The sequence below is a fragment of the Zingiber officinale genome, chromosome 3B (assembly GCF_018446385.1).
Source record: "Zingiber officinale cultivar Zhangliang chromosome 3B, Zo_v1.1, whole genome shotgun sequence".
Classification (NCBI taxonomy): Eukaryota; Viridiplantae; Streptophyta; class Magnoliopsida; order Zingiberales; family Zingiberaceae; genus Zingiber; species Zingiber officinale.
The window spans coordinates 32,684,252-32,756,340 of NC_055991.1; the positions used below are offsets into that span (position 1 = coordinate 32,684,252).

General features: G+C 37.9%; 2 protein-coding genes and 1 long non-coding RNA gene across 6 annotated transcripts; 1 reads left to right on the forward strand and 2 right to left on the reverse strand.

Moving 5' to 3' along the window:
- The first annotated feature begins 18,243 nt into the window (after positions 1-18,243).
- LOC122056340 (endoglucanase 7-like) lies at positions 18,244-21,112 on the forward strand. Its single transcript, XM_042618258.1, has 6 exons — positions 18,244-18,702; positions 18,786-18,998; positions 19,092-19,292; positions 19,393-19,647; positions 20,023-20,472; positions 20,555-21,112. The coding sequence occupies exons 1-6, from the start codon at positions 18,505-18,507 to the stop codon at positions 20,828-20,830; spliced, it is 1,593 nt and encodes a 530-aa protein (XP_042474192.1). The 5' UTR covers positions 18,244-18,504; the 3' UTR covers positions 20,831-21,112.
- Positions 21,113-21,793: 681 nt separating this feature from the next.
- LOC122056341 lies at positions 21,794-46,351 on the reverse strand. Of its 4 annotated transcripts, none has more exons than XM_042618259.1 (11): positions 46,083-46,351; positions 45,735-45,797; positions 44,521-44,662; positions 44,144-44,440; positions 43,901-44,054; positions 42,862-43,827; positions 42,513-42,751; positions 42,367-42,440; positions 24,132-24,240; positions 22,523-22,551; positions 21,794-22,443 (listed from the first exon to the last, which is right to left on the reverse strand). In XM_042618259.1, exons 2-11 carry the CDS (start codon positions 45,785-45,787, stop codon positions 22,377-22,379), a joined length of 2,130 nt encoding a protein of 709 aa, XP_042474193.1. In that variant the 5' UTR covers positions 45,788-45,797; positions 46,083-46,351; the 3' UTR covers positions 21,794-22,376. The 4 variants fall into 4 exon arrangements, 3 of the variants coding, with proteins under 3 accessions (XP_042474193.1, XP_042474195.1, XP_042474194.1); XM_042618261.1 differs by having other exon boundaries at positions 45,735-45,809; XM_042618260.1 differs by having other exon boundaries at positions 45,735-45,812.
- A 7,497-nt stretch (positions 46,352-53,848) lies between these two features.
- On the reverse strand, positions 53,849-54,340 carry LOC121968187. The gene is made up of 3 exons (XR_006107985.1): positions 54,224-54,340; positions 54,030-54,151; positions 53,849-53,958 (listed from the first exon to the last, which is right to left on the reverse strand). It is a non-coding gene; the product is annotated as an uncharacterized LOC121968187 (long non-coding RNA).
- Positions 54,341-72,089: the final 17,749 nt, after the last annotated feature.

Sequence of the window (72,089 nt, forward strand, 5' to 3'; positions counted from 1 at the left end):
TTAAACCTTCGTGATGAATTAATACTCAGGGTGGAGTATTGGGGAGCAATAGAAGATTGGTTATCTTCATTGCTAGGATGATAAATGCTCTTGGATGAGCATTGAGAATAAGATTAATGCTCAAGGGGGAGCATTTAATACAATGAATGAGAGTTTCATTAAGAAGTTGATGCATGCTTTAGGATGAGTAGTGTGAAGTGAAATAGAGCTCAAGGGGGAGCTTTGGCGACAATGAAGAATATGAGATCTTCATTGTGGGGTTGTTAACAACGTATGAGGTTGTAAACAATGTAGAGATAATTCTTATGGAGAAGAGTTTGTTTTCAGTTTGTGATGTGTGACAAAGGGGGAGAATGGAAGGTTAAGTTAGACCTTCATCCCAAGTAGGGGGAATTTGCCCTCTAGGAAAGGGAGAGAATGAAGGAAACCTTCATTCATGCCTTGTCATGAAAAAGTTAAGGCTAAGAGATTTAGCCTTGTGATTATGAAGAGGTTAAGGCTATGAGATTTAGCCTTGTGATTATGAAGAGGTTAAGGCTATGAGATTTAACCTTGGGATATTAAAATGTTAAGGCTATGGGATTTAGTCTTGGTATAAAGAAGAAGTTAAGGCTATGGGATTTAGCCTAACATAGAGGTATTGTCAAACTTCAAAAAGGGGGAGATTGTTGGGGCAATTTCCCTAGGTCAAGTTTGATAAGTTTGACTAAACTTGAGTTGAGTCAAGCTTGAGTCACGATTTGAATTTTGATGTTTGACAATATAAGGAGATTGCTAGAGCAATCGTCCGGTTATAGAGATGGTCAAAGGGTTGACCAAGTTGATGAGAATACAAGTCAAGTAGGTCAAGGTTGACAGAAGACTTAACTAGGAAAGTCCTAACTGGAGGTTAGGCGTATGGAAATCCTAACCGGAGGTTAGGCGTATGGAAGTCCTAACTAGAGTTTAGGCAGTGGTGGAAGTCCTAACTGGAGGTTAGGCAAATTGGAAGTCCTAATTGGAGTTTAGGTAGTAGTGAAAGTCCTAACTGGAGGTTAGGCAAATTGGAAAGTCTAAGTGTGATCTTGGCAAAGGAGAAAGTCCTGGCGAGGAGCCAAGCATTTGGGAAGTCCTGGTGAGGAGCCAGGCAACTGAAAGTCCAAGTGTGATCTTGGCAAAGGAGGAAGTCCTAGTGAGGAGCCAAGCAATTGGGAAGTCCTGGTGAGGAGCCAGGCAACGGAAAGTCCAAGTGTGTTCTTGGCAAAGGTTGTAAGTCCAGGCATGTGGTCTTGACAAGGTAAGTCCTAGTGTGACTTGGCAAGGAGAACTCGATAACTAGGATGAGGCCGAAAGAAGCTCCTGAAGGCAAGGCGTGAAGGATGGGAGATATCCGAGAGACGCAAGGCTGATGGAGGAGGCTAGAAGGCTAGTTCGAGGTTGGTCGGGTATGACCAAATGCTAGGCACGGAGACCCAATAGGTCATGGTTGACCAGGAGTTGGGTTGGAGATTTTGGACTTGAGTTTGAGTCAAGTCCAGGCTGGTCAATCGATCGGGCGATCGATTGAACCAGGGTCTAATCGATCAGTCGATCGATTGGAGTGTGCTGCAATTATAGGAAGGTCCAATCGATTAGTCGATCAATTGGGATGTGAAATCATGAGCACAGAAGCATTCCCAATCGATCGAGCGATCGATTGGGAGCTGCCAATCAATCGGTCGATCGATTGGGCAGCAGAAGCTCGTGCGTAGACGCCAGAGCACAGAAAGGTGCCGAATTGATCAAGAGATCGATTCAGGAAGTCCCAATCGATCGGTCGATCGATTGGGAAGTGACCGTTGCATAGGATGTAGGTGATGGACGGCTGCGTAGAAGTGGTGATGACGTGGCAATCGATTGGGGATGAATTGGATCGATTGAGAGCACTGTTTAAATCCTGGGCGAAGCATTTTCTCCGTAGATTTTTGCGATCTATTTTCTGCGAGCTTTATGCGATCTTCACAACGATTTCTCCAGCACTCATGCCAGTTCTTGAAGGAACTTGGGGAGCATCTCCAAGGTTCAAGAGGCAACACCAAATAGCAAGAAGAAAAGTGTATTTACTTATATTCTTGTAGTTTCCTCTTGTATTTGTGTTTGTGTTGTGTGTGAATTTGTACGAGGCTTCTTCACCTCCAGCTGCGACCGAGAAGGAGTGTTTTATAGTGGAGATAGCGTGTCGTGTGTGGATCCTTGGATTAGTCACCTCTTCTTGAGGTGGATACCAAGTAAATCTACTTGTTAGCGTTGTGTGAGTCTTGTATTTCATTTCCGCTGCATATCATCATTAAGACGAAGCAAACCGACGCAAGCACGAACCTCTATTCACCCCCCCCCCCCTCTAGCGGACATAAAGGTCCCAACAAGTCCAAGTAATTAAAGGGTTGACCGAATACTTGGTGAAGAAGCCTTAGCAGGTCAAGGTTAACCAGATGCTAGAGAACAGGAAGTCCAACTGTTGGTATCCTAAGGTAGTTTTGATGTGATCAAACAAGTTAAGTTAAATACTGTTGTGATTAACCTTGTGTCTAAGTGTGTAGGAACTTAGGAACACAGGAAGTCAAAAAAACGATGCAGCTAGTGAGAAGGCACGGAGAGAGCCGACGGGCTCGGTGCGTTTGAGAGACGAGATGCTGCGGAAGAGTACACCTGCGGACGAGAAGGGAGTGTGCAGTGTTTTCGAGGGATGAGAAGCCAGAGTGGAAGATTGCTCGAGGAGCAAAAGACGCACCTGCCCAAGGGACGAAAAGCTATGCAAGAGTACGTTGGCAGGCGAGAAGGAAGCAAGCCGCGATTCCAAGGGAGGAGAAGTCGGAGCAAAAGTTTGCTCGAGAAGGCCGGAAGTTGGGTTTGGGTGAGCCCTATTTCAGATGGCCGAAATCACCCAAGCAAGCGAAGCCGGAGCGGAAGACCCAGACCGATGTGAGCAGAACCGGAGCAGGAGACCGGGACCAAAAATTAGCAAAAGCTGATTTTTGGCCCCGGGGAGCCCGGACAAGACCAGGGCGTTTGGACCTGGTCGGGGCACCCGGACTAGTCCGGGGCGCTCAAACTCTGGGCACCCAAAACCTTTCCGGGCGTCTGAAATCCAATTCTCAGTCAATTCAACGTGGCATTTGAATGTTGCATCAGGGATAAAGTTTTATCACATTCTAAGCACCTGGAACCCTTCCAGGCGCCCCAAGCAAGGCTATATATGTAGCCCTACTCCAAGCTAACAATAACAAGAAAAATAGAGTAACAACACTTGTGCTTGAGTTTATCTGAGTTTAGCTTTATGATTCTCTGCGTTCATTGTTGTAAGAGGCTTCTCCGCCCAGAGAAGATTTTTAGTACGCTTTTCATCTGTCTTGGATTAACAACCTCCCCGATTGTAACCAAGTAAATCCGCAGAGCCTCAACTTTTTGATTCATTATTTATTTCTATGTTTATGCAAGTGTTTTAATTAAGTTATAAGCTCGAGAAAGGTCTTTTTGTTTTGTTTTTATGTAGGGGCTATTCACCCCCTCTAGCCGACCACCAAGGGTACTAATAAGTGGTATCAGAGCGAGGACGCTTCAGGAGGACTAACCGTCAAACGAAGCACACGAGATGGCTAGACCAAGCATCTACCCACCAAAGTTCGAGGGGGAATTCGTGAGCTGGAAAAAGTGAATGGAGGTATTTTTTTAAAACTAATTTTGAATTACTTTTAATAATGAAGTTCGGTTGTGTAGCACCCGAAGGTAAGGAAGAATACCAGTGGACGAAGAAGGAGCAGGCCGACTTCATGCATGGCAAATGACAAAGCAGAGTTCCATCTACTGAGCATTATACCGCCACAAGAAGTTAACTGGATCGGCGCCTACAACTCAGCAAAGGGGCTTTGGGAGAAGTTCCTTGAGCTACATAAAGGAACGTCCGAAGTCAAGCTCGTGAGACGGGATCTGCTAAGGAACCAACTGAGTAACATAAAATTAGAAGCAGAAGAAACCGTTACACATCTTCACTTGAGAATGAAGGAACTAATCACCGGACTCATGAATCTCGGAGAAAAGGTAAGCAACCGAGATTCGCTAAGGTACGCGCTTAATGCATTTACTAGAACTACCGAGTGGGCACCATTAGTAGATGTTTACTATATATCTAAATATTTAGAATCTGTCACCTTAGAAGAAATATTTTCAACATTTGAAGTCCATGAAATGAGATGTGCAAATTCGAAGAAGGAGCCGAAGCACAATATTGTCCTTAAGGCGAAGATGGATGAACTAGATTCAAAATCCTCTCTCGACGATGATGACAAAACGACAATGATGGTAAGGTGATTTAAAAAATTATTTAAATTTAGAAAAACTAACCATCTGCAGGGTAGAAAGAAAAGAAAAATCAAATGCTATCACTGCAATGAAGACGGGCATGTTAAAGACAACTGCCCTAAGTTGAAGAACAATGATAAGGGCAAGAACAAGAAGTCTGTCCAATCTAACAAGTACAAAACGCTAAAAGCAACGTGGGACGAAACACCGTCCGAATCAGAAATTGAAGTCATCGCCAGACTTACATTAGTGGCAAGTCATCAAGAAGACGAAAAGGAAGCAAGCTCGTCCGAAATGAGCATTGAGAGCATCGATGACGGAGGAGCGACATTGGAAGAAAGCAGCAGTTCAGGGGGAGCTACGGACAACGGGATCGACAAGATAAGTCAGGTACGATCTTTGCCTCCCGATAAATTATTCAAGTTTGTTAAATTATTGTCAAAGGATTGATGTAAGCTAGAAAAAGAAAATCAAGAGTTAAAATTAATTCTAGCCAAATCTTATCCATTAGAAGAATTTGACAAAATAAAATTAGAAAATGATAATTTGTAAAAAGAAATAAAGAACTTGAAAAATCATACATGCTCATATAATACAACCATTAGAAAATTTAATGGTCTAAATTGGTACCTTAATTACCACAAGGGACAAATTAGGAAAATTTCTCAGAAATATATTCCTAAAAGATTTTTAATCAACCCAGTTGGAAGGAACCTATATTGGATTCCAAAATCATTCTTGGATTAAAACTTTAAAGTTAGGGCTTTCAGATAGTAGATTAAATGTTTGATTTCCTTAAGAGGCTTTGTCTAGAAAGTGGTAAGAAGGCCTAGGGTCTCACCACAGCCTATAAGTCAATTAATGAAATAAAATATTTAATTAACTAATTGATAAAATATTTAATTGTAATTAATGCTTTAAATAGTTACTCAATTTTTTTTTTACTTAGATTTTTTTTTTACAAAACTTAAAGTTTCTAAAATTACTGCAAATTTTTTTAAGTGATATCAAAGTTATTTTCAAAGGTTTCAAAAACTTGATAAGTTTTTCAAAATGTTGAAAAATCAGAGTTTTTTTAACTAAAAACTTTCTTATTTTTGAAAAGTTACCCTTAGACTTTTGAAGTACTCCACTTTTTTATGTGATCAAAGGGGGAGAAGGGAAGATTAAGTCTAGGGGAGGTAGTTTAAACTTTTTCAAATTTTTACACTTTAATTACAAATTTATTACTTTTACTTTATGTTGGTTTACCCTAACTTAACTTGGGTTGCTCATATCAAAAGAGGGTAGATTGTTGGTACCTCAAGGTAGTTTTGATCTGACCAAATAAGTTAGGTTAGGTCATATTGTGTTTAACCTTGTGTCTAAGTGTGCAGGAACTTAGGAGCACAGGAAGTCGAGCAAAATACCCAACTAGTGAGAAGGACGGCACGGGAGAGAGCTGATGGGCTCGGTGCGTCTGAGGGACGAGGTGCTGCGGAAGAGTACACCAGCGGACAAGAATGAGTGTGCGGTGTTTCCAAGGGACGAGAAGCTAGAGTGGAAGATTTCTCGAGGAGCAAAAGATGCAGCTGTCGGAGGGACGAAAAGCTATGGAAGAGTACGTTGGCAGACGAGAAGGAAGCAAACAATAATTCTAAGGGACGAGAAGCCAGAGTGGAAGTTTGCTCGAGAAGGTCAGAAGTTGGGTTCGGGTGAGCCCTATTCCGGATGACCAAAATCACCCAAGCGAGTGGAGTCAGGGTAGAAGACCAGGACTGATGCGAGTGGAACCGAAGTAGGAGACCGGGACCAAAAATCAACAAAAGCTAATTTTTGACCCCGGGGTGCCCAAACTAGACCGGGGCGCTCGGACCAGTCTAAGGCGCCCGGACTGGGGGCGCCCGGACCAGTCCGGGGCGCCTAGACTCCGGGTGTTCGGAACCCAATTCTTAGCCAATTCAACTTAGCGTTTGAACATTGCATTAGGGATAAAGTTTTATCTCATTCCAGGTGTCTAGAACCCTTCCAGGCGCTCCGAGCAAGGCTATATAAGCAGCCCTAGTCCCAGAAGCTAACAATAACAAGAAAAACTGAGTAACAATACTTGTGCTTGAGTTTATCTGAGTTTAGCTTTATGATTCTGTGCGTTTATTGCTGTAAGAGGCTTCTCTACCCAGAGGAAATTTTTAGTACACTTTTTCATTTGTCTTGGATTAACAACCTCCCCGGTTGTAACCAAGTAAATCCGCTGAGCCTCGACTTTCTGATTCATTATTTCTTTCTATGTTTATGTAAGTACTTTAATTAAGTTATAAGTTCGAGAAAGGCCTTTTTGTTTTGTTTTGTGTAGGAGTTATTCACCCCCCTCTAGCCGACCGCCATGGGTCCTAACACCAACAAGTCATGATTGACTGGATGTTGGGCAAAGGAACCCTAAACTGAGTTAGACAGTTAATTAGGGTAGCCAGTCGATTAGGGTAATCAATTGGGAGGTTGATTTGTGAAAATAAGAAAGTATTGAATCTATTAGATTGATTGCCTAATCGATTGGGTGCTATTTTCTTGAAGCAAAAAAAGGTACTGAATTGATTAGGATAATCGATTCAGCATGACTCAATCAATTAGGGTAATCAATTGAGAGCTTTGTTGTGACAATATAGAAGATGTTGGGATCGATTAACCAATCGATTAGATAATCTATTGAGGGTTTTTTCACGAAAGAATAGAAAATTTAGGAATCGATTGGGCAATCTATTAGGCAACTTTCTCTCATGAATAGAAAGCTTTTGAATCGATTGAGGCAATCGATTAGAAGTTACCAAATCGATTGGTATAACTCACTAATTGATTAGATGGATAAAAAGAGTCATTTTGTAGTTGTTTAAATGGTCGTTTGACATGACAATCGATCAGAGGTAAACATAATCAATATGAAGGTGTCAAACTAACCCTAGAAAAGGAGTTTCGCAAATATTTGAAGTCAATCTTGTTTATGCCGGTTCTTGGAGATTCTGAGGTGAAGTGCTATTGCATTTTCAAGTCAACAAGAGACATTTTCAAACAACAAGAGATCAAGCAAGCAAGGTTATCATTATATTGTATTTACTTTAATTTCTTGTTCTTGTTATATTCTTATTTCGAGCTTGTTCTTGGAAAGTTTTCGAGAATGAGGGATTTTATAGTGGATGAGATCGTGAGAGTCGAACCCTTGGATTAGTGACCTCAAGAAGGTGAAGACAAAGTAAAATCTAATGTGTTAGCATTATCAAGTTTTCGCTTCAAGTTTCCACTGTAAATCATCATTGAAGAAGCAAACGAAGTTATTCACCCCCACCCTAACTCTCTATATACCTTAATAATACGAGAGGCAAGTAGCTGTGGATTGAGGGTCTGCACGAGATGCTTGATGAGCACGATCTCGCACCAAGCTCGCGGACCGACTACGTCTACCTCATCATCGATGATACTCTCTCTAACACCATGTCAGTAGCTAGACTTATAACCTCGAAATTTCCAATGTCTATCAATTAGATATCATTATTAGTAAATTAATTTAATAATTTTATAAATAATAAAAAAATCATTCAATAAAAATTTAAAATTCTATGAAATATAAGAAAAAAGTGAGATGGTACCATGCTAAGATGAAGTGAACTCAAACCTCTTGACAAACTCAACCTAACTTAAAATAAACCTAGCCCACCTCTCATTCTTTGATCCGCCCATGGTCATATGAACATAAACATGCACACATCATTTTTTTAAAAATTATAATTATAAAATAAAAAAGGGTTAAAATCAGAAAGAATTTGATTGTTTTCTTGTGGTGGTTAGTGATGCACATCTCTTAATCACTTGATTAATTTCATTATTATTGTGTCATTAATTACCTTCGTAGCGTGAGGTAAAGTGGAATAAAGCAATCAAAATCATCTCAATTTTTTAAAGCATTTGACGCGTAGTAGGCAATTCCAAGTCAAATACTTTTATTATTATTATTATTTTTTTGTTTTAACGAAAGGTCCAAAAATATTTTTATATATATTCCCATTCCCTCCACGTCACAGAAAACCGCAATAAATATAATTCTCGTGATTATTAATTAGCACAATCGCTCACGCCTTTAGCACCTTTCTCTAATTAACTAAGCTTTAATCAAATATTTTGGACAAATCAACTATATAATTAATAATTATCAAAGTCTAGGCGCGATCTAGATTGCTATAGCTCACTATCACACCTCTTAATTAATCTTTTAATGTGCACATGTTTAACTGGCTGTCTCCAAAGATTAAGAAACACTAACTACTAATCTCCCCAATTATAATTAAATCACTCACATGTTATATTGTAATTAGCTAACGACATTAATCTAATTCAAAACGATCGATATGAAAAAGACATATTATTACAATTAAAATATAAATTCAACATTATTTTATTTTATTTTTAATGTGAAATTGAGTTGCACTGGATGGTTGCAGGATGTCTACTATCCTATTGTGAAGTCGCTACTACTATTCAACTAAACCTAGACAATTATAGATCATTAGATATTAAAGACTAGCAAATTTGTTAACTCTTATTAAAAACATTCTTGTGATTATTATTAATTATTAGTACAATCGCTCATGCCTCAAGCACCTTTCTCTAATTAACAAAGCTTTAATAAAATACTTTTAACAAATCAATCTACTGGAATATAATTAATCATTATCGAAGTCTAGCTGATAGGATCTGTGCGAGTTAGAGGGGTGGTAAATAGCTCCAGTTATTTCTCATCTTGATCTCGTGCTCATCGTTGGAATACACGCACATAACTCCGGGATTTATTTGATATCCACCTCTTAGGCGACTAACAAAGGCCTACAGTTAGTAATCTCCCTCCGCTATGAACTTTTTTTAGATACCTTCCAGAGGCGGAGAAACCTCTTAATTATAACATGTTCTTACTTCTTCTTTTCAGATACTTTCTAGAAATGGAGAAACCTCTTAATTACAGCATGTTCTTATTGTAGGATCATAGGCACGTGAGAGGGGGGGGGTGAATTACATGTATTTTAATTTTTTTTTTAAAAAAAAATAAAGTGCACGGCAGAATAAAACAAACTAAGTAAGAAAACAATATACATTCAGTTTTACTTGGTTCAAAATCTTCGATGACTCCTACACCAAGAGTTAAATCCTTCAGATCTTTTCAATGGATAGTTTACTAATCAATCATTTCTTTACAAAGTATGAATTGGTAACAAAACTACCAACTTTAGAATAAAAAGTGTAGTAAAGAAAACAAGAGTAATAGTAAAAAACAATTATATGTTACCAAAGTCTAGGCCCGTTTCATCACGTAGCGGCATTGTGTTATTCTTGCGTTGTTGAGACTTGAAATGTAGCAGCATGGCGAAGTTGGAGTAGCGGAATAGTCGTAGAGACACGTATCAGGGATGTGTTTCATTGCACTGTTCAACAACTTCTTTTATAGATGATCTGAGGTGCCTCCTTCTTTTGGAGGTGCCTCCTGTTGATCTGATCTTCACCGAAGACAGTGGTTCTTATCCGCATGGAGGTGCCTCCTTCCCATTAAAGGTGCCTCGGGTCTCTAAGGCTATATCGTTTGCTGTCGCAACCCTTATTGGCGTGGGGAGGCACCTTCTTTCTCCTGAGGCGCCTCTATGCCTCTAGCGTTGAGCGCGTATAGGATGGAATCCCGGTTCATTACTTCTTCTCCAAGATTGATTAGTTGAGTTATTAGCTCCTTAATCTTTGCTTGGAGTTGCACTACCTTCTCGCCATTGTTCATCCGGAGGTTCGTTAGTTGTGTCCGAAGGATGTCGCGCCTCGCTAGCTTTGCTTCCGAGGTACCCTCGTGGAGCTCCAAAAATTTATCCCAGAGGTCTTTTGCGGAGTTGTAACTTCCGATCCGATTTACCTCCTGGGGCGAAAGAACGCTGAGCAAGTGGAACTCAGCCTTTCCGTTAGCGACGAAATCAGCTTGCTCCTTCTTCGTCCATTGGTTTTCTTCTTTGTCTTTTGGAGCTGTAAAATCATATTTCATTGTAATAAGAATGTCAAAATCCATTTTAAAGAATACCTCCATTTTTCGCTTCCATGTAGTGAAATCTTCTTCGAAATTCGGGGGATGAATGTTCGCGCTGGTCATTGTTCTGATCTTTGTGCTTCAGACAGCGGTTAGTCCTTCTGAGGCTATTGGGCTCTGATACCACTTGTTGGTGCAGCGAGGACTCGCAAGAGGGGGTGAATTGCCTGCAATCAAAATTATACCCTCCTCAAACTTTAAACTAAAATAAAACAATAGTTATGAAATTAAACAGAATTAAAAAGAGTGAACAGAGAAAACCAGACTCAGTGTTTTTACTTGGTTACAACCAAGATGCTTGTTAATCTAAGGTAGTTTGAAAACGCACTAGAAACGTCTCCTTCTCTGAAGGCGGAGAAGCCTTTTACACTTTGAGAGCACAGAACTATTGCTTGGAAAATAAAACACAGAGAGTTGATTGCTTTTTTTTCTTTGTTCTTGAACAACTATTAGAGACCCCTTTATATAGGGGTTCCAAGACTTATCAGATAACTTGATTTTCGGGATCAGGTTTTGACTCGAGAAGGATCAGTCGACCGATCCCCAGGTTCGGTCAGGTTCGGTCGACCGAACCTGCTGTACCTGCACAGCCTTCCGTCCAGGTGCAGTCTCTCTGGATCGATCTTGGGTTCGGTCGACCGATCCTTGTGTTCGATCGGCCGATCAGCCAACGGTCTCTCTGAGCTGGCCCGATCAGTACGCTCGACTAACTCTTCTGGTTTATCTCCGGTTCGATCGACCGATCAGAGGGTTCGGTCGATTGATCAGCCATTGGTTGCTGACGTGGCTGCTGATGTGTCTCCAACAGCTGGCTACTAATGAAAGGGGGTTCGGTCGACCGATCAGAGGGTTCGGTCGACCGAACACTTGTCAAGTCAACTTCCCGGTTGACTTGCTCTGGTTCGGCTTGCTTGGGTGATTTCGGCCATCTGGAATAGGGCTCACCTGAACCCAGTTCCCGGCCTTCTCTTCGAGCAGTCTTCCGTTCCGGCTTTAAGTCCCTCGAACGCCACTCATGTTCTTCACGTCCACCGGTGTACTCTTCCGCAGCTCTCTCATCCTTCGAACGAATCGAGCCCGTTGGCTCCCGTCCCGTGTCGTCCTTCTCGCTAGCTGCGTCTTCCACTCGACTTTCTGCGCTCCTAAGTTCCTACACACTTAGACACAAGGATCAGACACACATGACCTAACCTAAACTTGGTTGATCACACCAAAACAACCACGGGGGTCCAACATTAATGTCATGATCATTCAATTGACTATTAGTAAACTGATATCAACTATTAATCAATTGATGTTATCAATTAAGTCGAACAATCTAATCAACTTGCTTCTATTCTATTCCTAAAATCATCAGTTGATTGATTAAACCCATCAATCAACTGATATTGAGTAAGAAGTATATGTTAGCGCAGGTAGGGCTGGCAAGAGGAGGTGAATTACCTGTGAAAAAGTAAAAAACAAAAACCCTTCTCGATCTTTCAACCCAAATTAGTAGCACACTTATAAATAAAAAATTAGGCAATTAATAAGTAAAAGACACAAAAGAGTTACTTGGTTACAACCTAGGTGGTTGTAAAAGACATAAGAAAGTACTGAAAAGATCTCCTTCGTGTAGGCTGAGAAGCCTGCTAAAGTCGTTGAACGCTTAGAAATGTGCTAAGAAAAGAATACAAGAGTTGTTATATATTTCCTAAATCCAGGGGTCTTTTTATAGCCCCTGGGAAACTTTATCCATGGCTGAAAGGCGCCTTTAACATGGTGGAAGGCGCCTCCAGCAAAGCATCATCGGATAAAACTTTATCCACTGCCAATGGCAAAATTTGCCTGGTCGGAGGCGCCTTCCATGCACATTAAAGGTGTCTTCCATGAAGGGTTGAAGGCGCCTTCCAGCAGAAGGCTTCAGCATACTGTCGAGCTCCAAGCTTCTTCTCTTGCTCTTTCGTTGCTCCTCTCACTTGGGTGATTTAGGCCAATCAGAATAGGGCTCACCCGAACCCATTTTCTAGCATTCTCCTCGAGCAGACTTTCGCTCCGACTTCTCATCACTTGGAACGTCACGCATGTCCTTCTCATCCACCGGTGTACTCTTCCGCAGCATCTCGTCCTTTGGATGCACTGAGCCCGTTGGCCCCTTCCCGTATCATCCTTCTCGCTAGCTGCATCTTCCGCTCGACTTCTTATGTTTCTAAGCTCTTGCACACTTAGACACAAGGATTAAACACAACAAGACCTAACTTTAACTTGGTTGATCATATCAAAACTATCATGGGGTTCTAACAATCTCCCCCTTTTTGATATGCATCAACCCAAGTTCAAGTTAGGGTAAAAATAAACAAATTGTAATAAAATAAAGTAATATTATGAATGTCTAAGTATAATGTTGCAATGAATTTAGACAAGTTAATTAAAAATCCTAACTCATACTGTAATGAAATTGTAAAATAATGTTGCAATGAATTTAAACAAGTTAGTTGCAAATTCAAATTTGATAATAAAAATCCTAACTCTCCTTTAAACTTGTACCTATTTTTCCCCCTTTGATCACATAAAAAAATGGAAAAAAATGACATAAGGGTTAGAAAATTTTGAAATAAAGTTGAAGGGGTTTATAATAGAATGTTGAACCATTTTTCACAACGGATTTTCATAAAGACATACTTTGACTAATTTTTCAATAAAACTTTAATTTGTTAAAAGATTATAACAGTTAACAATTAGTCAATTAAACATTTATTTCAATAATTAGCTTCCAGGCTGTGGCGAGGCACTAGGCCTTCTTGGTTATTGGGAGTAACAACAACTTTCTAGAAAAAGCCTTTTAAAGAAATTAATATTTAATTTCCTTTCTGACATTTAAAATTATAAGATTTTTAGTCTAAACATGATCTTGGTATCCAATATAAATTCTTACCTACTGGATTAATCAGAAATTTTGGTAGAACATAATTTTTAAAAAATTTTCTAATTTGTACCTGGTGATTTCTAATATACCAGTTGATTTTCATAATTTTTAAATCTTGATTTTTGATAGGAATTAGAACATGCATGGTTATCTTTCAATTTCTCTATTTATATTTTTAATTTCTCATTTTCTAATTTTAGATTATCATACAATTCTAGAGGACATGCATTAACTAATTATCTTTTTAAATCAATATTTTTTTTCTAATTTATACAAATTTTTAGAAAGTATTTTGATAAAATTAAAAGACTACTCGGAAGATAGTGCATGTATCTTACTTACCTCGTGATCTGATGCTCCCTCTTCATTGCAGCTTTCCTCTGATGATCCTCCCCCTTCATCGATGCTCATCTCTTAGCTGCTTTCATCTTCTTCTTGGTGGCTGACCAGTAAGGCTAGTCTAAAGTAAACTTCGATATCGGACTCAGAGGACGATGATTCATCCCATGTGACCTTCAAATTCTTGTGCTTAGATATTGTTGGTCTATTTGCCTTGTCCTTCTCCTTTTTCTTTAATTATGGGCAGTTGTCTTTGATGTGGCCTTCCCCTTGGCAGTTGTAGCATCAAACCTTTTTCTTGCTCCGAAAGTGCTTCTTTGCCTATGACTTATTGATTTTATTAGATTTAATAAATTTACTGAATTTTCTTACCATTAGAGTCATTTCATCTTCATCAAATGACGCTTCAGAGTCTGGATCATCCGTTCTTACCTTCAGGGTAATATTTTGACTAGGCTCCCTTTTCGTCTCTGCACATCTAGATTCGTGAAGTTTAAATGTTGAAAAAAGATTTTCTAATGAACTGATTTCAAGGTCTTTAGATATACAAAACGAGTCGACTATAGAGGTCCACTTAGGTGTCCTAGGAAATTCATTTAAAGCGTACCTTAATGAATCTAGGTTTGTTACATTTTCTCCGAAATTCGTTAGTCCAGTAATGAGTTCTTTGATCCTCGAGTGCAGATGTATGACTGTTTCACCATCTTCCATCCAGAGATTTGTCAGCTGGTTCCGAAGTAGGTCCTGTCTCGCGAGCTTTGCTTCGGAAGTTTCTTCGTGTAGCTCCAAGAACTTCTCCCAAAGTTTTTTTACTGATTTGTAATCTTCGATCCGATTTACTTCCTAGGGTGGAAGTTCGCTGAGTAGGTGGAACTTGGCTCATCCGTTCGTTATGAAGTATGCTTGCTCCTTCTTGGTCCATTGATATTCTTCCTTTTCATTTCCTTGGGGGTTTTTGAGAGCTACAAAACCATATTTAATTATTAACAGAATTTCAAAATCAGTTTTGAAAAATAACTCCATGCGTTTCTTCCATAACGTAAATTCTCCCTCGAACCTTGGTGGGTAGATTATCGGTCTGACCATCATTTTGGTGCTTCAGTCGGCGGTTAGTCCTTTTAAGGCGGTTGGGCTCTGATACCACGTGTTGGCACAGGTAGGGTCTGCAAGAGGGGGTGAATTGCCTGTGAAAAAGTAAAAACAAAAACCCTTCTCGATCTTTCAACTCAAATTAGAAACACACTTATAAACAAAAAATTAAGTAACTAATAAGTAAAAGACACAAAGGAGTTACTTGGTTAAAACCTAGGTAGTTGTTAATCTAAGACAGAAGAAAGCGCTAAAAAGATCTCATTCGTGTAGGCGGAGAAGCCTATTATAGTCGTTGAACTCTTAGAAATGTGCTAGGAAAAGAATACAGGAGTTGTTGTTTATTTTCTAGGTCCAGGGGTCCTTTTATAGCCCCTGAGAAACTTTATCTGTGGCTAGAAGGCGCCTTCAACATGGTCAAAGGCGCTTCCAGCAAAGCACCATCGGATAAAACTTTATCCATTGCCAACAGTAAAATTTGCATGGTTGAAGGCGCCTTCTATGCACATTGAATGTGCCTTCCATGAAGGGTTGAAGGCACCTTCAAGTGCTTGAAGGCACCTTCCAGCAGAAGGCTTCAGCAGTTGCCGATCTCCAAGCTTCTTCTCTTGCTCTTTCAATGCTCCTCTCACTTTGGTGATTTACGCCAACCGGAATATAGCTCACCCGAACCCTTTTTCCGGTCTTCTCCTTGAGCAGACTTCCACTTCGGCTTCTCGTCCCTCAGAACATAGCGCACGTCCTTCTCGTCTAGCAGTGTACTCTTCCGCAGCATCTCGTCCTTCGGATGCACCGAGCCCGTCGGCTCCCTTCCCATTCCATCCTTCTCGCTAGCTGTGTCTTCCGCTCGACTTCTTGTGTTCCTAAGCTCCTGCATACTTATACACAAGGATCAAACACAATAGGACCTAACTTTAACTTGGTTGATCACATCAAAACTATCACGGGATTCCAACAATATAAATCTCTGAACAAACTCCATTTTACATAAAAAATTATCTCATTCTGATATCCGAGTCAAAAATTATGATCTTTAAAAGTTTGCTCTATCATTTCTGTATCACTATTAATCGACTAATACTCTTGTTTTAACCTTATGAAAGCTGAATTCTTATCTTGTCCAGTATCCAATTGACCTCAACTTACCAGGACAACCTTGAACTGTCGAGATTTCTTGTTCCCTATCATTTGATCAACCTTGACTATCGAGATTTCCTCGTTGCCTAACATTCGATCAACCTTGACCTGTCGGGACTTCATCGTTGTATGACATTTGATCAACCTTAACTTGCCAAGACTCCATGCCTCATGCCAACTCCCTATTGGACCTCCGACCGCCAAGTGTTTGTTCAACCATGACAAACTTGGACTTTTCTCTTGCCAACTATCTGTTGGACTTTTGATCACCAAGTGTCCGATCAATTGTGATCCACTTGCACTTTCCGTCTTATACCAACTCCATGTTTGATTTCCGACCGCCAAATGTTTGGTCAACTATGACCCACTTGGACTTTACATATTTGTTAAATATTCGGCTAACTTTAACCTACTTAACGTTTTTCTTAACTAACTTAACATATTAATTGACTATCAAATATCCGGTTAATCTTGACATATTTGATGTCTTACTCGACTAATTAATATATTGATCAAATATCGAAACATCAACACAAGTCAATTAGAGCTTGGTCAACCTTGACCAGGAGTCAATCTCACTAACTCTAGCTTGCTAATTCACTATCACACTTCTTAATTAAACTTTGATGTGTGTGTATATGTTTAATTGGTTGTTTCAAAAGATTAAGAAACACTAACTATTGATTGTTGAGACGGATGCGAGTTAGAGAAGGGGTGAATATTTCTTTTTTTATCGACTTTGAAAATGCAATGAAAAATCTCGATACAAGAGAATAATATACCATAGTACAATACATAATAGATTTTACTTGGTTCACAACATCTCAAGACAGCTACATCAAGGTCTAACCTAACGTTCTACCACCACTAATTTATTCTCATTCTTAAATACCTTCCATAGTAGGGGTGAAACGAATCGAGCTGGTTTGTGAGTTTTTCGAATAGACTTGCAAAATATTTGATGTGTATTCAAAATTATCGAATTCAAGCGAAACTTGAATATGTTCGATAATTTTTTCGAGCAAAATTCGAACCCTTAATATTTTGTTTGATTGTTCATGAGACGCTCGCAAGCTATACTCTAATCGAATTCTAATTATTTTTACATAATTTTAATTTAAATATATTCAAATTAAAGTTCGAATAATTCTTATTTAATTCAAATTTAAGTTATCTTGAATTATAATTCGAATATGTTTGAATCAAGGTTCGAACAATTCGAATTTAAGTTATTTTGAATTATAGTTTGAATATGTTTGAATCAAGGTTCGAACAACTCAAATGGAACTCATTTTATTTCGAATCGAGCTCAAATCTTGAGACAAAATTATTTATATTTTTGGGATTTGAATCGAGCTTTGAATATTATATATATATATATATATATATATATTTTAGCTTAAACGAACTCAAATATCAATATATCAATAAGATATTTCATACCTATTAAGAATTAACTTTGAGACCTAGTGGCCTAACCATCCTCCCCAATTGTAATATGTTTAATTGTAATTAGCTAGCAGCATTAATCTAATTCAAAAGGATGATATGAAAAGACCTATTGCGGGACGTCTACTCTACCGTCGAGAAGTCGGATCTGGGCCCTGCTATTATTCAACCAAACCTTGAAAATTATAAATCATTGAACACTAAATACTTAGCAAATTTGTTAACTCTTATTCAGATATTGAATTAAAAATGTTTATGGTAGGTAAATAATTCACGAATAACGTATTTTATGGTTAGGTGAAGAATACATATAATTTAAGCATCCTCGAACATGACCAGTGAGCAGAATGACTGACACAGTATATCTGGACAGCAACTAATCTGCTTAATAAAGGATTAAGCTCAACCTTTCCGAGCATAATATATCTATCATCCAGTGACCACTGGCCCTTAATCTATATGCTCGGAGACTGTTGACTTTATCGACGACTTATATTGCTCATAAATTAACAACTCTGGCTGTCCACCACGCGGTTTGACGACGTAGAAGCATTCATCCGAGATGACTCACTTCACTGAGAAGAGATTTGCTTTCCAAGGCGGTAAAAAATCAACGATTTTCAGGCTATATATCGATAGACCGCGTTAATTAGATTGGCCGAATCTGGTGACGGTGCGCCGACAAGTTTGTTGTAAAAAAAGTCATCGGACCTGAAGGTCTCGTTTCCACACGGCGGCGAGCAGATTTTCGACCGATGATGCCGCCGCCGCCTGATCCTGCGAATCCACGTCTCCCGTTTAGCTAGATAGATGATGGTGTCGGGTTTGCTCCGCTGACCGAATGCATCGATCACGGTGACGCCATCATCTCACCAACTCCTCGTCTCTCCTTCCTCCGTTATATTTCTAGAGCAGGGCCTGCTCTGAAGCTGCCGATCGAGTGCGTCAATGTCCGGGAGATATACGTCGTAATACTCGGTTTGGGTAGGACCCTGGCTGTGATGTAGCAGCTAGCTAAACATTGACCTTCTCGATATATATATATATATCCTTGACTAATTAGCTCGCCGATTCCCCTGCCCTGCATATAAAACTATAATTTCCACAAATTGGAAAGAAGAAGAGGGAGAAGATCAAGAAGGAGGAGGAGGAGGAGGTTGGGTAGTTTCATGCATTCTCGTCCCTGATCATGGGGAACGAGAGATTTGTGACCGTCGTTTTGGTTGTTTTCTTGGCTGTTGCTGCTGCTTCGAAGGATTTGGATTACAAGGATGCTCTGTCTAAGTCTCTGCTTTACTTCGAGGCGCAGCGCTCCGGCAGGCTGCCCTACACCCAGCGCGTCGCCTGGCGGGGTCACTCCGGCCTCACCGACGGGCTGCAACAAGGAGTGCGTGCGTTTTCGGAGGAGTTTGTAGAGCTATAGCGGCCATTTTGATTTGATGTTATGATCATTTAATTAATTTGATGCAGGTGGACTTGGTCGGGGGATACTACGACGCCGGCGACCACGTCAAGTTCGGCCTGCCGATGGCCTTCACCATCACAATGCTGTCGTGGAGCGTGATTGAGTACGGGGAGGAGATCGCCGCCGCCGGAGAGTACCGGCACGCGCTGGAGGCCATCAAGTGGGGCACCGATTACTTCATCAAGGCTCACACCCACCCCTTCGTCCTCTGGGCCGAGGCACGCCCTCTTGTTCCCGCGATCTTCCGATCGATCTGATGGAGGATTCGACCAGTGATCGGATTAATTAATTGTTATTATGCACATGTTCAGGTCGGCGACGGCGACACCGATCACTACTGCTGGCAGCGGCCGGAGGACATGACGACGTCGCGGCAAGCGTACAAGATCGACAAAGAGAATCCCGGGTCGGACATCGCCGGCGAGACGGCGGCTGCCATGGCGGCCGCCTTCATCGTGTTCCGCAAGTCCAACCCCAAGTACGCCCGCCTCCTCCTGCATCACGCTCGACAGGTGATGATTAATCTGAATCAATCAATCTTTGTTTTTTCCTTTTGTTTAATGATTATTTCAGGAATCGATCAAAATCTAAAATCTTGGATTGTTCGCGCAGCTGTTTGAGTTCGGGGACAAGTACCGGGGCAAGTACGACAGCAGCATCCGTGAGGCGAAGAGCTACTACCCGTCGTGGAGCGGGTACGAGGACGAGCTGCTGTGGGCGGCGCTGTGGCTGCACAGGGCGACAGGGCGGAAGGAGTACATGGAGTACGTGGTGGAGAACGGCGGCGCGTTCGGCGGCACGGGGTGGGCGGTGACGGAGTTCAGCTGGGACGTCAAGTTCGCCGGCGTTCAAATCATGGCGTCCAAGGTCCTTCCATTTTTCATTAGTAATTTAAAGTGTAATTATAAATTACTAATTTTAGGAAATGTTTTACTTTCTCTCTTAAACTTTAATTGCTTTCTAAAAGACTAAAACTGCTCCTATCACTTTAATTTAGAATTTGACGGAAACAAATGAGTTTTTGACAGCCCAACTCTCTACCACATGTGGCACATGACTCGTCACCTCTACACGTCGACATAACATTAAAAATATCTTCCATTTACAGTATTTAATTTGCACTAATGATCACGGCCAATTTTCGTTTTTGTTTCATATATCGTGAAGAAATTTAATTTTTAAAATTAATAAATAAATAAATAAAATAAATTGTGTGTGTGTGTTTTTTTTTTAATTCGGCAGCTACTGCAAGACGAGAGAAATCTAACGAAGGCCCAAGTAACGGAGCTGGAGCAGTACCGAGCAAAGGCGGAGCACTACGTGTGCGCTTGCCTCCACAAGAACGCCGGCGACGACGACGGCAGCGTCAACGTGCACCGCTCCCCCGGCGGCATGCTCTACGTCCGCCAGTGGAACAACATGCAGTACGTCACCGGCGCCGCCTTCCTCCTCGCCGTCTACGCCGCCCAGCTGGAGGCGGCGGGCGGGCGGCTCCGCTGCGCGGGCGGCGACGCGGGGCCGGAGGAACTGATGGGCCTGGCGAAGTCGCAGGCCGAGTATATTTTAGGCGCGAACCCTATGCGGACCAGCTACTTGGTGGGCTTCGGGCCCAAGTATCCAGGGCGGGTCCACCACCGTGGGGCCTCCATCGTGACGTACAAGAGGAGCAAAGGCTTCATCGGGTGTATGCAGGTAATTCTATTTATTAAATTCTATTTAAAAAATATTTTTTTTTATTTATTAATTTTAATTTTTATTTATGTTACGAATGCAGGGATACTACGATTGGTATGGAAGGCGGGGAACAAACCCAAATGTGGTAGTTGGTGCGATAGTTGGGGGACCAGATGGCCGAGACCAATTCAGGGACGACCGCGGAAACTACATGCAGACGGAGGCTTGCACATATAATACCGCACCGATGGTGGGCTTGTTTGCCAAGTTGCACCACTCGACGACGACATCGTTGTCAGCTCGATCGTCCAAGGAAACGCCGACGATACGGCAAGTGGTGTCGAGAAGAGCTATTTATAGGGAGAGGGCTGATTAGAGAGGGGTGGGCGGATGGATTTTGATTGATTTGCATTCTTTGGAGGAGGGTTAATTCCTTCCACGGGCAATTCAACAAGCAGCTTGTGGAATGGAGTCGGGTCATACGACAAATGATTGTTCTTTGTAACGAGATGTATAAGTTTGTCGACTGTGAGTAGCGTATACTTGGAAGAAAGGGGCCAAACGTGGTACATATATATACACAATAAAAATTAAGCACGTCCTCCCATTTCTCTTGTTACATTTTCATAAAAGGAGACTCTTCCATCCTTAAATATAAGTCTATTCACTATTTCAAAGGATACGTAAACCCCAAACTATAGATTAGAATTCAGATTCCAAGGATATATAGAGAGAGAGTTTTTTTCCATTGGTCACTCATTTATAGACACCTCATTGGCATTAGTGTTATTTTTTAAAAAATAAAAAATAAATCACTTCCTCTAACCTAAACATTAAATCATAACCCCTAAAAAAAATTCAACACTAAATGCCCATATATATATATATAAAAGTCAAAGAAATAAATTTATGGGAGACTTAGGAGAAGAAAAATCTTGCCAAAAAATTTAACAAAAACCTAATTATTCATATCGTTAAAACGACACTCCTCTTTTAAAAATGATCAAAATAAGTCTCATTTATAATTTAATACCCAAAATCTTTGGAACATTTTTAGTTAAAATTATACCATCTTAAAACAATTTTGATCAAAACTATACCACTTTATAGTAACTCTGACCATGCCTAAACTATTCTAAGATGGTATAACTTTAAATAAATTGTTTCAAGATGATGTACCTTCAATTAAAGTTGCTCCATGGTGAAATACTATAAAAGTATCAAATTATATTGAAGCCCCGTTTTAATATTTTTTTTAAAAAAAATAATATGAATAGCTAGGGGTATTCTTTTGATTTTCTACCATGACTCTTAAAGCCAATGATTGAACATTCCACAATTCATATCATAGAAAACTTCCTATTCACTCGGACAATTTTTTTTCCAGTCAAAATATTACAGATTTGAAAGAAATAATCATGAAAGTTTGAAAGTCGGTCACCAAATTAATAAAGTCCACAACTGACAATATTGTTGATACAAACTAAATTTTTCAGCATGGATACCAATTCAAAGGTATTGCAACCACACCACTTAGTTTACATTACCAGCCCAGAGGTGTCAATAAGTGTGGTCTGCACACCGGCCAAATCTTTGATGTGGAAGGATTGCCTGTTTTTTCCAATCTTGTTACGCTGGTGCCCAAGAACAAGCTTTTGATGAAGTATATGTGCATACTATATACTATTTCTAAGGATGAGCTGAGCAAGAGTCCTAATAATTTCTTCACTATATGAGCATACTAGACAAGACGTTTCTAACGCAGAGCCTACAGTTAGATTTCCCACCCAATTAGTAAATCTACAACTTCCCTCTCCACCCCCAAAAGAAGAGAAAAAAGGGATCAGTATCCAACTTCTCTGAGACCCAAAATAAAAGAATAAAGAAAGAAGGAACGTGCACTTCCTGTACTATCCAATGTGCTATGTTTCAGAAGTTAGTCGCCTCGTGTGCCTTCTTCGTAGCCTCTCCGGTGTTTGCAAGCCAGATCTGACATTAAAATATGACACTGTTAATCAATTTGTTTAATATTATTGGCATGTGCTAAAGAAGCACTTCGTTTACTCACTTAGGCTTTGATCTATCACTTTCTCGTAGCTGCAAAGATCAATCAAGCAACATATTAGGGGGAAAAAATCCTTTGCATTTTGCTTAAGGGACACAAACTGAGTAAAACATGCAATGCAAAATGTCATCATTATATGCCTAAGCAGTTTCTGGTTCAATAAGTAGCAGTTCAGTTATCTAACTAGATTAAATTAAGATCACACTGCGTAGAAATATTATTAAAATGAACAACTTTTTAACTCCTAAACGCAGGATTGGAAGGACATCAAAATTTTTTTTAACATTAACCAAATTTGACTGATAAAACAATCAGTTATATAGTGAAACTAAAAATGAGAAGCTATCCTTAAGTTGCAAGAGCAGATTTCCATGCATAGTGCATGTTGAACCTAAAATCTAATGCTTTACCTGTGGAGCACACAAATTGCACCCCAGTGTCCAATTTCATGATTAGTTGGATCAAGGTCACTATAGCTAACTAAAATGAAAACCCTAAAGGAGTGTCGACCAACGCAAAAGTTGTATCTGCTAAACTTAGCAAGAGCAAAAAAAATTTCAAAGGAGAACTATAATTTACCATGTGTTATAAAAGAGTGGGCATTAGAGTTCATGGGTCTTATTTACTACCACCACTTTATCAGATGCTCTGTTTTCTTAAGCGAAAGGAAGGCCAAAGCTTGCGATACATTGAAGTCTAAGGAACATACAGTTGTACAGATGCAACATCAGTTTAATTAGCAGTTTCAGAGGAGCCAATCAAGACAGACATTGAAAGACTTCATGGAGGAACATGTGAAATTGAGAGAACAATCTCTTTCGTCAGGTTCTAAAAATCCAAGCCATCCAAGGTAGATTTGGGCCCTTGATGTATCTATGCAATTTTTTGTAAGAGCCATAGAAGATAACAGTTTGGCAATTGAGTTTGCAACGGGAGTGGGCAGGAAAAGCAATTTCTGTTAACTGAATTTAGCAAAGAGAAGTTCGAACAGCCTAGTCAATGCAGACATAACCAGTCGTGTTTCTTATGCTTCTTTTAGTTGTATATTGCTCAAAATATTTGGAGCAATGTTAGCTTATTTATTTGCAGTATAAGTTGATCGTTTTAAGATTATGAGTAAAATACCATTAATAGAATAATTCAAGCTTATGTATTTTATAGGTTGAAGCTTTCTACTAATACACAACCAAAATATAATTTGCAAAATTGTATCTAAGCTAACATCGGCATACAGGTTCCCCTTGGAATAGAAAGCAACATCATTTTGGTGAGGGTATAATTCACTCTTCAAGGAAACGAGAAAAGTAACTGTTATAAAGTTAGCAGCCATAATAAGATGATGTATTTGGGAGCTAGGCAAAACATATTTAGGAATCTTCATAAGCTACTATCATTTAATTGTTGATATCAATAGACATCACATAGGGCACCAAAGCTGATCACATGTCCACTATTTAGTATTTCAAATTAAATAGAACAATAGTGCACCAATATCCTGGTATTTTAATATTTGCAATAACATGGAATACTCGTAATAAGTTAATCAGGCTAAAAAATCTCAAGAATTATAAGTTTATAACAATTAATAAGAAAGATATTTCAATAAGCTTACATGGCTTTGATTTATGTCTTTCTTCCTCCCACGATCAGACCTGGAAAGTCTCCAAGAGAGGGTGGCATGAGAAAACCGATGAAGAAGCACTAGGATGTGATTGTAGATGCTATGACAGAGAAAAAAAAATATTAATAATATTATAATCTATAAGAGCAAAACAATAACATTGAACGTGTTATATGAAAACAGTCCGAACAAAAATTAAAAGGTAGGCAGAAGTACAACCATGACTTACCAAAATAAGCATACAGATTCATACGTAACACCAGCAACAACTCACTTTTCTTATAATTCTCTTTACCAAATATACAAATCTCCATATTTGTAGCATGAGAAAAAAATATTGGTCGCCAAGTTTCCAGGGCTGTATGAATCATGTGTCATGTCGAATATGCAAATATAAGAGCTAGCTAGTTAACTAATATTTGCTATAGTGCATTATAATTAACATCATCAAGTCGTGTTTGTCCCAATCATTTAGCATTAGCAACATGAATTTTATTTCTCCATTAAGCATTATATGGGGCAATATCAATAGTAATATCCAAATTAATCAACTTATTTTTATTACATTAATTAATATTTTCTTTGGTTACCCCTCTACACAAAATACTTCAAAACTTATAGATTAAAACTCTTTTAACTCTATAATCTAATGACCTTTAAATATATCCGTATAATATAATCTGAACTTTTTCTCTCATATATCATTTATTGGAGCTGTGTCTAATTGTTCTCGAATATTAGTATTTTTATCTTGACCTTTTTAGTAACTCCACATATCTATCTTAGCATTTTTATGTCTACCACATTGACTTTTTGTGCGTACCATTTTTCAACAACCCAACACTCAGACCAAAAGGTGTGATGGGTCACACCATAGTATTATGAAAATTTTCCTTTTAGCTTAAGGAGGGACATAGTAATTACACAACAATTTAGAAGCTTCTTTCCATTTCGTCCATCCATTCTTTGTGCTAACTGTATTTTCATCAATACTCTATGGTCCCTAAAACTTACTAAAAAAGGATCAATATTCCTTTTGATACTGGTGCATTACAATAGAATAAAAAAATATCTTATGCAAAGAAATATAGAACTTGAAATTTAGATATTTTGTTATTATATCATGTTGAAGGGGACTCTTGGCGCAATAGTAAAACTGCTGCAGTTTGACCTTATGGTCACGGGTTTGACTTGCGAAAATTGTTAGTTAGAGCCCTAGAGCCAATCATATGATGATTGTTGTATGGACTCGTTGTATCATATTCCTATATATATAAAGGCTTTTGTTTTGGTTATTATACTTACTTGTATTGATGCCAAATAACTAAGTATAATAGCGTCCTTGAGTAGAAGGTTCTTACCTATATCAATCGATTGGTTGAATCGATAGTGAGATGATATAGGAAATACTACTCTTAATCATTCCTAGTCAAGTATTAACATTCAGGGACAATGTTAATGCGATGAGACTAGCATGTAGGTCAACTCGATGACTTGATCTCACAAGTCATGGATATAGAGATATCAAGTTGACACATAGGTATGAAGTTGACACATGGGTATGTATTGGAGAATGTATACTGAATGACCCACCATGAGAAAGTATCATGAATCGTTATATGAGTGTCATATACTTTCTCATGTGGCTATTAGTATGACTACTAGTCTTTGGACCTGAAATCACCATGGTTCCCTACATAAGGAGTTGCATACTTTGGCTTCGCCAAATGTCACCCGTAACTAGGTGGACTATAAAGGCGATTACTGGGTATGTAACAAATTATACGGAGGGATGTGAGTGATGTAGATGTAATCTATCCCTCCTATATGACGGGAGTGACATCATTATTCTTGATAGAGTGAGATCACTAAGTGCATGGTCATGCCCAAATGAGTCAATATGAGATATTGAGCTGATTTGATTAGAGTGAGTCTACTTGGAGTTCAAGATTTAGATTTATTATAGGATAACACAGTCTATGCCTCACATTGATCAATCTAGATGTCAAGGATAGAAGGACATGTCATATATTGTGAAGAGTCATAATTAGTAGTCACAAGGTGATGTTGGATCTCAACATTCTCGTAACTTGGGTAGTAATGATGTGTTGCTAGATACCGCTCATTACTTATGTTTCTAAATGGGTTTAGGAGCATTGCCAACGTTACAAGAACCTATAGGGTCACACACAAAGGGCAATTAGATGGAGATTAAGTTCATTTGATGTACCTAGAGGATTAGGTTCATATGATGAACCAAATTAGATTAAGAGTAATCCAAATTAGATTAATTGAGTAAGACTCTATTGAGTTAAACTCAAGTGAGGTTAGACTTGAGTTAGACTCAAGTGAGGTTAGACTTGAGTTAGACTCAAGTGAGGCTAGACTTGAGTTAGACTCAAGTGAGGCTTAATGATGATATTCATTGAATTTTGAATTCAATGATAAATGGAATTCAATTTGAATTTTAGATTCAAATTTCGAATGAGTTTCAAAATGGTCATTTAATCAAGAATATTAAATACTCATTAAGGCTCATTAATGAGGCTCATTAATGGTGTTAATAAGCATTAAGTATTTTCATTAGATGAAAATACTTAAGCCATTTTTTTACTCTTATTTTCATTATCGATCATTATTGTTCCTCCTTGCTTCTTCTTCTCTCCCTCTCCTCCTCCTTGGCCGAACACCTTTAGAGTGCTAGCACACTCTAAGTGTTTTCTCCATCTCTATTGTTCGTGTGGATACATATAGAGGTGTGTCCACTTGAACACACTCGAGATCCGACAACTTTTGGACGAGCGGGATTCGCGAAGGGCTTCGCTACAAGGGTACTCTCTTAACCATGTAGATCTAATGTAGATCTAGGATAGAAAAACATGTACACGAAATTTTTGTTCTTTTAATCTTCGCACGGATCCGGTGGCATGGGATTTCGAGGTTTCCGCAACACAAAAAACGATTTTTGCAGCTCAAAAATCCCAACAGAAATAACCTTTGTAATACGGTAAGGCTATGTACAATAGACCCAATGTGGTCCGACTCTTCCCCAGAACCTTGCATTGGCGAGAGCACGGATGGATGCATGTAAGGGTTGTCTTGGGCTATTGCCCATACCTTACCTAGACTATATAAGTTTTGTCGCATCCTTGTAGGAAAAGAGGGCTTTGCATCCTTATAGGAAAAGAGGGCTAAGAAAAAGGGAGGCAACCCTTAATTAGACTATTGATTTTTCATAATTAATTAGTCATGATTTTCATAATCACTTTGGCTATGATTTTATTGCAACCTAACAGTCATGGACGAATCCATATAAGTCTTACCCTCTTTTTCATAATCCCTTTAATTATGATTTTTTTATTATGTATATAATTTTTGTTAAGTATTTGATTTTTTTAACAAAATAAATAAATTGGACATTGAATACGAAGTGAAGGTGCTGAATTAAAATCGAATTAGGGTCGAACAAAATCCGTTGGGTAGGTGAGGAGATAAGGAGTTTGTTGGTCCAAACCAAGGTAGATTTGGATTTGATTTGGCCAAGTTATAGCCGAACCAAGTTTAATTAGGTTAAACCGATTCAATCGATTTAAAATGAATTAGGAAAATTTTAAGAAAACATATTATCTCCTCTCTTTATGCAGTCTTCTTCTTCTTCTTTTTCCTTCTCCCTGTTTTTTCTCTTCTCCTTCTCCAACAACGGCTCTCATTTCTTCTAACTCTTCTTAAGAGCAGCAAACCTCCTATGACCAAGAGCAACCTTAATCCTTCTTCCTCTCCAACAAGAGCAGCTCTTGTTTTGTCTTTTCTTATCGTTGGAGCTAGCCGAGACTATCGAAGAAGAGGGCCAGATTTCCATTCTCTTTTTCTTTTACCCTTGTCGTTGTTTTTAGGGCTGTAAATGAACCAAGCGTTCGTGAACAAGCTTGGTGTTCGGCTTGGTAAGAACTTGTTTATGTTCGTTCAATATACATAAGATTAATTAAACAAACAAGCTTGAACAGCTCGTTAAGCTAAACAAACAAGCTTGAACACATATGTGTTCAACTCGTTAATATTCGTGAACAATGTTCGTGAACAACGTTCGTGAACAATATTCACGAACCATATTTATTAATAAAACTCTTTTCAATATGCTAAATAAATAATAAAATAAAATAAAAAAATAAAAAAATTTAAATTATCAATCTTAATAACCAATCATACAATTAAAAGTTTTAAATAATCAAACAAGCTTGAATTGAGAGCTTGATAACATCTAAACGAACCAAGCTCAAACCAAGCTCAAGCCAAGCTCGAACCAAGCTCAAGCCAAGCTTGAATTGAGAGCTTGATAACATCTAAATGAACCAAGCTCAAGCCAAGCTTCAAACAAGCTCAAGCTCATAAAAAATAAACCAAGCCAAACTTGAACACTCATTTCAAAAGCTTGGTTCATTTTAAGCTCGACTCGGCTCGGCTCGACTCGATTATCTTATCAAACAAGTTTGAACACCCCAAAGCTCGGCTCGGCTCGACTTGTTTACAGACCTAGTTGTTTTTTTGTTTATTGTTCTTTTCCTTTGGCCAGTTCAAGCAATAGCAGTAGTTCATGTTGTCCTCTTTGGTTTACTTTGTTTCTCGTTTTCGCCAAATGGCAATAGTGGGAGAACAAGTCACCATAGAAGTTTTCCAACCCATAACAAGAAGCCCCAACTTTTATTTTGTCCAGCCTTTCCGTCCTTCACCCTAAGTGCTTTCTTTCTTTTCAGTAAATCCAGCAACCTAATAATAGCAAAAATGTTCTTTTTGTTATATATATAAATAATTTATTATATTTTTTTGATAATAATAATATTTACTACATTAACTCAAAGTCTCCCCTAACTCTAATTCTTTGATAGGAACTTTGTGTATCGGACTGCCCTTTTTTGTTATTATATTACGCTAAATTACACCAAGCAATTAATCACCATTCCTAATCCATGGTATGGGAAGTCGAGCCATACAAATAAGAAAAAACATACAAATATTTCCGAGCAATGTAAATCCAGTTTGCTAAAAAATAACAAATGAAAAAAAAAATTTCCAAGAAGGATCCTACAGCAATACCCAAGAACTCAAAGCTCATATCCAATAACTAACGAGACATGCGATACTGGATACACTGCAAGAGTTAAGCTCACAACCTTCTTTTGAATTGCTCGGTTAACTTAATTCAAGCTTGACTGAATATGTTATCAAGCAAAACATGACCTTTGAATTGCGCTCAATCCAAAGACCCGAGAATTAACAAACAAAGATAGCTTATGAACAACCTCATGTTTTGTTCATGAACAAAACTCATGAAAGCTTGCTGATGCCAACAGATATTGATTACAACTTGTCAACTGACTTAATTTGATGAAAAGTCTGGAAATTTAGCTCTTAAATAGTTCTAGGATTGTGAATAAGTTTGAGAACTGGACGAGATATAATAAACTTATATAATAGAATTTAGCAGTGGTTTTTAGTACACTAAATATTTATTAAGTGCAAGTCCAATTTGTGCTTGAAATTGTCATGTTGTATAAAGTAACCAGGCCTCAGTGGAATTCTGTAGATAAACAAAATTGGAGATTTAGGATAAAATTGATATACACTCGATGAGCTCAATTAAACTAACAGTCAAGCTTAAAATGATGCTTGGCTTCATGTGTTCATACAGATGGAAAGCAAAAGACCACAATGCTTTAATGGTGGATCATGATGGTGGGCTTTCATCCCAACCCTTATGCTCCATCATGAAGGCCCTTATAACAATTAGTTGGCACCTTCACTCAAGTCTTATTCCTATTCTCTGAATTCTTTGAGGACAAAATTTAATTAACTCAAAGGCATTAATTATATATGAATACAAGATATCTTATTAAATCTGTGGCCGGACTCAAAATTAGAAAGTTATTTCTTACAGTTCTCATTCATCATTGCTGCAAAGAATTACTGCTTAAATGAGGCATTTCAGGAGACAATGCTAGTTTCAATTCATTCATAAGCTAACAACCCAAAAATTTGTTTGCCATCTACAGAAATCCTTAGCAGCCGTAAAACAGCTGTCGTTATGATTCATTTCATACTAAGGATATAAATTTCGTTCCGTGCCGAGCGGAACGGATGAAACTTACCGTTCCGCCCGCACACTGAAATCGGCACTAGCATTCAGAAGGTTTTGAAGCTCACGATCAGCCTCAAAGGCGCCGCATGAGCCCTGCGGCCGTGGAGGAGGCATCGCGATAGCCTCGCAGCTGCGGCCAACTCGTCGGGAAAACGCCTCGGTCGTGGCAGGCTCGTCGCGTGAGCACACCGGTGGTGGCATACTTGTCACGTGATCCCCGCGATGGTGGAGTCATTGCGCGAGCCCTGCGGTAGGGTGACGCGAAGGTGGCGACGAGGCAAAGGCGGCGACGAGGCGAAGGCGACGTATGTGGCAGTATCGTGAGAATCAAGAAAAGTTAGGTTTTATAAAATGTTTTAATTAAAATCATTATATTATATTATATTATATTATATATAATTTCTAATTAATTATTATAATTATATACCATATAAATTAATAATTAAGTAAATAAACGGTTAATTAATTAATAAAATTATAATGCATATTTTTATTAAAAATATAAAAAAAAAGGCAGTCCGGTTAACGCCAGACAAGATAGCAATTATTCTACAAGATGATGAGAAGAGTAAAATTGAGGAGAAGACAAGAAGAGGAACCCCCGAGAAGGAAACTTTTATTAAAACTCGAGGGTTGATCCCTCAACATTTAAAGATAACTCTTATATAGACCACAACCTAAAAATCAAATAAGGAAAGAAATTACAATTAACAGATCTTAATTCTAATTTTATAAAGGAAATACATTTTTACCCGAAAAGGAAAATAATTAACTTAATTTTAACTCAAGTCAAGACGCGGATAAAGACAAATCCTCTCTAAAAAATACTAGAAATATGAAAATTAAAATAACAAAAAGACCCTGAAAAGGGTTTAAATGGCGGAATTTAGAGTTGAAAATTTGGCGGTCACGATTTCACTAGTAACAAACGTAGGTTTTCAAATTCTGCATGTGTGATGATAGACAGAGTCTAATTCCGAGTCTCGAGTAAAAAGTTATGTTCGTTTGAAGTTTGAAGGCTCATATTGGGCTTTAACACGAGTTGGGCCTGAATCAGTCTCCCCAGCTTGAAAAGAACTCGCCCTCGAGTTCAGATTAACTTCATTAGCAACCATCAAATAAGGAGTTAGGTGTTACACAGTGAAGACATCAGAAGTCTTCAGATGACTAGGAAGACGCAACCTGTATGCATTGTCATTAATCTTCTGCAATATCTCATATGGTCCGATTTTTTTATCCTTTAACTTATTACATTCTCCAATAGAGAAATGATCACGAGTCAATACAGCCATGACAAAATCTCCAATCTTAAAAAGTATCTGTCGACGATGACAATCGACCCGAGCCTTATACTTAGTATTGCTTTCCATAATTGCTAGTTTCACTCGCTCATGAATACCTTGAAGATGCTCTGTCATCTCATTTGCTTTAGGACTAATTCGCCCTACACGTGGCAAGGGGCTAAGTCTAGAACTCCTAATGGATTCTGGCCATAGATAATCTCAAAAGGACTCAATCCCGTGGTCCTGTTTTTTGATTTATTGTAGGTAAACTCTGTTTGAGATAACGTTAAGTCCTACTGCTTTGGCTTAGTTCCTATAAGGCATGTCAGAAGATTTCCTAGACTCCGATTCACCACCTCGATTTGTCCATCTGTCTGAGGGTAGTAAGCACTGCTAAAGTTTAACTGTGTTCCCAATTTCCCCCATAAGCTCTTCAGAAGTGACTGATGAATTTGATATCTCGATCTAAAGTCATGAACCGTGGAACGTCATATAAACGCACGATCTCCTTGAAGTAAATATGGGCAATTCGAGCAGCATCTATAGTCTTCCTGCAAGCTACAAAATGCGTCATCTTTGAGAATATGTCAACGACAATAAGAACTGAGTCTGAGGTTCGTTGGGTGCGGGGTAATCCCAATACTAAATCTATGCTGCCATCAAGCCAAGGAGCTTCAGGAACGGATAGGGGAGTGTTCAAGCCTATATTGGTAAGAATCCCCTTAGACCGTTGGCATAGAGAACATCGATCAACAAAGTGAGTCACATCACTGGTCACTTAGGCCAATAGAAATTGGAAGAAATGAGGGTCAGCATCTTATCCCGTTCAAAGTGCCCCTCATTATGAAGCTCGCTCATAATTTACTGCCTTAGAGAGCAGTCTAAAATGCGCAACTCCAACCCACAAAATAGATAATTATTATGCAAAATAAAATCATGTCGGTAACCATCATGTACCTCCTGGAATATCCTTCTGAATGATGGGTCAGCTGCTTACATATCTAGAAAAATCTCAAAACCCGCAACACTAATATTTATGGTGGTGAGGAATGAAGAATGCCCACTCAGGGCATCTGCGACACAGTTCAGATTTCCAGCTTGGCGCCTTAGTGTAAAGGTGAACTCTTGCAAGTAAGCCGCACACTTGACATGTCGCTTGCTCAGCTTGTGTTGACAATTGATATACTTTAATGCTTCATAATCGGTGAACAAGATGAATTCCTTCTGTACTAGGTAGTGTTGTCAATGCTTCAAGAACTACACAATAACATAGAACTCCAAGTCGTAGGTAGAATAATTTTTCTTAGACACGGAGAGCTTCTCGCTAAAGAAAGCAACTGGTCGCCAGATTGACTAAGAAGACCCCGATACCTATGTCAGATGCATCATAGTTGACCTCGAATAATCTGTCAAAATCAAGAAGGGTCAGAACTGGTGCTTTGGTCATCCTTTGTTTGACCAGAAGGGCTTGAACTGGTGCTTTGGTCATCCTTTGTTTGACCAGTTGAAAGCTAACCTTTGCTTCTTCCGACCACTTGAAATCCCTTCCCTTGAGACACTCAGTGATAGGAGCAATCAGAGTGCTAAAATTTCTGATGAGCCGGCGATAGAAAGAAGCTAAGCCATAGAAGCAAGCTAAGTCATAGAAGCTTCTAACATCGTGCAAGGTCCTCGGTTGAGGTCACTCCAGGACAGCATCTATCTTTGTTTAATTTGCATGTACACCATTAGTAGACACAATAAAGCCGAGGAAAGTTACCAATGTAGTAAAGAAAGATCACTTCTTCTTGTTTACAAATAAACACTCCATTTTTAGTTTTCGAAGACGGCACGGAGATGATCGAAGTGTGATGCCCAAGTCAGACTGTAAACTAGGATGTCGTACCACCATAAACTTTCCCATAAAGGGTCGCAAAATTTAATGCATAAACCTCATGAAGGTACTGGGTGCATTGGACATTCCAAAAGGTATGACCATACACTCATATAGCCCATGTTTTGTCTTGAATGTCGTCTTCCATTCATCACAAGGTTTTATTCTGATCTGGTGGTATCCGCTTTTAAGGTCAATTTTTGAGAAGACCTTAGAAACGGATTGTAACACCCATAGGATCTCTAATAATTTCATATGAATTTTATCATGATTAGAATAGACCTTATGTGAATTTTCCCAAAAATAAGAGAAAATAGAATTTAAAAAGAGGCATGACCAAGGTTTGAACCTTGGACCTCTTGTTAGATGCATGTATGTGATAACCAGTAGCCCCAGCAGGGGTGTGCTGTTAGGAAAAGAAGGGAGATTGTAGTTAAAGTGAAGGCCCTTTCACTTAGAAGGAGACTTAGAATGAAAAGTTTGAGTTGCCTTCTTCCTCCCTAATGAAAAAGATGAATTTGCTTTCTTCCTTCATTGAGCATAAATAAGAGAAAGAAAGGGAAAAATCCATTTTTTCTTCTTCCTTCCTTCTCCTTTCTCCCTCCACCGAAACCTAAGCTCTCTCCTCTTCATTGTGCCGAACTCAAGCCAAGGAATTCTCCCTAGGAAAAAGCTTCACAAGCAAGGGTATTTTCATTAGTAAACCAAGCAAAAAGGATGTAAGTATTCCCTCACCTGCAGTACAAGTTGCTCTCGTATGTTTTAGGTTTTAAAAGTTGCTTGAAAATCTAGAGATTTACCTTGAAGTTTCGGCCAAGTTTAGATACAAGGTCTAGGGCAAAGTTTTGAAATGAAAACATGCTTGTTTATGCTCCTTCATGATATATGATCCCTTATATGTTGTTAGTTAAAGTTTTATGCTTCATGTGGTATTAAAAGTTTAGGAACCCTACCTTGAAGTTTCGGCCAAGTTTAAATACAAGGTCTAGGGCAAAGTTTTGAAATGAAAACATGCTTGTTTATGCTCCTTCATGATATATGATCCCTTATATGTTGTTAGTTAAAGTTTTATGCTTCATGTGGTATTAAAAGTTTAGGAACCCTACCTTGAAGTTTCGGCCAAGTTTAGATACAAGGTCTAGGGCAAAGTTTTGAAATGAAAACATGCTTGTTTATGCTCCTTCATGATATATGATCCCTTATATGTTGTTAGTTAAAGTTTTATGCTTCATGTGGTATTAAAAGTTTAGGAACCCTACCTACAAGTTTCGGCCAAGATTAGATACAAGGTCTAGGGCAAAGTTTTGAAATGAAAACATGCTTGTTTATGCTCCTTCATGATATATGATCTCTTATATGTTGTTAGTTAAAGTTTTATGCTTCATGTGGTATTAAAAGTTTAGGAACCCTACCTACAAGTTTCGGCCAAGATTAGATACAAGGTCTAGGGCAAAGTTTTGAAATGAAAACATGCTTGTTTATGCTCCTTCATGATATATGATCTCTTATATGTTGTTAGTTAAAGTTTTATGCTTCATGTGGTATTAAAAGTTTAGGAACCCTACCTTGAAGTTTCGGCCAAGTTTAGATACAAGGTCTAGGGCAAAGTTTTGAAATGAAAACATGCTTGTTTATGCTCCTTCATGATATATGATCCCTTATATGTTGTTAGTTAAAGTTTTATGCTTCATGTGGTATTAAAAGTTTAGGAACCCTACCTTGAAGTTTCGGCCAAGTTTAGATACAAGGTCTAGGGCAAAGTTTTGAAATGAAAACATGCTTGTTTATGCTCCTTCATGATATATGATCCCTTATATGTTGTTAGTTAAAGTTTTATGCTTCATATGGTATTAAACGTTTAGGAGCCCTACCTTGAAGTTTCGGCCAAGTTTAGATACAAGGTCTAGAGCAAAGTTTTGAAAGGAAAACATGCTTGTTTATGCTCCTCTATAATATATGATCTCTTATGTGTTGTTAGTTAAAGTTTTATGCTTCATGTTGCTTAGAAATTTCATGCTATACTTTAGGGTTTCGGCCAAGGAAAGATAAGAGGATTAGAGACAATTTAAGACCTCAACTATGCTTGTTTATTTGTCCTCATGATATGTAGACCATGATATGATGTTAGTGTAAATTTTTCATGCTTCTAATTGCTTAGAAATTCCATGCCATCCTCTTAGGGTTTCGGCCAAAGAATGATAAAGGGGTTAGAGACAATTTAAGACCTCAACTATGCTTGTTTATTAGTTCTCATGATATGTAGACCATTATATGTTGTGAGTTTAGGTTTTTATGCTTTTTGTGGTATTAGAAGTTTGAGAACCTTACCCTTAAGGTTCGGCCAAGATTGAATGAAAGGTTTAGGGAAAAGTTTTAAAACCTAACTATGCTTGTTATGTTTCCCCATGATGTATGATTTTTGATATATGGTTAGTTTAAGTTTTCATGCTTCATGTTGGGTTAAAAACCTAGAACCCTACCTCTAGGTCTCGGCTAGGTTGTGATTTAGATTTTGTAGGAAGATCAAAACCCTAACCATGCATGATAATGACTTACTATGATAGAATAGGAATTTATGTCACCATGCTATTTGATATGTATGCTCATGTCATCATGTTACGATTCCTATGATATGTTATTATGTTATGTGCACTTTATGCCATCATGTATGATTCCTATGATATGTTATAGGCACTTTATGCCATCATGTTATGATTTCTGTGATATGTCATATGTTATGTGCACATTATGCCACCATGATATGATTCTTATGATATGTTATATGTTATGGGCACCCATTGCCATCATGTTATGTTTGTGCAAGGCTTAAGTATGAGGAAAAAAGCCTAAGAGATGCTTCCCTTAAGTTGGGATTAAGAGCACTCTTCATGATAGCCTAAGAGATGCTTCCCTTAAGTTGGGATTAAGAGCACTCTTCATGATAGCCTAAGAGATGCTTCCCTTAAGTTGGGACTAAGAGCACTCTTCATGTTATGACAAGAGATATGATATGCTATGTTATGACAAAAAAACATGTATGCTATTTTACTTTTGTATGACTTGTACCAAGGGTGGGCTCCTAAGCGCCCCTAGGTCGATGGTCTATGAAACGGGCCTAGTAAAAGGGATGGGCTCCTAAGTTGCCCCTAGATCGATGGTCAATAAAACGGGCCTAGTTCCTAGTAGGTTCAAGATTTGCTACCTTGGATCTACTTAGGATGCGCGCATTCATGTATGTATGTGATACAAAGCCGGACCCTCATGATGAGATTATGTTTAAGTATTTATATGATATATATGTTTTCAAAGGACATCTTGCATATACTCATTTCATGATACATGTTTTCAAAGGACATCTTGCATATGTTTATTCATGCTAAATGGTTCTTTATGTTTTAGTAAGATGTTTTTTTTTTAAATATGTCTATGATGCTTAGATGATCATGCTACTCCTTATGTATGAGTTTCTCACATGCTATGTTATGATTTACTTACATGAGTATGACTCTACTTTATGCTAGCATACAAATTTATATCTAGATGTTGATTAAATGAACATGTCACCACTTTATGTTAAGAAGCATGACTTATGTTTTGTGAGTAGGAAAGAGTCTTACTAAGCCTATGTACTTATAGTTTTATGTTTTCCTTGTACTGCAGAAAAGGGTAAGGAATGGCTACACTAAGGGGAACAGCAGGAAGGGCGAAAGATGTGTGTGGAAGTGACATGGTGGAAAGAAGATCTATTTTATATTTTAAGACTTATTTATTCTTTAAGTTTTGCTTATGAACTATTTTCCTACTAGATACTTTTGGATGATTTATACTTGAGGTAAACTTATGTTTCATGTTTTATGCTTTAGTAATATGATCATGTTGCAAGTAGAAAATATTGAATCAAGTTATATGCACTAGCATGTTGACACGTTTACTATGTTACATGAGGTTATAGCTCACATGCCATGTTTTATTAGTATACTTTTATGATAGCATGATCAGTAGTTAGTTTTTCTTATGTATGTATGTACTTCCACTGCCATGATTTTCATATGTATGTATGATTCAAGTAAGTAACCCCGTCCCTCCCTTAGGGTAGTAGAGGGGCGGCCGTTACACGGATAGTTGATCCAACATGTTATCCAAGCGGGGAATTGGAAACCTGTACTCACTGTAATCTTGTTGATGGCTCTGCTATCGACACACATACGCCACGAGCCATCCTTCTTGAGTACTAGTAGGGCAGGAACTGCACAGGGACTCATGCTCTCTCGGATGTGTCCCTTTTCCAACAACTCTAGATGCTGCAATTCTTTTGCTTCCTTAAGGCTAAGGTGATAAGCTGGCCGATCGGGCAAACTCGACCCTGGAACATGGATAACCTGATGTTGGATATCTCACATAGGTGGTAGCCCAGAAGGAAGATCCTCTGACATCAACTCATCAAACTCCGCTAGCAGCTGCTGTACTTCGGTTGGTAACTCAGCATCCATGGTCGAAGCAATGCTTTAGCATGGTATCAAAGCATATACAACTTCTTGCTCCACTTCATCTAAAAACTTGGATATAGAAAGCATATTAGTATTTTTAACTATCGGAGTTGGAGGAGTTTATTCCTGTCGTGACGCCAACACAATTTTTTTTCCTTTGACGTTAAAGGTATAGGTATTCTTCCGTCCTTCATGAACACTATGAACACTGCGATCATACTGCCAAGGTTGCCCCAACAATACATGTCATGCATCCATGATCACCACATCACACCAAGAACTATCAAAATATTTATCAATTGAAAAGGAAACGAGGCATCGCCAGTCTACTGTTACCTCGCTCTCTTTATTCAGCCAAGATAACTTGTAGGGTTTAAGGATGACGGTCCGTCTTCAGTTGCAATTTCTGAATAGCCTCTGCGGATATTACATTCTCACAACTATCGCTATCGATAATCATCTTGCAGACTTTATCTGCAATGGTGCAGGTAGTATAAAAAATATTGGTTCTCAACCAATTGTCTCCCGAATCGCCCTTGGGAGTTAGCAGATTCTTATGAACGACCAAAGTCTCATAATCATCACCATAAATTACTTCGTCGGATGCTTCGTACATCAAATCGCCAATTACTGTTGTATTTTCTATCACTTCTTCCTCGATCAACAAGTTTTTGCCCTTCGGATAAGTAGAAGAGGGCTTTTTGCATTGGTGCACCATATGTCCTTGTTCACCACATTGATCACATCTGACAGGGGTCTTAGAGTAAACCTGTGGTGACCGCTGCAGTGGTCGCTACCATGGTTGCTGCTGTGAAGGACAAGAATTTTGAGGGTGAGTTGGCCGATGTTCTGGTCGTCTCTCCCCGCTAGTTTCCTATTTTGTTGCTTTTCAACCGCCGATGCACGTTGAAAGGCCTCTGACATCGTCGAGAGTGAATGAAGACTGAAGGCATCTTGCAAGGCCAAGCGTTGACCCCCTCCCTAAGTAACGTGCCACTTCTACTCCTCTGTCTCAGATAGGTCATTTCGGGCCACCAATTGAAAAAACCCTTCTATGTATTCGTCGACCGATCTCGCGCCCTGTCTTAATGAGTAAAGTCGCTAGAACAGAGTTTGAGTGTAGGCGAAGGGAAGGAAGTGTTCCTTCATGTTTTCCTTCATATCTTCCCGGACAATTATTTGAGGTTTACTTTGTTTGATCTGAGAGCACCGCATCTATTCCCACCATGCCGATGCTCGCCCTTTGAGTCTGATGGCAATTAACTTCACTTTCATATGATCTGAAACTCGCTTATAGTCGAAGATCCGCTCTACTTCGTTGATCCACTCAATGAAATCCTCTGCTCGCAATGAACCAGAAAATTCAGGCATATCCCAAAATTCGAAGTCTCCAGGCTCCTCTCGTCCACGACGTTCCTGAGGTGAGTCTCGTCGATGATATGGGTTCTCGAAGGAAGACTCATATTCACGATATGAAATCTCATGATCTTCGAGATCTCGTGCCGTCATACGCTAGGTTAAATTTGCAATTTGCCTCTGTATATCCTCAATTGTCATTATGTCATGGACGCTACAACCACAGTGCTCAGCTTCCTCCGCCGAAGCCTGTCTGTTGTTACGACCACGACTACAACCACGACAACCCGTCATTGGATCTATTGATGACCTTCTCGAGCTCTGATATTAATTGACACCAAACAGGATAGCGATTATCCTACGGGCTAATAAGAAGAGGAAAATTGAGGAGAAGACAAGAAGAGGAACCTCCAAGAAGAAAACTTTTATTAAAACTCGAGGGTTGATCCCTCAATATCTAAACATGACTCTTATATAGACCACAACCTAAGACTCAAATAAGAAAAGAAATTACAATTAACAGATCTTAATTTCAATCTTATAAAGAAAGGAAATAGATTTTTACCCGAAAAGAAAAATAATAACTTAACAATCTTAACTCAAATCAAGACGTAGATCAAGACAAATCCTCTCTAAAAAAAATACCAGAAATATAAAAATTATCCTAAATACCCAAAAAGAAAAACTACCAAAAATAACAAAAAGGCCCTGAAAAGGATTTAAACGGCGGAATTTGGGGCTGAAAATTCGATGGTTACGATTTCACCGGTAACAAACGTAGGTTTTCGAATTCTGCAAGCGTGATGACAAACAGAGACTGATTTCGACTCCCAAGTCAAAAGTTATGTTCGTTTGAAATTTAAAGGCTCATATTGGGCTTCAACGCGGGTTGGGCCTACATCATCGGTGCACGAATCTCCCGCCATACGGGGTTCCGAGGAAGGATCCATTATACGCAGCCTTACCCTACTTTTTGCAAGAGGCTGTTTCCAGGATTCGAACCCATGACCTTTTGGTCACAAAGCAACAACTTTACCGTTGTGTTAAGGCTCCCCTTCATTTTTATTAAAAACTAGTTATCGTGGACACGCGTGTGTAATATAATACATTAAAATGACATTGATCTTTTATAATAAAATTATATTAATTAAAGTATTTTAGTATTAAAATATTAAAGTAGAGTCATTAGGGTAAAGCACCTGACTTCTTTGAAAATCCGAATTGTTTGGATTTTCTAATGTTACCCTTACGACTTCCCTATGAAAATTAATTTAATTTAATATTATACTTATCTTAGTAAAAAAAAACTAAGAAAAGCATATTTTTTAACATTGTCGGCCTAAAATATTTATAGAAGCTTTTTTGATCATAGTGTTGTCAATTCTAAGATGTGAGACTAAAGAGAACTATATTTTTTTTATATAAAACAACCAGAAAAAATTAATGATGAGAAAAATTCATAATAATATGCCGCAGCAGAGTCTTGAACTCTAGATCACTGATTGTTTCGCTTGTGGAATTACTAATAAACCTTGGAATTATTTTTAGTGTGAATAGAAAAAAGGATATTAACGTAAATTCATTTTAGACTTCACCAAAGTTAGTTAGTAAAGGGGGGAGATTTTTAATAAAATAGTAAGATATAAAAAAATAAAATAAAAAATAGATAATTTATATAATATATAGTTATATAATTTAAAATAATTTTTAAAATAAACTTTAAATTATTTTTATAAATTAAAAATAGATTACAATTTTATCAAAATATTTAAAATAATTTTAAAATTTTATAAAAATATTTAAAATAATTTTACAATTTTATAAATAATTCTAAAAAAATCATTGTTAATTTTTTAATAAATATATATATATATTTTAAAATAAATTTGATTTTAGAATTCAATATAAGCTATATATATATATATATATACTTTAGAATATTTATGAACTATAACTATATAATTATATATTATATAAATTAATAAATAAATAATTTATATAATTATTAAATATAAATTATGATCTTTATGTTAATTTATATAACTATTATAGATAATATTTTTTTTATCTTATAAGTAAAATTTGGAACCATGAATATTTATGAACTATAACTATATAATTATATATTATACAAATTAATAAATAAATAATTTATATAATTATTAAATATAAATTATGATCTTTATGTTTATTTATATAATTATTATAGATAATAATTTTTTTTATCTTATAAGTAAAATTTGGAACCATGAATACTAACATATTCAACTCTACATTTTAGATTACTTTAGATTACCTATTTTTATTTTAGAAGTTTTGAGAAATGTATACTATCAAGTTATATAAAATTAATACAACAACGACCAAGCCTATATATATATATATATATATATATATATATATATCGAAACCCTATCGATACGACACGACACGATACGATACCGAAACCATATCATTCCGATCTAGGACCGAAATCTCAACACGGGTCGAGATTTTAAACATTGTTTCATACTATTATAAAGATCTTGTTATTTGTTAACTCTTCCATGCTCAAAAACATTTGACAAGATAATGAGAGAATTTTAATAGGCTATCAATCTTGATTTGATGATCCATCACAAAGGTGGAGATTTGGCTACAACAATCTCATGAAAATGAATCTAAACCGTATTTGTTATGTTCAAAGATGTCCAGCAAATTCAAAAAATTGGACAAGTTGAATCAATTAGAGTTAAAAAAGGTGTAAAGGGATAAATGAAACCCAAATAAAATTTTTAAAAAAACCTGTGGACTACTCGCCATTCATAAGGTTCAATGGAGGCATAAGATCCATGTAAAACCCAAATTCTGACTCAGGGTTTATTATTCTAAACAACTTGAAAAAAGAGAATCATTTAATTGGAGTGATAATATAAAGATAACCCATAGAAACCACATTTAAGGAGTTTATTACTAGACAGATTTAAACAATTTGGAGCAATGGTGCTGAGTGACAAGAAAAAGAACCATATAGTTGAACCATTTGAGTTCTTGTCTTAACCAGCAAGCATTCTGATTTATCAGATAAAGAAAAATAGTGTAATAGATAACATACCTTAACCTATGCCTATTGCAAGCTGTGAAAAAAGCAACAAAACCATAAAAAATGCTTCGAATTGCACGGAATACCTGGAGAAAAAACAAGAACAAAAACTTAAAAATCAAAAGGATGTTCACTTCTCTATCATTGAACAACATTACCTTGGAAAATAAGTCATTCCAAAGTGATCGCCAAATTGAGACTTCATAAGCCACTGCTGTTGCTTCAGATGGAGATGCAAGCTGAAACAAAGCCCCAATAGCTGACCAGGTTCCTTGTAGTAGGTAGTAGACATTGGCCAAAAGCATCCCAAGGAAACTAGTTAATGTAACAATCAAGCGAACAGAAGCACTGACAATCTCCAAAAGAAGCCAGACAACGGGGTATATTACATGTGCCACTGTAATTAGAAAAGGATATGTAGAAGCAAAAAAGTGAGACATCAAGGATGAAGCTGAGAGCACCAACAGGCAAGTATAGACAAAGAGCTACAACTAGTTGATATCCCACCTACAGTCCATAAAGTTGAAAAGGCAAACCAGAAAGGCCAAATGATAATTTCCAATATACTTGAAATCACGTTGCACGAAGATGATAACACATTCCAAATAACCCAATTGAGGTTCCCTAAAGTATCAAAGCATGCATTCCACATGGGAAATATCAGTTCAAAAAGTTCCATGATAGGGCCGGCAATTGGCTTTGTCAATACTGAAAACAATGGCTTTGTAGCACGTGCAACCATTAGGAACCACATGAAAGCTTTCTCAAAGTTATGAAGAAAAAGCATAGTTCCCAGGTATCTGATCCTTGAAATCATTTCCCATGATTCTATCCAGTTAAAGAAGGGCCCAAATAATCTTGCAGCAGTTGCCTTCAATATAGGAACATTCTTATAAAGGTCATAGAATCCTACGAGGACAGTGATTATAGACATTAATACGTAAAAAGTCCTGGCTAAAGGACACATCCATGGACGATATATTTGACAAAAGACTGGGTAGGATTGAAGAAAAATGACCCAAGAAGGAAGTCCATACTCCAATAATGTAAGTAGTCTCAGATCAGACATAATTATTTCCTTGAGCTTAAATGAGAGATCGTGATCATCAAATCTGAATAAGATGAATACATCCTTGTACGTGTTAGCCTCAGAAACCAAACACCTATCATCACTTTCACTACCACTTAAAGTTGGCGATAATGTTGATGGAGATCTCACAATTTCGCTATATGCTTCCTCAGAAAGTTCATCCGCATCACTGTACATGCTTGGTTTTATTATCTTTCTTCGCTTATAAGGCCCAGAAGCAGGTGGCGTGAAAGGTGAATCTAAATCTTCCACTCTTCCAGGAGAATATGAACAATTGGAATACATATAAAATTGTTTTTCCTGGTGAGACTCAACAACAGTGGACAGCTCTTCAGCAGCCTCACTAGAAGACGAAATATCTTCCTGGGCATCATAAAACACATCTGCAAAAGATGATAATGTGATATACAGTGAAAGGAATTTCTCAGATGCACATAAAAGCTTAAGATACTTTACCTTTGCAGGAAATTCCTTCTAGATAATCTTGTAGGAGAGAACACTCAATGCAGGTACCAGTATACCATAAGTAGATGCAGCTAGTAGCCTGTTCAATACTATCAAATTCCCATCTTTTCATCAATTTAACTTCCAAAGCTAATGATGTGTCAGTCTACATAGACAGTCAAACAAATGAGGAAATTTAAATTAGAACAGAGAAGTAATGATTAGCATTTAAGGGCATATCACAAAAGATGATACCTGCAGTTCATTGATGTAGTTGATACTTCGCACATGCTTCCATTCTACTTCAAAAACAATGCATCCATTTAATGGGCAATGCAAATCATTACTCAAAAGGAAGGAGTCTTTCAATTTCTTGACATGGTGCAAATTTTTCTTATAATTGCGAGCAGCATCAATCAAGGATAGCCAATTACGTAATCTGTTTCTTTTGAAGGAAACAGACCTAGAGCTTTTGGTAAATTCTAGAATCTTCCCAAAATCTCCTCCTGTAACTCTAGTGGATCTTGTGTTTGCAAAAGGAGATAGCCTAGACTGAACAGTGTAAAATGTAACTAGAAAATACAAATTTCATTCTCATCCTTTTAGTATGAATTTGAACCTTTCACTTCTACCTTGGTAACCATTAACTGCCACAAATGAGTAGCTCGTGAATCTTGGTGGATCAACCATGGACGATTATCGACTAGGATATATAATTTCTTGCTTTTTATAGCAAAAAAAAGAGTCAAATTAGATAGATAGGACTGAAGATCCCTGCAAAGGAAACCCAAACATGGAGTTTGTTTAATAAGACAGCTTCGATAACAGTAAAAGTTAGCTGTATATTATCCAGAAATATGTGACAAATCTGCCATAATCATAGCTTCAAGAGTAAATGGAAAATCAATAGACAGAAAGCTAAAAGTTCATTAGTACAGCACGTCATTAAAAGTTTGATCACTCTGAACCTTTAAAAAGAAGTTTTGGAGGAAGTTTGGATCCTAGGAGTAAAAGAATCAGAATTTGGAAATGACTTTATCTCTTACATGATAATAGATATATATTCACTAGCTTGAGGGAAGTTTTGGAGGATCAACAGAAAAACCTTTGGAGGATCGGCAAAAGACCCATAATTAAGGGGATTGTATTTGATGTTGTTTTTAAACGTTATTAGTTAGTGTAGAAGTTATTCGTCATTCTTCCATAATTAAGAGATTTGCCTCTAATTTAAGTTACCCTCCATTTCTTATTTTCCTGTCTTAAAACAACCATCTAATATTTATACCTCTCAAAATGGTGAAATGTTATCACTGATTATTTTTCAAGATTTTTCCTTGTTACAAGAATTACCAAACTTCCTCTTTTTAAGCAAAAGAGAATCGCCCAAACTGTGGCACTAGAGAAAGATTTACCAAAGGATCCGATCAACTAAAATCTAATATTACAGCCAGTTGCGTAGCACAATAAACCTAAAACATGCCTCATATTTATAGCAATGTCATTCACATTATATCTTCTACAGTTCTACTAGACGTCAGAATAAAGCTTCCAAGATTAACTCAATTTCAAAAAGAAACTGCTTATCCCACATGAACAGATAATTGATTTCTTTTCTCACAATTGTATAGCAGAACTTAAATCTCACAGTGCAGAGAAATTAAGTGTTAGGTTTGACATATGGTTCCAAAATATGATCATCGAATCAAGCGAATTAAATGATTGCAAAATTCAAGTGAACTGGGGAAGAGATCGCTACAAAACCCACTCTCGGTCACACTGAAACGAGAACGTCAGGATAGAACAAGAGAATGAACGAAAATAGCAAACAGAACTGGTTCTAACTTACCCGATCTGCAAGCTCGTGAGAGGGAAAAATCTTCGATCCTCCCATTGCCCCATCGCAGTTCTTCTGCAAGCAGATCTTCTTCATTTCAAAGATTAATCCAGAATCAAGATTTATCGATCCAAAACAAAAAATCACAAAAAAATAAATGCAACAGCCTCCAATCGACTCAAAAGATCTCCATTGCTCGTCGTCTGCGGTTCCACCAAGCCACATTACAACCCTTAAACTTCCCGTTATAGAAGGTATTGAGGGATGCAAGAGACAAACAAGTATGGGGATCGAGACATAAAAAAGGAAGATGGGAGAAACGGATCGAGAGGGAGGATTTGCCTAGGTCGGGCGAATCACCTGGCCTCGTCGCTTTCCTTGAAAGAAGCGTGCGATCCAGATGCCTCTCGACCTCGCCACGTGCACTTATTTGATTTAGGATTTACATCGTAGTCGCTCCGCTTTGGATCTGCTCCTCCACCGACGACTGACGCCGTGATGCCCGGCCGAACCTAGACGAAGCACAAGCAAGAGGAGGAGGTAATCGACAAGAGGAGGTAATCGGGATCGTAAACGGCGCAGCTGTGACCAGATACAACAGCATAATAAAACAAAGGACAAAAAGGAGAAAGAACAGGACAATCATAATGAGCGAGTTAAATTTATGCACGCACAATTACCTCTTTTTGGAACTTACTGAATAAAAATCTTGGACAAGAATCAAATTATGCAAATAATTAAAAAAAAACGTCTTTTTTTTTAATAGACATACAAAAAAAAATCTATATTTTATATCCAAAATATCATTCACTTCAACATTATTATTACAGCTACTCAATAGCTACTCCTATTTATAAAGTTACAAAATAGCTGTTAGTATTAGGATCCGTTCAAGTTAAACGGGATAAATAGCTCTAATTACTTCTCATCTCTCAATCTTGTGCTTATCGTGTGAATGCACAATGAAAATCTTGATTCAAACTTAATTCCACACGTATTCTCTAGGATTTTATTTAGTATTCACTTCTTAGCGACTAATCCAAAGTATATTTTTAGTGATATCCTTCCATTATAAATTTCTCCTTTTTGGATATCTTTCAAAAGTGGAGTAACCTTTTACAAAAACACAATAATAAAATAAGAAATAATAATCCAAATATTAATGAAAGTGAAAATAATTTTATAATGAAAATCTTGACTTGCTCTTTAGTTGTTTTGGATTGTCTCTTAATAGTGGGAAATGTAATAGCACTTTATCTCCAAACATTCAAGAATTGCCATTGAAAATCCTCTTCAAAATTCTCTTTATAAGGCTATTGTCATATAGGCGGAGCCACCCTGGGCTAGGGTGAGTTCCAGCCCTACCAATTTTAAGAAAATAAAACTAAAAAAAATTCTGCCCCATAATTTTCTTTTAATTGTTTTTCTATTATTGACGCATGTGCTTTTTATTAAACCAAAATTTAGATTTGGTTTAATTAAAATTCCAAAACACACATCACTTTATTAGGAATTTTAATTAAATTAAAAAAATTTCACAATCATTCACCTCCAAACCCCATGCACATTGCTGTCATATACCGCACACCGCAGCAACCGACACCACCCCCCGCACATTGCTGTCGCACACCGCACACTATAGCAACCGACGCCCCCCTCCCTTTTTCCTTGTTCTTCCTTAAAGCCGCAGAGCCACATGTGTGAAAGATTTTAGTTTTGATTATCTTTTTCCGTCACTAACTTTGAGTAGATTTGTTCATTTTTAGAATGGATTTCCTTCGATCTCCTTTCTTAGCAGCGTAATCTCTCAATTTCTTGAACATCTTTACATTATCATTCACATGATATTTTTTATTTATGTCCTATACAGGCATTCGGCAGTATCTCAACGAGTACAACCGCGACATCCCTTCTCTCGAATAACACACGATATCGATGCAACTATCGCCACAGGTTTATATCTCGACGATCAGCCCCATATAAATTTAGATTCTGGCTACGCCCCTGATTGTTCAAACTAATTTTACCTACCAATCGATTAGTAGACTTCACCAATCGATTGTCATCAAATTCGATCGTTTAAACCTACAGAACATCTATTTTTTACCTTGTCAATCGATTGGTGGTTGCTTCCCATTAATCAGGCCAATCAATTCTGTAACATTATATTAACTGCTATAGTGTATCTATTGTTCCAATGGATTGAATCACCAATTGATTGGTAAGAGTAAAAATATAGATCTATGGATAAGCTCTGTTTCACACCAAAAATCTGTTGGAACCCCCAAGGTTGTTTTGGTGTGATCAACAAATTAAGTTATGTCCTGTGTGTTTCTAACCTTGTGTCTAAGTGTGCAGGAGCTTAGGAGCACAGGTAGTCGAGCGGAAGACGCAGATAGTGAGAAGGACGGCAGTCCGAGGGATGAGGTGCTACGGAAAGAGTACACCGGCGGACGAGAAGGAAGCGTGCAGTGGTTACGAGGGACGAAAGCCGGAGCGGAAGATTGCTCGGGGAGCAAGAGACGCAGCTAGCGAGAAGGATGGCACGCGGTGCGTCCGAGGGACGAAGACTGCGGATGAGTACGCCGGCGGACGAGAAGGAAACACGCGGTGATTCCGAGAGACGAGAAGCCGGAGGGAAGCCCGATCGAGAAGACCGGAAGTTGGGTTCGGGTGAGCCCTTTTTCGGATGGCAGAGATCACCCAAGCGAGCGAATCCGGAGGAGAAAAATCGGACCGAGGCAGGACTGAACCAGAGAAGAGGTCCCGGACGAAAAAGTCAATGCCTGTTGACTTTGGGCTCCGGGGCGCCCGGACCCTGAATTTGACCAGGATCGCGAATTACGCGATCTGAACGTTGGCGGATAAAATTTATCCCCCCTAGGGCGCCCGGAACCCTTTCAGGCGCCCCGACCAAGGCTATAAATATAGCCTGGGTCCAGAAGCTTTGTATTAACTCAGAAATTTACATTCCAAACACTTGTATGCTTCTGTTCTAGTTTAGCTTCTGTCTTTTCTGCTTTCATTGCTGTAAGAGGTTTCTCCGCCTGAAGGAGATATTTTAGTGCACGTTCATTCCTTGGATTAACAACCTCCTTGGTTGTAACCAAGTCAAGTTGTGAGCCTCTTCTTTCTGCTTTTTATTTACTGCTAATTTAATTATTTTACAAGTGTTAATTTGAAAAGTCGGGAAGGGTCTTTGTTTTTTTTTTTACAGGCTTTCCAACCCCCCCACCCTTATAGTCGGCCGCAACGGTCCTACAAGTGATATCAGAGCTGAGGCGCTTCAGGAGGACTAACCGCCAAACGAAGTAACGAGATGGTCGGACCAAGCATCCACCCGCCAAAATACGAAGGGGATTTCGCCTCCTGGAAGAATCTGATGCAGGTATTTTTTACTACAGACTTTGAATTAACCTTAACAATGGAATCTGGCTATGTAACTCCAGAAGGTAAGGAAAAATGTCAATGGACAAAAAAGAAGCAGGCTGAATTCGTGGCGAACGGCAAAGCAGAATATCATCTGCTAAGCGTTCTTCCACCTCAAGAAGTCAACAGGATCGGGCGCTACGACTCGACAAAGGAACTTTGGGAGAAGTTCCTCGAGCTCCACGAAGGTACGTCCGAAGCCAAGCTCGCTAGACGAGATCTGCTTCGCAATCAGCTCACCAGCCTGCGACTTAGGGAAGACGAGACAGTCGCACATCTGCACTCCAGAATAAAAGAAATAATTGTTGGTGCGGTTAGCACTAACGGTCTAACTCAGGTTTTGATGAATGACAAATCGGGTTAAGTTAGGTTTGTTGTGATCTAACACTCTGACCGAGTGTGCAGACGAAGTCCAGACAGGTCGATGGGCTGACCGGATGTCTGGCACAAAGTCCAAGCGGGTCGACGGACTGATCGGACGCTTGGCAAGAAGTCCAGCTAGGTCGACGGGCTGACCGGATAGCTGGTGAGAAGTCCAAGCAGGTCGACGGGCTGATCGGACGCTTGGCAGAAGTCCAGACAGGTCGAAGGGCTGACCGGACGTCTGGCAGGTAAGGAAAGGTAAGTCACTGGAAGGGAGTGACTGTGAGGATGCGTTCCCGGGAAGGGAACATTAGGCGTCGATCCGGCTTAGATCCATTTCGGATCTCTAAGTCGAGATCGTGACTAGATTCCGATCTCGGAAAGACGGAATCTAAGTCATATTTTTTATGTCAAACTTATGAACTATGCTAACACTCTGTTTTGCAGGATATACACTATTTATTTGGCTCGGACTAACCTTGTCTTGCAGGAAAGCTGGTTTCTGGAGAAAGGTGGTCCGGGCGCCCGGAGGGGATCCGGGTGCTCGGGAGGTGATTTTTATCCAGATCGCGCGCGCCACGTGGAGCTCGCTGGTTGGACCTGCCACGTCTCACCAAGGCGCCCGGAAGAGATCCGGGGCGCCCCGAGCCTCATATAAAAGGAGGGTCAGAGGGGAGCTTCAGAACAACAATTCAAAGAGAGATCTTCTACTGCTTGCCCTGCTTCTCTGCGCTCCTGCGACGCTGACAAAGCTCCGACAACGCGCTCTTTCTTCTTTGGTTAATTTTCTTGCCGGTATCGCTTTAATTTCATTAGCATTTCAGCACTTAGTTTGTAATAATTTTTCGAACTGCTAGTGATTGCCCACCAAAAACACCCTTGTGTGCGGGCCTTGGAGTAGGAGTCGACACAGGCTCCGAACCAAGTAAAACTGGTTTGTGTTAGCATTGTTTTTTTATTTCCGCTGCGCGTAACTCTTTTCGAACGAATTTCGTAATCGCTATTCACCCCCCCCCCCCCTCTAGCGAAACATCACGATCCAACAAGTGGTATCAGAGTAGCTACCACTTTGATTTGGTGCAACCACCAATCAGACAAGGGGGGATTTTCTTTTCTTTCTTTCGCTTTCAGTCTTACGTTTAATTCCAAACTGATATTATTATCTGTTTGGAAAGTTTTTTCGTTGCAATTAAATCTAAATTGGTGCGACACCAATTTAGTTCATTTATTATTTTTTTAATTCTTCCTACACTGCTAATCCAAGACCAAGTCTTGGGAATTTGCCTGTCTATTTGTTTGATTGTGTGCAGGATTTAAAATGTCTCAGCTTGAAGGCTTCAGCACAGTATGACCTCCTCTTTTCAACGGGGACGATTTCCCGTATTGGAAGAAGAGAATGGAAGTATATCTCAAGACGGACTTCGACCAGTGGATAAGCGTCACCAGACCCTACAAAATACCAGTAGATAGTTCCGGGAATTTACTGGATCCAGAAGATTGGACATCAGACCTAAAAAAGAAGGCATCAACAGAGAACAAGGCAATCAACACCCTACAGTGCGGATTGACTAGAGAAGAACTAAATCGGGTCGGACTACATAAGAACGCCAAAGAGTTGTGGGACAAACTGATCGAGCTGCACGAAGGAACCAGCGATGCTAAGGTAACAAAAAGGGATTTACTCTTAAATAAAATATTTAATATAAAAATACAGGAAGGGGAAACTGCAAGTTAATTGCACGCGAGGATCAAGGACATCCTCAATTGGCTCCACGCGATAGGCCACCAAATGGAGAACCGGGACTTAATAAGGTATGCACTGAATGCGTTTCCACATAATAGTTTGTGGGCATCTATTGTGGATGCCTACAAAATTTCAAAAAAATTATCTAAACTTAAATTAGACGAGTTGTTTTGTGAATTAGAACTACACGAACAAACTAACGTCGAAGCTGAGAAAGGTATAACTTTGTTTGCAGGTTCCTCCAAGAAGAAGATAAAAAACAAGTCTGAACCTGAAGACGACTTTGATCAGAACTCTGAAGATGAAGAGCACCTGGTGAACTTGGTAAGGAAAATGTTCACCAGGAGGAAAAGGAGTTTCACCAAAAAGGACCTTCACAAGATCAACTGTCACGCCCCAGGTAGTCCCTGTCCGAAGAAATTTCGACAGCATCTCCCCTGTACGGGTGACAATATGAATCCAGAATACATATATCTATATCTCGGCCACACACGACCGGAACAATACAATACAAATAAGAAACAAACCACGCAGTTTATATCAACATTCCACACAGCTCAACATATAAACAATCCACGCAGTTTAATAAGGAAGAACGATATAGAATCCTCAAAGATATATGTAAACATCCTACTCCACTACAACGAAGAAAACAAATCCACGAAGTAATGAGAAAATCCGCAGCGGAAAACAAAGGTAGCAAACCCGAATGTTCAATGTCCACAATACAAACCCACAATATAAGAATATAAGATGCAAAAGCAAAATATAATCCAACAAAGAAAATCCTCGCGATAATGGGGCTAGCGACTGGAATATCTCCCGACGGCCTCAACCTGAAAAATAGTAACAACGGGGTGAGTTCAAAGAACTTAGCAGGTAATCCAATAGATACGTACAGCAACATATAACCACCAGTAATATCCTAAGGTACAGTCTCCTAAACCATAGAACCTACAGTACAGTTTCCTAACAATACAACCTACGGTACAGTCTCCTAACAGTATAACGGATATGCATAGCTGAAATAAACTGTAATAACCAGTAATAGGCATAAAGTACAGTCTATAGCAAGAATAATAAGAAAATGCATAACTGAAATAAACTGTACTCACCTGCGAGGCTTGTGCAACTGACTGTGAACATACACAGATAAAAATAGTCAGAGCAAAAGCATATAACCTGTATGCATGTCAATCATATGCAATCACCAAAATGCATCAATCATAAATAATGCAATCTGTGCATATGATGCAAATGACATGTCCTGGTCACCCCTACTGCCATGCTCAGCCGTCTCACACGCAATGGCGAGACCGAGTGGGTAGGGCTATGACAACCGTGCACTCTGCCGTCACTACCCCTGATGAGTGACCAAGTGGACGGGATGCTGTCGGAGTACACCTATCCTCTTACCTCAAACATAGTGAGGGAGCGCGATGCTCTCATCTCCCGGTATACAATTACGGGGAGGGACCCCGGCGTGCTACCACGCTCCTGTCACGCTACCCATGAGCGTCCTAGCGGAGCACCACCGGGCAACCTACCATACACACCCTGAGTGCTGTGCCACTACCCATGCAGTGGTCACGTTGTATGCAGGCCCATGTAGCCGGCCGACGAGCTCAACAATAATGGAGTCGTCAATCGCCCAGCATGCAATCATGCAATATGGTGCATGCGGCTACAGTATGTCATACCTGAACATATCCTCCTCCATATGTGTAGGTGCCAAAAAGATAAACACATATATAATCATGATATAAATAGCATAAATCCAAGAACATCACATATAACAATGATATAAGTATCATGAATCCAAGAGCACGTAACAAACATGTAAAGCAACTAATCCGGTATAGTGGAGCACTATAATATACATATGCATCTCTATAAACATAGATACACATGGCCAAAGATAAAAGCATCCAGTTCTAATATAAAGCAACTAACAGTAGAAGCATGATAGGTATCAACTAAACTAAACCAAGGAAATACTAACTACCAACACTAGTAAGTATATATAAACTGCGCATATCATAAGACATTATCAAGAGATAAGTCAAAGGGTACCCACCTCGAATAGCAGGTAGTATCACGCCAAATCCAACGTCGAGACGTCTGTCTCGAATCAGAGTCCTGTGTCAAACAAACAATATATATATATTTTATTTAGCTAAATCCAAATGAATAGCTAAATAAAATCCCTAATACTAAATTAGGGCAAAACCTTAATCACATCAATCACAACCTACCTAATTAAATCTAACGGTCAATTAGGGTTAGTTACCTAATCCCTAATCACCCGTTAGATTAGAAATACAATGGTTGACTAGGGTTAATTATCTTAACCCTCATCATTCCATTAGATTAATTCTAAACTAAATAATTCTACACATAAACAACTAAACATAACCTTAATTCAAAGCTACACATGATCATGTAATCAAAATTATACTATGATCTACAACCAAGATCAAATACCTACTCATAATCCTAATTCAATGCATTTACATCATGTATCAAAATCCCTACACATGATCATCCATCAAAAACAATCAAATTACACCATACCTCATGCTTAGCCCTCCCTTCTGTTGATCCACACAAGGTATTATCACTGGATCAAAGAACACCACAGCAAGATACTGGAATTCCTCCTCACTGGACCGGATTAAGACATCATCAACAGGAAGACCACTGATCCAATTAAGAACAGAGATCAAGATTGGATATCCCAAATCCAAACAACCACCTAAATGTAACCTAACCTTGCCTCAGATGTGCCAATTTGTTGACAGGGATGTGGTGGCCGGAATCAAGAAAATACTCCACCAAAACAGCACCTCACCTCACTGCCCTAATCCAGCTGCTGTCCACCAACCGGATACCTCTGGTGAGCAAGGGAAAGGAAGAATCGATTACACGATCATCTCAATATCCCACACAGAACACGAAACCTTACCTCGATCGGTTGCCTCCAGGAGGTGTCGCCCAATCCGATCCAACTTGAGGAGACACGGATTGGAATCAATCGCACCCACTGCAAGATCTCAACTAGGGCACCGCGTGTACCTCAGGCGCTGCTAACTCGACCTCATGAAGAGCGATGGTCGGCCATCGACTGAGAGGTTAGGGCTCGAGAAATGATCGGCAACAGTGAGGAGAGGAAAGAACACCAGCCCGGATATGAGATTAATAGGCGTCGACGCCAGCGGAGAAGGATCGCCGGAGCTGGAGCCTTGCTCCCGTTGCCGTCGCTTGCCCGCGAGAGAGAACAAAGAGAGATCGGGAAGAAGAGAGGAAGAAGGGAGAAGGATCGGGATCGGCGATGGGTTGGGGGAGGAAATAAGAAAAGAAAAAGGAAAAAGAGATTTATAATTAGAAATATTTTCTCACTTAAACGGGTATCCTAAACAGGCTCAATCCGAATCCGTTAATTCGTCCCCTCAAAATCCGTCGTACAAGCATAGAGAAATTCTCAGAAAATTTCTAAAAATTCCGAAAAATTTTATAAGGTTATTTTCCAAATAACCCTATTAATTAAATTTTCCGAGATCTCACATCAACTCTCCAACCGACCCGAGGAGTGTGACATGCTTTGGATGCAATAAAAAGGGCCACTACAAGAACAAGTGTCCGAAATTGAAAAACGAGAAACAAAGGACGAACAAAAAGAAGGTCCTTAAAGCAACGTGAGACGACACTTCCTCGAATGAATCGGAAGCCGAAGAACAGAAGAACAAGAGTTACCTCGCGCTGATGGCCCGCGAAGAAGAATCGGAGGAAGAATCGGAAGACGGGTCCGAACCCGAATCAAGCCATGAGTCTGTACTCGTTTCCGAAGGTCCTAAAGAGGTATATCTAAATTTAAATAAGAATTTTTTAAAATTATTTCTTGCTTAAACAATAAATTAGTTAAAGTAGAAAAAGAAAATGAGTTGCTTTTTTGAAGAAAATCAAAATCTCAAAAAACAAATAAAAAATTCAAATCCAACTCAAGATCTAATACTTGAGGAGGAGAATTTATCACTAAAAAATGAAATTAATAATTTAAAAGAAATGTTAGAAAAATTCACAATAAGATCCAAAAACTTAGATTTAATATTAAATAATCAAAAAGCAACTTATAATAAAATCGGACTTGGCTATAAGTCAAGCTCAAATAAAACATTCAAGTCATTAATAATCCAACACAAACCAACAAAATAAGCTTGGGTTCCGAAAACGTGTTTAATCATGCAAGTATGACTTAAACAATACTACATCCCTAAAGATAAAATATATTATATAAAGTCAAATAAATCAAATAAACCAGAATACAAACCTGAACCAAAAGGTTTAAAATCTAAACATATTAAAACTCAACAAAAAGTAAACTATCATCAAGTAAAATTTAATTATAAAAGAAATAGACATAAACCGAGAACAAAGTTAAATTAAATGGTAATTAATTCAGGGGGAGCCTCCAGAATAACTGGCACCTCCAAAACTAATCTACCCGGCAGGGTAACCCTAACCAACCTACCCGGCAGGGTAATTATGATTAGTTAAAAAGGGTTCAAGTTTAATTTGAAAAATGGTACTAGTGAAATATTGGATGATAGTACGTTAGGGAAGCTTAGTCTATGTATGTCTAGGAAGATATGGCTTCGACCTGGTGCATTTGGCTAAGTGGAATTGATCGAAACTACCCTTTATGAATCCTAACCAGTTAGACCAAGGTTTTGTACTAAGTCCCGTGGATAGGACTATTTGGAAAACCTCGAAGGCATGGTTACTTTAATGATGTCCGAGTAACTCACCATAGCCCAGAAGTTTATCCAGAGAACGTCTATTTGTTGAACCTAAAGCTAAACCTGAATCTAACACAAGTTAAAAACAAACTCCAAAATTGAATCTAATTCATCTCACAAAATTATAGGATTTCCTGATTGAAAACATAGATCGGGTGAGATGACTAAGGACATTAAATTAAATTTAAATTAATTTATTTTTTTTTAAACTTAAAAATTTATTTTAAAATTAAAACTTAAATTTTTCTTTAAACTTAAAAAAAATTATTTTAAAATTAAAACTTAAATTTTTTTAAACTTAAAAAAAATTATTTTAAAATTAAAACTTAAATTTTTCTTTAAACTTAAAAATTTATTTTAAAATTAAAACTTAAACTTTTTAAACTTAAAAATTTATTTTAAAATTAAAACTTAATTTTTTTAAACTTAAAAATTTATTTTAAACTTAAATTTTTTTAAAAATTTATTTTAAAATTAAAACTTAAAATTTTTTTAAACTTATTTTAAAATTAAAACTTAAATTTTTTAAACTTAAAAAAATTTATTTTAAAATTAAAACTTAAATTTTTCTTTAAACTTAAAATTTTATTTTAAAATTAAAACTTAAACTTTTTAAACTTAAAAATTTATTTTAAAATTAAAACTTAAATTTTTTTAAAAATTTATTTTAAAATTAAAACTTAAATTTTTCTTTAAAAATTTATTTTAAACTTAAAACTTATTTTTTTAAAACTTAAAAATTTATTTTAAAATTAAAACTTAAATTATTTTTTTAGTCAACTTACTGTTATTAAAAAAAATGACCATAATCCAATAGTTAAACTAACCCCAATTCCTACCTATTGTAGGAAACTAAGTGGATTTTGGATAGTGGTTGCTCCAAACATATGACTGGAGATCACACGAAATTCACTGAGCTCACCTATAAAAGCCTAGGAACAGTTGTCTTTGGGAACAACAACAAACTCAAGGTAATTGGTATAGGTAATATCGAACTGAAAATTGACTTTATTATTACAAATGTTCTACTTGTTGAAAATTTCAAGTATAATCTTTTAAGTATAAGTCAACTGTGTGATACTAGGTATAAGGTTAGGTTTTTATCTACAGAATGCTTAATCAAACACCTAGACAACCCTAACATAAGCCTAAAAGGGTTTAGAAAAGACAGCATCTATGCAATCAACTTAACCACTTCTTCAATTGAGTGTCACTTAACACAAAAAGAAGAAACCTGGTTATGACATAGAAGGATGTTACACACAAATTTTAGAAATATAAGTAAACTAAATGGATTAGTTAGAGGTCTACCAAAATTACCTAACTTAGATTCAACCATATGTAATGCTTGTCAACAAAGTAAACAGACAAAATCCACCCACAAACCAACTCAATACTAGAACTATTACACTTGGACCTATTTGACTCCCATGGAGTCAAATCAATAAATGGAAGCCTATACTGTCTAGTAATCATAGATGACTACTCTAGGTTCACCTGGGTAAAATTCTTAAAAACAAGGATGAAACTTTTGAAATTTTTACAAACTTTTGTAAACAAGTTGAAAATGAAAAGGACCTTAAAAATTAAAAGAATTAGAAGTGATAATGGGGGAGAATTCAAAAATCATAACTTTAACAAATTCTGTCTTGAAAATAGCTATCATCACGAATTTTCGTGCCCTAAAACCCCCAGCAAAATGGGATTGTAGAAAGAAAAAATAGAACCCTACTTGAAGCCTCTAGAACAATGTTAAATGAATACAACCTACCTAAATACTTTTGGGCAGAAGCCGTCAGTACAGCTTGCTATGTACAAAACAGAACAACACTAAATAAAAGCCATAACAAAATATCTTTTGAAGTTTATCATAATAAACAACCCAATATAAAATACTTTAGAGTATTTGGGTCTCCCATTTTTATCCTAAACACAAGAGAACACTTAGAAAAATTCACCTTTAAAGTTGAAAATGGAATCTTTCTAGGCTACTCCCTAAATAGTAAAGGCTACAGGGTTTACAATAAGGTTACCTTAAGAATTGAAGAAACTACTAATGTGAAATTTGAAGAATCCAAACAAAACCTAGAACAAACACAACTTCAACCAATTGAATTTATTCAACAAAATAATAACTCTGAAGGAACCAACCAAACTCTAAGTCCTGAAGAAGAAGAACAACCTCAGGAAAGTCAACCCCCTAGAACTATAAGAGTCAACCCAAATCACCTAACTGATCAAATAATTGGTGACCCAGATCTTAGAGTTCAAACTAGATCATCCTTCAGAAATCTAAGTCAAATATCCTTAATCTCAAAAATTGAACCCAAAACCATAGTCGAATCACTACTTGACCCAGATTGGGTCATAGCTATGCAAGAAGAACTAGCTCAATTTGAGCGTAATGAAGTCTGGGACCTGGTTCCACCACCCAAGAATAAGAAAATAATAGAAACAAAATGGGTATTTAGAAATAAACTAAGTGAAACTGGTAAAATTACAAGAAATAAGGCCAGGCTAGTTGCTAAGGGGTTCAATCAAGTGGAAGGACTTGACTATGATGAAACATATGCCCCAGTAGCTAGACTAGAGTCCATTAGGATGTTACTAAGCTATGCAGCACACAAAGGGTTTCGACTATATCAAATGGATGTTAAGTCAGCATTCCTAAATGGACTAATAAAAGAAGAAGTCTACGTAGGACAACCACTTGGGTTTGAGAGTCTGGAACACCCCGATTATGTCTATAAATTGAAGAAAGCCTTATATAGACTTAAGCAAGCACCTAGGGCTTGGTATGAAAGATTAACGTCTTACCTAATATCTAAAGGATTTAACCAAGGACAAATTGACCCAACCTTATTTGTCAAATTAATAAAAGAAGATATTTTTATAGCACAAATTTACATAGATGACATAATCTATGGTTCAACAAATTCAGATTTCCTAGATGAATTTACAAGTTTGATGGAACACGAGTTTGAAATGAGTCTGGTAGGCAAATTAACCTACTTTTTAGGATTACAAATCAAACAAATGAAGGTAACTACATTTATCAACAAAAATATACTAAGGAATTACTTAAGAAATTTGAAATGGAAAACACCAAAGAGATGAAAACACCTATGGCAGTAAACACAATCCTAGATGATGATCCCAATGGAAAACCAGTTGATCTAAAGCACTATAGGAGTGTCATAGGTAGCCTACTATACTTAATTGCAAGTCGACCAAATATCTTATTTGCAGTTAGTATGTGTGCCAGATATCAAACCTGTGCTAATCTCATTTGACTCAAGTCAAAAGAATCTTTAGATACCTTAAAGGAACAACAAATGTAGGCATTTGGTATCCTAGGACTAATAACTTTGAATTAATAGGGTACTCTGACTCAGATTATGCTGGATGCAAGTTAGACCGCAAAAGCACAAGTGGCGAATGTCAATTATTAGGTCCATCACTTGTCAGCTGGTTTAGTAGAAAGCAACATTGTGTTGCCCTTTCTACAACTGAGTCAGAATATATAGCAATAGGAGAGTGTGTTGCACAATTATTATGAATGATGCATACCCTAAAAGATTTCAACTTGAACCTCACAAATGTCAAAGTCTTAATTGATAACATTAGCTCAATTAACCTAACAAAAAATCCAGTGCATCATTCCAGAACTAAACACATTGAAATTAGGCATCACTTCATCAGGGATCATGTTACTAAAGGGGACATTGAACTCAAATACATTGAGTCCAAATCCAATTTAGCTGACATATTCACAAAACCACTCCCTGAAAGTGAATTTAGCAATCTACGTAGAAAGTTAGGAATGTGTTTAATAGACTAGAATTTTCAAAATTCAAAATTATTTTCAAATTGAATGTTTTAAATTCTAGGTCAAAATTGTTTTATTTTTTACCTTCCTACCTTTAGAATTTCAAAACAATTTTAGCCTTAGCCTAGAAAAATCTCCTTAGAAATCATGTTCCCCCAGGATTAGTATTTGAGCATCTCACCAACACCCTAGGCTTACCTTGCTTGTGATTGACAAACATAGAAAGGGGTGAGATATATAGGCCAATTGCATGGACTTAAGATGCTTATGTCAGTCCATCGATATAAGTCTGGGCGTTAAATACAAAACATACATTGATCAAGTTAAGTTATCCAGTTCAGTCAACCGCTAAACTGATCACAATGAACTTAACTTGACTAACCAAGTGAAAGTTGCTATCTTCTGATGGTCAGTAAGTACCTAATTGGTTAGACAGCTATTTTAGATGTCAGGTTTAGGGGGAGGATTAAACCAACAATTAACACCAAAATTACTTTCTCCACCTTAAACACAATATTTTTTCTAATAATCTTTTTCAGTATTCAAATTGGTCTTTGGTTTCAAATCTAAAACTTAATAAATCTTGAAAAGAAAAGTTTTTTCAAACTTAGTTTTTGAAATATTATTTTTCAAATATTCTCTTAAAACTAGTCTTTATAAAATTAAATTCTTCAATTATATTTTTTTAAAAACTCAGTTTCAATCAGTTTTGAAAAGTAAAATCTTTTAAAACTCAGTTTTGAAATTTTTTTCAAATTTGAAAAATATTGTTTGAAAAATCTAGCTTTGAAAGCTTAGCCTTAAAATTTTGATTGTCAAAACTTATGTTTGAAAAATACTTCAAAATTGAAGCATATTTTGAAAATTCACCTTGATCCTAAAATTTGAAACTTATACTCTTCCTGATTTGAAAATCCTCTATGAAGTTACAAAGTCATTTTTGAATTAAAGTTTTGCAAAAAATAAAATCTTTAAATGCCTTATATTTAGCCACGCTTAGCTATTTTCCAAAAGACTGTTTTACATATTTTAGCTACCCTAAAAACTTAGTCTTAAAAATCAATTTAATATTTTAAACAAATCTTCGTAAGTTAAAACTCCTCCAAGTTAACTTGACATCATTTCCTACATTTTTTTTTATTCTGTATTTCTGAATGTTTAAATTATATCCTTGTTTGATGAATGCCAAAGGGGGAGGGATATAGGTGGTTAAGTTAGAAACAAAATAAAATTTAAAACTAAATGCTAGAAACTTAAACCCCATGCTAGAACAAAATGCTTAATCTTTTTTTGCATATTTTTACTAACTTAACTAGGTTGTCATTCCATCAAAAAGGGGGAGATTGTTGGTGCGGTTAGCACTAACGGTCTAACTCAGGTTTTGATGAATGACAAATCGGGTTAAGTTAGGTTTGTTGTGATCTAACACTCTGACCGAGTGTGCAGACGAAGTCCAGACAGGTCGACGGGCTGACCAGATATTTGGCACGAAGTCCAAGCGGGTCGACAGACTGACCGGACGCTTGGCAAGAAGTCCAGCTAGGTCGACGGGCTGACCGGATAGCTGGCGAGAAGTCCAAGCGGGTCGACAGGCTGACCGGATGCTTGGCGAGAAGTCCAAACGAGTCGAAGGGTTGTCCGGACGTCTGGCAGGTAAGGAAAGGTATGTCACTGGAAGGGAGTGACTGTGAGGACGCGTTCCCGGGAAGGGAACATTAGGCGTCGATCCGGCTTAAATCCATTTCAGATCTCTAAGTCGAGATCGTGACTAGATTCCGGTCCTGGAAAGACGGAATTTAAGTCATACTTTTTATGTCAAACTTATGAACTGTGCTAACACTCTGTTTTCCAGGATATACACTATTTATTTGGCTCGGATTAACCTTGTCTTGCAGGAAAGCTGGTTTCTGGAGAAAGGTGGTCCGGGCGCCCGGGAGGTGATTTTTATCTAGATCGCGCGTCGCCACGTGGAGCTCGCTGGTTGGACCTGCCACGTCTCACCAGGGTGCCCGGAAGGGATCCGGGGCGCCCCGAGCCTCATATAAAAGGAGGGTCAGAGGGGAGCTTCAGAACAACAATTCAAAGAGAGATCTTCTACTGCTTGCCCTGTTGCTCTGCGCTCCTACGACGCTGACAAAGCTCCGACAACTCGCTCTTTCTTCTTTGGTTAATTTTCTTGTCAGTATCGCTTTGATTTCATTAGTATTTCAGCACTTAGTTTGTAATAATTTTTCGAACTGCTAGTGATTGCTCACCGAAAGCACCCTTGTGTGCGAGCCTTGGATTAGGAGTCGACACAAGCTCCGAACCAAGTAAAACTGGTTTGTGTTAGCATTATTTTTTTATTTCCGTTGCGCGTAACTCTTTTCAAACGAATTTCGTAATCGCTATTCACCCCCCTCTAGCGAAACATTATGATCCAACAATAATCACCGGACTCACGAATCTCGGAGAAAAGGTAAATAACCGAGATTCGCTCAGGTACGCGTTAAATTCGTTTCCAAGAAATTCGAAATGGGCATCACTAGTAGATGCCTTTTACATTTCAAAAGATTTAGAAAAAATTTCATTAGAAGAATTTTTCTCGACTTTTGAAGTGCACGAATCAAGATGTGCAGGTACGAAGGAGCCCAAGAACAACGTCGCCCTCAAAGCCTCGAGAGACGAACTCGAGTCAGAATCTTCTCTCGACGACGAGGAAATGGTAATGATGGTAAGAAGATTTAAGAAACTTTGTAAATCCAGATCTACTAACCATCCGCAGGGGAAGAAGAAAAGGACAATCCGCTGCTACCACTGCGACGAAGAAGGGCATGTCAAAGACAATTGCCCCAAGCTGAAGAACAAGGACAAGCAGAAGGGTAAGAAGCCTATCCAAAAGCGAAAGGTCCTAAAGGCGACGTGGGACGATACGTCGTCCGAATCGGAAGTCGAGGCATTCTCCGGACTCGCACTGATGGCGAGTCATCAAGACGACGACTGCGAGTCAAGCTCTTCCAAGATGAGCATCGAGAGCATCGATGAAGGGGGGAGCTTCGTCAGAAGAAAGCAGCAGTTCAGGGGGAGACACGAACAACAAACTCGACAAGGTAAGTCAAGTACGTTCTCTTCCTCCCGATAAACTTTTTAAATTTGTTAAGTTATTAACTAAAGACTGCTGTAAATTAGAAAAAGAAATAAAAAATTTAAAAGTAATTCTAGCTAAGTCTTGTCTCTTAGAAGAATTAGATAAATTAAAACTAGCGAATGAAAAATTGAAACGTGAAAATGATGATTTGAAAATTCAAGTAGATAACTTGAAAAACTATGCATGTTCATCTAAAACCAATTTTAGAAGATTTAATAATTTAAATTGGTACTTTAAATATCACTCGGGACAAATTAAGAACATTTCAAGAAAATATGTCCCTAAAAGTTTTTTGGTTAATCCAGTAGGCTGGAACCTATATTGGGTTCCGAAGTCATGCTTAAATTAATTTTAAAATTAAAATTAGCGCTTTAAGTGAGAAAATTAAACAATAAATTTCTCTATGAGGCTTTGTCTAAGGAAGTGGTTGTTGCTCCAATAACCAAGAAGGCCTAGTGCCTCACCACGACCTGAAAGCCAAAATATTGAAATAAATGTTTAATTAACTTTCTGTCAAAGCATTAAAATTAGAATTACTTAATGCTTTCAAACTTTTCAAACATTTTTTTCAAAATATTTTTATGCTTAGAAAAATACTTTTACCTGAAATTCTTACTCATAAAACCTTAAGTTAAGATTTTTTTATAATTTTTGCAAAGACTTAAATTTTTTTTCTTAAAAATAATTTTTTTTTGTTAACTTAGAAATTTTTTTCAAAAATCATTTTTTCCTGAAACTAGAAATCTCAACTTAAAGTACTTAGAAAAATTTTCTAATTTTTTTTTTTAAAAAAAACTTAGAACTTTTTTAGAAATATTTTTTCTAAGTCTTCAACCCTTAGATTTTTTGAAACCCCATTTTTTTTGTGATCAAAGGGGGAGAAGGGAAAGTATAAGTCTAGGGGGAGGTAGATAGATTTAATTTTTTTCTATCTTTTTGTACTGAGATTTAATTTTTTCTATCTTTTTGTACTTAAATTGCAAATTAAGTTAATTTACTTAATTTTATTTAATGTCTATTTTAACCCTAGCTTAACTTGGATTGATCACACCAAAAAGGGAGAGATTGTTGGAACCCCCAAGGTTGTTTTGGTGTGATCAACAAGTTAAGTTAGGTCCTGTGTGTTTCTAACCTTGTGTCTAAGTGTGCAGGAGCTTAGGAGCACAGGTAGTCGAGCGGAAGACGCAGCTAGTGAGAAGGACGACAGTCCGAGGGACGAGGTGCTGCGGAAAAAGTACACCGACGGACGAGAAGGAAGCGTACGGTGGTTCCGTGGGATGAAAGCCGGAGCGGAAGATTGCTCGGGGAGCAAGAGACGCAGCTAACGAGAAGGACGACACGTGGTGCGTCCGAGGGACGAAGACTGCGGATGAGTACGCCGACGGACGAGAAGGAAACACGCGGCGATTCAGAGAGACGAGAAGCCGTAGGGAAGCCCGCTCGAGAAGACCGAAAGTTAGGTTCGGGGTGAGCCCTTTTCCGGATGGCAGAGATCACCCAAACGAGCGGATCTGGAGGAGAAGAACCGGACCAAGGCGGGACTGAATCAGAGAAGAGGTCCCGGATGAAAAAGTCAACGCCTGTTGACTTTAGGCTCCGGGGCGCCCGGAACCCTCCGAGGCGCCCGGAACCCTTCCGAGCGCCCGGCCCTGATTTTGACCAGGATCACGAATTACGCGATCTGAACATTGGGGGATAAAATTAACCCCCCCGGGGCGCCCAGAACCCTTCCCGGCGCCCCGACCAAGGCTATAAATATAGTCTTGGTCCAGAAGCTTTGTATTAACTCAGAAATTTACATTCCAAACACTTGTGCGCTTCTGTTATAGTTTAGCTTCTGTCTTTTGTGCTTTCACTGCTGTAAGAGGCTTCTTCGCCTGAAGGAAATATTTTAGTGCACGTTCATTCCTTGGATTAACAACCTCCTTGGTTGTAACCAAGTCAAGTTGTGAGCCTCTTCTTTCTGTTTTTTATTTACTGCTAATTTAATTATTTTACAAGTGTTAGTTTGAAAAGTCGGGAAGGGTCTTTGTTTTTTTTTATAGGCTATCCAACCCCCCTTCTAGCCGGTCGCAACGGTCCTACAAAATCATCTCGTTCTGATATCCGAGTCAAAAGTTATGGCCTTTGGAAGTTTGTTCTATCAGAACTTCCTCATTGCCTAGCATCCGATCAACCTTGATTTGTCGGGACTTCACACTTCGTCACTAAGTATCCAGTCACCCGTAACCCACTTAGACCTTCCATCCTGTGCCAAGTGTCTGATCCTCCATGATCCACTTACACTTTCCGTCTCATGCTAAGTGTATTGTCCTACATAACCCCACTTGAACTTCCCTCTTTCCAACTCTCCGTTAGACTTTCGATCACCAAATGTTCGATCAACTTTGTCTGATCACTTGTGACCTACTTAGACCTTCTATCTTGTGTCAAGTGTCTGATCCTTCATGATTTACTTGGACTTTCCGTCTAGTGCCAAGTATCTAGTCCTCCATGACCCCACTTGAACTTCCCTCTTGCCAACTCTCCATTGGACTTCCAATCACCAAATATTCGATCAACCTTGACCTACTTGGACTTCCTCTTGTCAACTTCATGTTGGACTTCTGATCACCAAGTGTCCGGTCAACCTTGACACATTTGAACTTTTCTCTTGCTAACTTCATATTGGTCTTTCGATCACCAAGTGTCCAGTCAACCATAACCCACTTAGTGTCACGCCCCGAATGTATACTTGTCCGACGGAATGGACAGCACCCCCTAGTGACAATGTATGATACAATATGATATGAGTCCACAACACGAACATAAATACATAGCAGAAGATAAAGTATAGCAACAAAAATATAAAGGGATTTACATAATCCCCACACAACAAAGAAAACATAATAGCTGACTACGTGTCGCCACAGCTTAATAAAAAAAGTATTATAATCGAATAAAAATACACCACAAGACTAAAATCCACGAACAAAGCCAAGTGTAAATATAAAGCAACAGGACACAACGTGTAAAGTATGATCTCAAGTGTGATGTGAGACTGACAACCAAGACTTTTGAGCGACACGACACATCCTTGTCTGGTAACCTGGAAATAAAAAGGAAAACAAGGGTTAGTGAGTACAAAATACTCAGCGGGTATATGATAGATAATGTATGATCAATATAGTGTAAGGAGGTAAAATACTTAGTATCAAAGTCAGAGGGTTGATATAATCATTTGCTAACCAAAAACATTACCAACAAATAACAAACTCCACTAACCTGCTCAACAAGGTATAACCAATAGATCGAGAGTTCTTATAGTACATCTAAATCTGCATGAACAAATACGTAACCGTCATATAGTAAGCATATATTTAGTCCTGACTAGTACAACAATATGCGATCACGAATGGGTCTCATTGGCTGTCAAGATATATAAAGTCACTGCCCACTGGAGAACACTCTACCACTGATGGTCCCGTGGGCAGACAGATTGAGTTTGCTATTTATCTCCTTAACCACTAACTGTGGGAGAATGTTCTACCATGGATGGTCCCGTGGACGGTTAGGGAATATAAATAATCACTATATGCGGGAGAACGCTCTACCACGAATGGTCTCGTGGTAGATAGGATGTATAAGTGGTCGTTGTCTGCGAGAGAACACTCTACTACAGATGGTCCCGTGAGCAAACAAAGTATATACATGACTATCTAGCTATGGACTACGACGAACATGCTACCACAGATGGCCACGTGGAGAGTTCTATGCATCATGTTTACTAATGACTCACTTAACCACGAATGAGAGACAATGGTCAACGGTCTGCTAACGATCACTAAAAACTCTCTTAACCACGAATGAAAGGCAACAACCGTCAGGACATAACAATGTAATGATAAGCAAAAAGTGAATGATCACATCTAGTACTACTGCTCTATAGCTACACCTCGGTCTAACCTTACTGGCGTATAGGCATGAGCTTAAATAACAAATCAAAGTCTAGTAGGATACTCGATATCCTATACTACGGTATGATCTTACTAATGTATAAGTATGAGTCTAACATAAACAATCACGTCCACAAAATATTAGTTAAGAAATCTCTTCAATATAATACTAGTCATCTAGTCATAATATTTCAACTAATTCCATGGTATTATCATGAATGTCGTAAACCAATAGGTTCAGAATTAAGTAGTCATGGATGTCAGTCCAAAGAAAATAACCCAATAGAACACTCTACCCCCATGCTAGGATATGATATCTATCATGTATAGGTAGGTATAGTCTCATTGACATATGTACACTACGCTTAAGCATACACGAGTATCCTTATAGATACAAGCTTAAGTGTATAACTAGAGTATGGGGTACATGCATGAGTATCAATCTGTAACTATACTATAATCTAGTGATATCATACATACCCAAACAATACATGCACGAAAACAAAGGAGACTACATAGATATCAAAATAGATCAAAATATAAGGACAAGCAATAAAGTATCAAACTCAGAAACTGATCTAGAGTAGAGTCAAGATAAGCAAATCAGCACTACTAAAACAATAAAATAGATCATGCACTAAAGTCAAAGATCTAAAGAAACAAATCAAGAAGTATCTGCTTTTAACTATAGATTGTCCTAAATTGTCTCCACGTCGAAGTACTCATCTCATGTCAGAGTCCTGTATCACACATATCAACACTTAGATCTAACATAGATCAGATGATGCAACCAACCCTAAACCTGATTGGGATTACTAATGTCTCACAATTACCTTCACCCCACTTCACTAAATAATAATTTTGATTACTCCAATGTCTACCTAATTCAACATTTCACATTGAATTCCAACTTTTAATTGGATCTAACATAGGTCAACAAAACTTAGGTTAGGAAGTATGTTACCCTTTGGCCTCTTTCCAGCAAATGTTCACTACTTCTGCAGTGGCGGTTCGGCTACTCCTGTGACTGCTCCCAGTGGCCAAATAGTCGGCAGCTTATGGAACACACCACTGTTCTTGGAGGCTTATGAGGTGGGACGACACTAGTTGTCAGTGGCCCAAAGACAAGGGGGTGGAGTAATGGGGAAGCCCATGAGTCATTGTGTTGGTTGGCGATAGTGGTCACGCTTACTAGCGACCGCTTGCAAGAAAGAGGGGAGGCACGATATGTGGTGAGGATGAGTCAGCATCAGTAAGGACAGGGCTTTGTATAGTTGGAGAGGGAGAAGGCTCACGACGGCTATTGTGGTGGCGGCGACTAGGAGATCTGTAGCTCTCGTCAAGGCCGGTGGTGTCGCCTGCCGCAATGATTGTGGCGATGACGTCAAGCAAAGGGTGCTTTTACGACGCTAAGGAAGATTACGACGACGGATTAGGGCGTCATGAGATAGGGAGAGAGGCGATCGGGAGAAAGAGGAAGTCCGAAATTTTAGGTTTAGGAAAATAGAAGAAAATAAAACTAATTTAGAAATATAAATATTTCCTCATTTAAATAGGTTCACCAAACAGGCTTTCCTTTTACCCATTTTTCCCCATATATTATAAAAGGGTGTATTTAAAAATCTAAAAAAAAATAATTTTTTTTGAATATTCTATAGGGTTATTTCTCAATTAACTGTATTATTAAATTATTATTTGTTTGTCATATTTAACACTTAGACTTCTCGTCTTCCTACCAACTTCATGTTGATCTTCCGATCACCAGGTGTCTAGTCAACCATGACCTACTTGGACTTTTTTGGCCTTATGTCAATGCTATGTTGGACTTCTAACATCGTTAAGTATCCGATCAATCTTGACCTACTTGACTTATCATGTCAACTCTATGTTAGACTTCACATAGTCAAGTATTTAGTCAACCTTAACCTACTTGACATCTTACTAACATATTGATCAAACATCAAATCCAAACTTAAGTCAACTCAAACTCAGTTAACTTGGTAAACCTTAACCTGAGATCAATTGCACTAACAATATCTCGCTTTTATGTTTGACAATATGTTTAAATTAGGCTAACTAATTAACCCAACTTTTTTTCTTCATCCTTCTTCTCATGCCAAAAAATGAATAAGAGTTTCCTAATTTAAACTCTACATTATTCCTCTTTTGGCACACATCAAAAATCTTTTCTTAAGATTCATTCATCTTAAACTTCCAAAATTACAATAGAGGTTTCTTACCGTCAATTGTCTTCAATGCTCAACCTTGAGAATACACTCATTATTCTTCTTCTCAATCCTTCAAATTGCCCCATTTCATTTCCAATTCATGCCATTAAGGTAGACCTCCCCTAAAGTATGCTCCAATTTTAACTATTACACCAACAATGATTTTGAGATGGCATTTAGTTTAGGGGTTTGAGAATGAGGAAATGGATTCATTCCCAAATCTTGTGTTTGGTTAATGGGAATGAAATTAAAATTTTAGAATGAAATCTAAAAACTTGGGTATTGATAAAACTCACCTCCGCCCTTAGGTTTTAATGTGAATGAGAATGAGAATTAAATTTTAGATGAAAATACCCTTAATATATTTGTTCATTTTTTCATATCACTTTCTCTCTCCTTATTCTCTCTCATCGTACTTTCTCTTTTCTCATTTATCATCACACTTTCTCTCTTATTATACTTTTTTTCTCCTCAATCTCTCCCATCACATACTTTCTCTCTTCATTTTTTCTCATCACACTTTCTCTCTCTTTATTCTCTCTCGTCACATTTTCTCTTTCATCATACTTTCTCTTTCATCATGCTTTCTCTCCCATCATACACTCTCCTTATTTTTTCATCACACTTTCTCTCTCATCATATTTTCTCTCTCCTCAATCTTTCTCATCACACGCTCTCTCTCCTTATTTTCTCTCATTATATTTTCTCTCTCTTCATTCTCTCCCATCATACTTTCTCTCTTATCATATTTTTTCTCTCCTCATCCTCTCTCCTCATGCTCTCTCCTATCAGACTATCTTTCCTCATTTTCTCTCATCACACTTTCCCTCTTTGTATTCTTTTCCATCACATTTTCTCTTTAATCATACTTTTCCTCTCATCATTCTGTCTTATTTTCCTCTAAGAGTAAAAAAATAAATTTTAGTTTATTCCGATAGAAAATATTTAACTAACTAAATATTATTTTTAGAGTGATATCCATGCTCATACCTATTATCATTCCACAATACTATAATTCTCATTCCCATTCAAATTCCTAGGAAAGAACTAAGCACCACCTGAGTTTCTAAATTTTTATGAAATTTTAAAATTTAAGTCATGAGGTTAAAATTTTAATCTTGAATCTAATCCTCCTTCTCAAATCCTTCTTCTTCTCCTTGTACCATCTCTTTTCTTATTTTTATCAAGAAATCACCTATAAATGCTTATCCAAGCATATCAGAGGATTAAAGATACTTAGGAACCCTAAAAATAAGGCTTAACAACTTAAATAAACTTATTTTAGCCAAAAATGTAGCTATCAATCGATTGATAACTGACACCAATTGATTGGTGGGCTAAAAACCTGAAATTTTAATTTTCATATCGAATTTAAGAAATGTATAAGTAATTCTATGATTTTTAAAAAATCATAAAATTTTATATAGACATTACTTATATCAAATGCTATCAGAGAAAAATAGTTTCCTATGAAAATATATCTTATTTTTAAAGAATAGTACAAAGTTAGAAACCATTAAAAACTTCAATATTTCACTCTATCTTTGTATTTAACTAATCAATGATTATTCCTATTAACAAATAAACTTCACCAAAGTTTTCTAAAATAATTCTAAAATGGTTTTCAAACATAATTTTCAACCATGATATATGGATTAAATGCACATCACTTGAACATTAGCTTTTCCTATCATTGGTCAACACAACCTTTCCCCATCATTTGCACATCACCAACCATGTCTTGAGCTTTGCTCATCTTTCTAACATCTCACTTGTATTTAATATGTCTCAATATACATACAAGTTAACTCTATAATTCTTATGAGGTGTATAAATTGATTTTCTCTAAACTAAAGGATCATGCATCTCTAACTATATATGTTTTTTAAACTTGATCATCCTATCTAGGATGCCAACTAATGTCATTGTCCTTAATTTCAAGAAGTTTAAAGTTTATGCATGTAAATGAGTATGACATATATTGTATATCTTTTTTTTTTAAAAAAAAAATCTAAATCCATTATAACTTTTTGTAGCAAAAAGATGATTATGCTCATCCCAAGCGTCCCTCATAGCCCATCCCCAAGTTATATGAAGGGAGATAAATGACAAGGTCAACTTATTGCCAACCACCAAGTGATTAGAGGGGGGGGGGGGGGGGGGAATTTTTTTCTGAGGGCATGCATCCGTCAGAAATTGATCTCTTGCCCCATTATGACATATTTGCCTCCCTCTAGCCAACTGGGCACCTCATGGGGACCTAAATCTATCATAACTTGAATGATGCATGCATGACATAATATGTACCATTTTTCATAACAATGAGTGTATGATATGATGTTATGACATGTGATAGGGCACACAATCATGGTAGTTATGGCTCATAAGAAAATATTTATATTTTCATCTAAGTGTCATCAATTAATCACTATGACAAATTCATGATTTGACATAGGAGGTCCTATCCCCCTTGAACGTGCCAAAAATCCCAACTTGGCACTTAAACTTGACACTCTTTTGAATTCTATCATAGTTGTGTCAATTTAATTAATCTCAAGACCTCAATTCTTATTGGCACACTATATAAATCTTCTAAGATAATATTTGAATTTTTATTTTTAAGATATCATAATATCTTAAAAATGCCCCAAAATGTCAACTTTACTATGACTGAGTTAACTACCATTCCAATTTAAGTTGGCACACCCCCTAAAACCCATTTAGTGTGAAGAGCTCACACTCTTAGGGACCCCAATACTTATTGGAGCTCTTTGGGTGCACTAGATACTCATTAGGGATAATTTCTTAGATACTTTCTTAATGACTCTCCTAATCTTCTTAGAAACCTTAGTCATGCTAATCTCCTCAAGGTTAACACTAGGGTGACCTTCCTTGTAATCTTGGCTTGACTCCTGA

Coding starts and splice junctions, on each gene's coding strand:
- LOC122056340 (XM_042618258.1), top strand. CDS start 18,505: ATGGGGAACGAGAGATTTGTGACCGTCGTTTTGGTTGTTTTCTTGGCT. Junction 18,999..19,091: donor CCTTCGTCCTCTGGGCCGAG/GCACGCCCTCTT, acceptor GCACATGTTCAG/GTCGGCGACGGCGACACCGA. Junction 19,293..19,392: donor TCCTGCATCACGCTCGACAG/GTGATGATTAAT, acceptor TTGTTCGCGCAG/CTGTTTGAGTTCGGGGACAA.
- LOC122056341 (XM_042618259.1), bottom strand. CDS start 45,787: ATGGGGCAATGGGAGGATCGAAGATTTTTCCCTCTCACGAGCTTGCAG. Junction 44,663..45,734: donor CTCACGAGCTTGCAGATCGG/GTAAGTTAGAAC, acceptor TTTCCTTTGCAG/GGATCTTCAGTCCTATCTAT. Junction 42,752..42,861: donor TTCAACTTTATGGACTGTAG/GTGGGATATCAA, acceptor TTCTAATTACAG/TGGCACATGTAATATACCCC.